At 47.0% G+C, this 62,062-nt stretch overlaps 1 protein-coding gene across 4 annotated transcripts; it reads right to left on the reverse strand.

Annotated features, from left to right (window-relative positions):
• Window positions 1–8,170: 8,170 nt before the first annotated feature.
• Window positions 8,171–55,292, reverse strand: NCMAP (non-compact myelin associated protein). 4 transcript variants are annotated; one of them, XM_081586748.1, is made up of 5 exons: window positions 55,236–55,292; window positions 39,293–39,413; window positions 19,827–19,917; window positions 15,515–15,599; window positions 8,171–11,466 (listed from the first exon to the last, which is right to left on the reverse strand). In XM_081586748.1, exons 3-5 carry the CDS (start codon window positions 19,906–19,908, stop codon window positions 11,325–11,327), a joined length of 309 nt encoding a protein of 102 aa, XP_081442874.1. In that variant the 5' UTR covers window positions 19,909–19,917; window positions 39,293–39,413; window positions 55,236–55,292; the 3' UTR covers window positions 8,171–11,324. The 4 variants fall into 4 exon arrangements, with proteins under 4 accessions (XP_081442874.1, XP_081442873.1, XP_081442876.1 ...); XM_081586747.1 differs by lacking the exon at window positions 39,293–39,413; XM_081586750.1 differs by lacking the exon at window positions 39,293–39,413 and having other exon boundaries at window positions 55,114–55,292.
• Between the last annotated feature and the right edge of the window lie 6,770 nt (window positions 55,293–62,062).

Here is a 62,062-nt window from a genome sequence, read left to right on the forward strand (position 1 = left end):
GGAGCCAGCAAAGGGGCATGGAAAGAAATGGTCGCTGAGGTTGGAAAAGAACCAAGAGAGGGTAAGGTTCTGGAGGGCAAGCGAGAAAGTATTTCCAGAAGGTAGGAGCAATAGGCTGTGCTCAATTCTACTGATAAGTTAATAAAATGAGCCAGCACTAAATAGTTCTGGTAAAGTTAACTTAATGCAATGATGGAATTAAAAGCCTCACTAGAAAGGGCTCTAGAGAGACCAGGATAAGAAGTGGGTAAAGCAAGCAGAGACAGCACTTTGTGTGTGTGTGTGTGTTGCGGGGAGCTTGGAAGACTTGAGAACTCTATTTCCAGTTACCGCCTCTGCTCTCCATTCAAACAGTGATATAAAAAGAATAGAAACACACACTCACTCACACACACACACTCATATACAAATCAGGTCATGAGATTAGCAGCTAATCCCTTATCTCCCCAGTCACTCCCGGATCAGGTCACTTGATCAAAGGTTTTTAAAAAATATTTATTAATTTATCTGCACCCGGTCTTAGTTGCAACACTGCAGGATCTTCAGTCTTTGTTGTAGCATTGGGGTTGTTTAGTTGCAACATGTGAACTCTTAGTTGCGGCAGGTGGGATCTAGTTCCCTGATCAGGGATGGAACCTGAGCCCCTGGCATTGGGAGCGCGAAGTCTTAGCCACTGGACCATCAGGAAAGCCCCAAGTTTAACTGATGTTTATCTTCAGCTTCTTCTGCTTCCCTCTGTCTCCAGAGCTCTGGCCTTCCCTGAATGCTGCACCATCAGGAGGGAAGAGACGCAGACCTTGGAAAAGCCTGTGTGTGGCAGCTTGCTGAGAACAGGTAGAGGGGGCACACAGAGTGGGCTGCCATCCCCTCTCTCTCTTCCAGCCTTCTTTGTCGCCCCAGGTACCCTCCCCCCCCAAATCCAACAATGTGGCCAGCCCATGCCCAAAGGCACCGTCCCTCTGGCCTCTCAATTTCATCTCTACAGGCCCTGTAAGACTGCCAGGCTCTAATGGTCCCTGTACCAAAGCCACCACTTCCCTCAGATATGGCTCCTTTCTTAAGCGGAGGTCCCCAGCCAGGTCCCCCAACCTCCACAGACCCCTGACCTGGAGGAATCAGAGGCTAGAAGTTTGGGGCAGTTTATCCCAACTCTCACCTGAATGGACCGTCAGCACCATCACGACAACCTGCCCTGGCAGATTCCAAAGTGACTGCAACGGCGATGCCTCCTTCAGCAGCTCAGGCCGCCCACACACAGGACAAAGTTGCTCTGTAGATAACACGGTGAGTGGCAGAGGCCAGCTAGAGTCCGAATCACTGGCAGGTTACTGCCCAGGCCCCTCCTTGAATGAGGAGGGCACAGGCTGTACCCACCGGCACCCCTATTTCCAGACTGAACCAACAAGGCAAAGTCCCCAGCTCCATGGGGCAGTTCCTGCAGCGGGACAGTCTGCTGTGGTCAGCTCCGGACTTCCAGACCATCTGCGAAGTTGGTGCCCATCGGCAGCCAGATGCAGCCTAATGCATACAGGTCTGAACCTGATTTGTCCTCTGGGGCTCGGGGGTCTGCGAGCCCATCTTTGAGTCTTGTGCTCCTCCCTCTCCTCATCTGAGACCGCCTCGCTCCCACTTCCTTTTCTTCTTCCTCTGAGCTCTGTTTCTCCTTCAGAGGATTCCCCCTAACCCGCCCCCCGTCTTCCACGTCTGTGAGTTCCATCTGTGAGCCAGAGTGTGTGCCGATCCTTCTAACACGTCTCACAAAGAAGTGACAGTTCCCCTGAGGACCCGTTGTCTCGACACAGAGCGAGGACCTCCCGTGGTGCTCCAGAGGGTGGTGGGGATGAGGTTTCAGGGCAGGGGGAAGAGCAAGGTGTCAGAAGACATCTCCCTGGAGCCCACCTCAAGCAAAACCGAGTAAGATCGGGGGTGCAGAGCAATGTTGGGGGAAACCGGACTCCTCGGGGATAAGGAAGGGGAAGAAAAATGCAGCTGCGGATCAGAGATCAGCACCGTGGCCCCAGCGCATAGGCTGTGCTCATGGCCATGTCCACCTTCTCTGTGGGAGAGGCGGTCACAGGAGTGGCAAATGGGGGCATGGGGCAATCCTCCATGGTTGTGACGTAGGTGTGTCTGTGCCGGATGCTCTTGTGAGTGTCCTGGGTGGAAAGCCACACCTGGGTGTCTAGCTGTGACCGTGGAAGTCCTCACGCAGGCCCTCATGCAGGTCACCCTGACCCTTGTGTCTGGCCAACAGCAGCCCCAAGGCTACCCATTGCAGACCCCCGGGCCTCCAACCACCAAGCTGATCAGAGGGAGAGAGACTGTGACCCCACTTAACCTTCAGCTCTATACCTGAGCGGGGTCGGCTTTATTCCACTCAGGCCCTCTTCTATGGGTCACTCCTCCATTCCTTTCTGTCCTCACCTGCATTGTTCCCAAGACTGTTCCACAGCACTTTGGAAGAGTTTTGCTATCAGGGAAAGCAGAGATGTGGCCCAGTGCCAGGGGGGAATGGAAAGTTTTGTGTGGTCAATGGAAAGTTTTTGCTCATTTGTTTTCAATGAGATAAATCTTAAAAATTAAAGGGAGTGTCTATGGTGGAGAAGAAAAGCAGGAGTGGGGATTCAGGGTGAAGTTGTTACTGTTGTTCAGTTGCTAAGTTGTGTCCCACTCTTTGGACTCCATGGACTGCAGCAGGCCAGAGTGAAGTGGAAAACAGAAAGTCAAGGATGACAGAGCTATAATCTGGAGAAAATGGTGGAGCTGTCTCTGCTGGAGGCCAGGGAGGGTGGAGAAGCAAACACACAGAACAAAACAAGAGAAAACAACACCCTCTTTTCCCCCTCCTGTTCTTTGTTATACACAGCAAACTGCCCAATTCACAGTTCTTCCAGTCAATGCTGTGAATACTCAGACATTAATGTTTTCTATCTCTTTTACTCCATATGCCTCCTAAAGCAAGAACTGAAAAGCTAGAAAGAATGAATGAATTGGTTGCTCTTTTTCTCTGAGGTCAATTAAGGCACTGCAGCATCTTTAAAGAGCATCTGGGGTCCCAGGTAACCGTTCAATTCAAGAGACTGAGTTTGAGCCGGGAAGGGGCCCTCTCTGCTAATACCTGGGCTGTGATCAGACCAAGGATTTTATGTCCCTAGAGATCTGAAGGTCATTTTTGTTTTTACCTGCTCCTCCTGAACGTGGGACCAGAGTCCAGGACAGTAGTATCTGCTGAACCACAGTAATTCGCCTGTTTGCCAGGAAATTTTTTGTGTAGGGAATGGGTGTCTGAGGACAAAGGGCTACAGAGCTGACACAATGCCCCGCTGTGTGCTACCATCCAGTGGGCTCGAGACGATTCCTGGAGACATTTTTGTTGGGTTACTGCACACCCACAAATAGCTACTTAAAAACAAGGAAAAGAACAAAACTTCACAATTCGAGGGTTATTTAGAAAAGGCATTTAAAAGTTAACAGACGCTCCTGTTACTTCTTGCAATAGACTCAAAATTGTCCTCCCAGCCTCTGGTCTCTCCCACACCAATCCATTCTGCACACTGTAGCAGGACCCATCTCCTTAGAGCACTGCTTTGATCTGCTCACTTACATGCCCCAGCACCTTCCATGGCTCCACATTGCCTTTAAAACAGAGAAGCCCCGAAGACCCTTCATCCTGGAACCTCTCATCTCTTTCCCTCACCCATCTCCCACTGCCTCCTTGAACATCTGCTCAGCTGCAGCTTCTCTCTCCTGCAGGGCTCTCCTCTTCGTCTCTTCCTCTCCTCCCACCCTCCCCTGCTCACTCCTACTCAGTCTTTCTCTCTTCTCATAGATGTTGTTTCAACCAAGGAACCTTCTTCCCTATGTGCCAACCTCTGGGCTGAGATAGGTGCCCAACCGAGAGGCTTCCATAACACCCTGAACTTCCTTCTATCACAAGAATAATTGTTCCATATTGCAGGTGTTTGTTTAACTGTCTTTCCTGCTACACGGGAAGTTCGGTGGTGTCGGGGGCCACATCTGTCCCGCACTCTTTGTCCCTCCAGTGCCTATGAATGTGAGCCACAGAGAAGGAATAAGTGAACTCAACCATCTCCTGGGATTTGATAGTAGCGATGGCTGCACAACTCTGAAAATACCAAAAACCACTGAAGTGCATACTTTTAAAGGGTGAACTTGATGGAATGCAACTTATATATCAAAAAAACTGTTAGTTTTTAAAAAGGTGAGCCATAAGATGACAGAGGACTTACAACCAGAATAGATATACAACTCCAGCAAGTCAATGATAAAAAAGGAAACAACCAAATACAAACAATGGATAGACAAATGGAAAGGCAGCTTTGTAAAAGAGGAAATCTAATGAAATTGAAATGTCCAATAAACATGAAAAAGTGATCAGTTCCATTCATCATCAGGGAATGCAAATTAAAACCATAATGACATGTTGATATATGGCAGAAACCAACACAATATTGTAAAACAGTTATCCTCCAGTTAAAACTAAACAAGTTCTAAAAAATCACAATGAGGGACTTCCCTGGTGATCCAGTGATTAAGACTCTGCTCTTCCAATGAGAGGGGTTGGGGGGGTGGGGTTAAGATCCCACATGTTGTGTGGTGAGGCCAAGAAAAAAAGAAAAAAAAATTAAACATACTTTTTGTCACATGGTGAAATACTACCACAATGAGAATTGATGCTCTTCAACTACAGGTGACAATATGAACATGTATTACAAACACCATGCTATGCAACACAATTCAGAAACAAGAGGCTACACTATAATTCTACTTACAGACACAGTTGTTCTATGGTGGTACAGGGTAGGATAATGGGTACTCCTTGTGGGAGGTGAGTAGGGTGGGAGGAAAAGGGAGGTGCTAGGGTGCTGGTAATACTTTTCTTCTTCATTTGCATGCCAGTTACACAAGTGTGCTCAGTTTGTGAATATTTTTTGAGCTGCATACACACGTGTGTATGTGTGTGTGTGTGATATTTCAATTAAAAATTTAAAAAAATCTCACCCAATCTTCCATTTACTTTTAAAATACTCCCTCAATAGCATTCAAAAAGTCACATATCTCTGGGTTAAGAGGAATTGATGGTAACTCTACCTCCTCTATGATCTCATAGCACTTTGGGATCCTTTGATCACACACCTGGAAGCATCTGCATGGAAAGAGCAAGAGCTTTGGGGACCCAGGTTCTAGTGCCAGCCACTTCCCACGTGGGTGGCCACAGACAAGTCCCACACAGCCACGCAGTACTTAGCTACAAGCAGCAGGAAGTGACTCTTGATTTAAGCAGAAAAAGGAATCAGGTAGTTGCTAGAATTCCTAGAAGGCCAGAAGCAGGCTCAGAGGTATGATGCCCGGCATGATGCTTAAAATTACACTATAGAACCAGTTTGGTACAGATCCCATGGCTGTGGTTGTCAGGTAGAGCTCATACAGCCAACTCCAATGGGCACTGGGGCTGGACTCAAGGATGCCCCCTGGGACTTTCCTGGTGGTCCAGTGGTTAAGAATCTGCCTGTTCAGGGGATTCCATGCAGGGACATGGGTTCGATCCCCGTTCCGGGAACTAAGATTCCACATGCCTTGGGCCAGCTAAGCCCATGTACCACAAATACTGAAGCCTGTGCACCTAGAGTCCATGCTCTGCAACAAGAGAAACTACAATGAGAAGCCTATGCACCACAATAAAAAGGAGCTCCCAATTGCTGCAACTAGAGAAAGCTCCCACACAGCAACGAAGATCCAGCACAACCAAAAATAAAATTAATTAATTAATAAAACAAAGAAAAAAAGAAAAATTAAAAAAGACAAGAATGCTCGATGTGGCAGCTCAAATCTCTGACATGGCTGCCTCTTGAAGTGTAGGGTGCCAACACCCACCACCAGAGCAGATTCTGCACAGTTCCTATCTCTTGATGTTGCCAACTCTGGATTCGAAGTCTGTGGCAGGAGTGTCTGATTAGCTGAACCTAGGTCATGTGACTTCCCCCTAGCTGCAAGGGACTCCAAGAAAATGAGCGTCTGGCCTTTCCAACTTTTATAGCAGGAGGTGGTCCTGCCTCTTTTTAAGCAGAAGATTTCCCAAACACAAGAATGGTCACTATTGGTGCTCAGAGTAGCCTGCCCCAAGATACCCCACAATGGCATATTGATTATTTTGAATTAAGGTTGCTTGAGAAACAGCTGGTGGAAAAAAAAATGATATTTATAAAAACCTCTCGAACATCCCTTTCTCTCCTTGATAGTGGGAAATAAGTCTCCCATGTGATAGTATCCTCCCTATACCAGGAGGAGAGAGCATCCTTATCAGCAGAGTTAGGGAATTCAAGACTAATAAAACTGTATAAACAAATATTGTTACTTCTTCACTCATCTGTTACTCCAAGCCCAAGCCTCTTTGTTTCATTGTTGTTACTGTTGTTTAGTTGCTCAGTCATGTCTCATGTCTGACTCTTTTGTGACCCCATGGACAATAGCCCACCATGCTCCTCTGTCCATGGGGTTTTCCAAGGAAGAATACTGGAGAGGGTTGTCATTTTCTCATCCAGGGGATCTTCCTGACCCAGGGTTTGAACCAGTGTATCCCACTTTGCAGATAGATTCTTTACCATCTGAACCAGCAGGGAAGCCCCTTACAATGAACCAAAAATGATATTGCATAAACATCCTGCTTTGTTCACTTCAGAGGTCTCATTTCTGACCTCTGTACATGTGAATTAATCTTTTTCTCCTGTTAATTTGTCTTGTGTCAATTTAATCATTAGACCAGCCAAATGAACTCAGCATCACCAAAAGAAGGACAAATGTCCATGATATTGAGACCGTTCACCTCAGATTAGGACTTGAACTCCTGTGCGGGGGCTCAAATCCAGCCAAAATCCATGATCTTAAACTGAGATCACACACCTGGTTTTAGGATTTAAAGAAGCTCAGGTTCTTGAAGTCTCATGGCAGAAAGAATTCAATGAGAGACAAAGTGATAGGTAAGAAGTGAATTTATTGAGAGAGAAACACATTCTGCAGGGAGAGTGTGAGTCGTCTCAGAAGGCAAGAGCGGCCTCAAAGTATGGTGTGGTTAGCTTTTATGGGCTGGGTAATTTCATAGGCTAATGTGTGGAAGGAGTATTCCAGCTCTTTTGAGGAAGCGGTGGAGATTTCCAGGAATTGGGCCATCATCCACTTTTTGACCTTTAAGGTCTGCCTGGGAACTGTCGTGGCACCTGTGAGTGTGTCATTTAGCTTGCTGATATGTTGCAATGAATGCATACTGAGGCTCCAGGTTTAGTGGAAGTTGACAAATCCACCATCTTGAACCTCTTTAGTTCTAATCAGTTTATGTCGTGTCCTCGGACTATACCATTCTTTTAAAGGTTGTGCCTTGCCCCCTTCCCTCCTGTTTCACTTGCATGTGTTTCTTCATCCAAAAAAGAAATAATGCTCACCCTATGCATAGGAGCTGTAATGGCTAAAGGAGCTGGTGGGTAGAGGGGACTCATCCTATGCCTGGGACACAGAGGAGCTTAATCGTAAACATCATTATTGGTGATTTGAGTTCCATTCTAATGTCGGACACGACTGACGCGACTTAGCAGCAGCAGCAGCTAATGTCTCCTCCACTCCTGCTGCTGCTGCTGCTGCTAAGTCGCTTCAGTCGTGTCCGACTCTGTGCGACCCCATAGACGGCAGCCCACCAGGCTCCCCCATCCCTGGGACTCTCTAGGCAAGAACACTGGAGTGGGTTGCCATTTCCTTCTCCAGTGCATGAAAGTGAAAAGTGAAAATGAAGTCGCTTAGTCGTGTCCAACTCTTCTCAACCCCATGGACTGCAGCCTGCCAGGCTCCTCCATCCGTGGGATTTTCCAGGCAAGAGTACTGGAGTGGGGCGCCATCGCCTTCTCCGCCTCCACTCCTAGGGGTCTCCAAACTTTGGTATCTCAGCCTACTGTGAAATGGAATTCCCTTTGTAATATTTAATCAAGTTAACAAGCTTTCTGGCTCACAGAGCAGTCCACCTTTTTCACTATCCTTTAGAACTGAGAAAGCAATGTTTGAAACAGCTCTGTCCTTCCCTCAGGATCCTGTTTACATTGTCAAGGAAAGGAAGTTTCCAGAGAAGGTATTTGCTAGCTCTGAATTGAAATCAACTCAACAAATATTTGATTTAAACATTTTTTTATTTTTAGACATTTAAGCATTTAATACCGTTCATTGATTCAGTGGCCAAATAAGGCACCATCTGCTCAGTGTGGGAAGGCGCCTGTCAGAAACAAAATACAACTGTGTTGTAGGATGCCTGTCTCAGGAGGCCAGCTGCAGACTCCCTGAGAGCAGGGACCATGCTTAGCGTGTAGTAGCACCTCAACTGGCATACAGGAGCCCTAGGATGCTTACTGAGTTCATCGTCATCAGTGAAAACCAAAACACAACAATCCTTTCTTCTTTGCCCCCCCCTCACCTCTCTACCTTCCTTTTCCATTTCCAAACTTTCATTTATACTAGAGGACTATGCTTTTCTTTCTTGGAAGATTCCACTGTGGGCAGAAGAGTTTGGTTTTCGAGTTGTTTTTGTTGTTCAGCTGCTAAGTTGTGTCTGACCCTTTGCAACTCCATAGACTGCAGCACATAGTCTTTCACTATCTCCCGGAGTTTGCTCAAATTCATGTCCATTGAGTTAGTGATGCCATTCAGCCATCTCATCATCTGAGGTCCCCTTCTCTTCTTGCCTTCACTCTTCCCCAGCGTCAGGGTCTTTTCCAATGAGTCGGCTCTTCGCATCAGGTGGCCAAAGTACTGGGGCTTCAGCTTTAGCATCAGTCTTTCCAATGAATATTAAGGGTTAATTTTGTTTGGATTGACTGGTTTGATTTCCTTGACGTCCAAGGGACTCTCAAGAGTCTTCTCCAACACCACAGTTCTAAAGCATCAGTTCTTTGGCGCTTCGCTTTCTTTATGGTCCAACTTTTTTAAAAATAAAGCAAAATACTTTTGGGAAACATATCTATGTGGGCTTGAGTCCTTAATGGCTTTGCCCTGGTTTGAGGCATCTCATGCCTTGCTCCTTGAGACCAAGTGGTAGGGGGAATGAAGCAGGACTCCTTAGAGCTTAGATGGACTTGGAAAGGACCCCCTTGGCTACAGAAGCCCAAAGAAGCTACCAAAGTGAATTTACCCCACTTTTGTTGTGGAAGCTAGACCCTGGCCTCCACTCAGACACATGAATAAGCCTGTCCTCTTCTTGTTCAACTCACAGAAGAATCCACATTCTTTGAGACAGGATGTTAGGGAAGAGTGTGATACAACACAAAGATGGACCTTGGAGTCAAAGAGACCTGGATCTAAGTCTTGTCTTTGCAACTTACTAGCTGTGAGACTTTTGGCAAGTATTTTTTCTCTTTGAGTTTGAAATTCTCAATGGCAAATGGAAAAAATAGTATCTCCCAGGTTAACTGAGAGAGATAAATCCCAGGAGAAAACTTACATGAAAGCGCCTTGCAAAGTGTCTGGTGGATATTTAAACACAGGATGGAAAAGAGATGTCTGGGAAGAAAGAATTTGCCAGTGTTTTTCCAGACATATTCGTGTGTGTGTGTGTGTGTGTGTGTGTGTGTGGCCACATGGCCTTCAGGATCATAGTTCTCTGACCAGGGATCAAACCTATGCCCCTGGCATTGGGAGTGTGACGTCTTAACCACTGGACTGCCAGGAAAGTCCCTCTCCAGACATACGGAAGTGAGCATTTTTATAGTGGGATGGCTGGAGCCATATAACTCTGGGTCAGTCTTCCTACCTCCAAGATCCTCAGTTTTCACTCAAAAGGGATATCTGACTGCAAGAATATCTGACTCCTAGAATTTAAGATTAAATGTCAGAGTGTGTCACTTTCTATACCGGAATACAGATGTATTACCTTGTTTCCAAAATGTTGTCAATTATAAAATGTACGATTGGTTAAAAAACAGCTTTCTGAGAGGAAAAAAAAATACAACTTCGTTAACGGACCCATCAATGTTAACACATATTCTGACTTCAGAATCATTAAAATGGGAACAAGCGTATGTCTTGCAATGGAAGAAATTCATGCTAATAATGCTGGCTCCCATTTAGTAGGCATCTGTTGGGTGCCAGGCACCACCTGAGCCACTGGGTCCTTGACTTGTTATAGTCACCCAGTGGGGCAGACATTATTCCATTTCATGTTAGGAAGCAGAAGAGGGAGGAGTCAAGTCACTCTCCCGAGATCTCACGACCACGAAGCGGGGTCTGGAAAACAGGTCACTTTAATCCCAAATTCTTTCCTTTTTCAACTGTTCTCCAGGCTAAGGGGTCAAAGAGATGAGTTCTGTCCATAGGAATGGCTTGTGAATATGGCACTCTGAATATATCCAGAATCTTTGTAAAGAGACCAGGAAGGGTAGAGGTAACATAATTAGAGTTGTAATCTAATCAGCCTCCAAATACCTGACCTTGGAGGTAAGGTGGTAACTGGAGAGTGAGGACTGCTCAGAACCCAAATAGAGGGAAGCCAAGAAATGAGCCCGAGTCAAGGTTAACCCAGCCACACCACCCCTTGGGGTGGGAGGGGCCCTGGCCAGTCTCCAGACTCATTCTTGGCCTGTGGACACTGCAATGTGCTTTCATCCTAGAGGCCATTCTTCCAATGTCTTCCTAAGGTCATCCTGTGTCCTTGCTTTGACTCTTTACTAAAGATGTAGACACCTTTGGAGAATTCAGTTTTTTCTATAACCTTTCTTAAAGATGGAGAAACGTGCAGATCAGTTGTCAGAAGCTAGCTAGCATTCATCTAGTTCTAGAACAAGATATACATGAACAAGCTGCGTTTTGGTTAGTTAGTCCCAGCTAGTTGCCCTGTGCCTGATTATGGGATTGAGTATTTTGGGCTGCAAAGCTATGGATAGCGCCCTTCCTCTGATATGATCCAAGGCAGACTCTCTCAGGAGCAGGCCTTGACTCCTGACTCCTAACCAGAAGACGCCTGGGCTATCTGCACGGCTGCCTACCTGTCTGTCTGTCTAGCTGTTGTGTTTAGGGGAGACAGCTAAGCCCACATCAGTGGATTCCCACCGTAGCAGAGCTTTTAGGAAGGGTGGCGGCAGGGATATGGATGAAGCTGGGCTGGGGCCGGGCGGGATGGGGTTGGGGGTCGCCGGAAGCTTAAGGGATTGAGTAAGAGATGCCCGCGTAGACCTGACCGGAAGGGACTCATAGTGAAGCTGCCAGAGGAGAAATGTGCTTCTTAGTCTTGACTGAAGGCTCTTTGGACGGTGGCCGAGACGGCACCGGTGTGGGAGTCACCGAGCCTCCACGTGGACATCAACAGGGCTGAAGGTCACCGTTGCAGGCTGCTGGCTGCTGTTGCTGTTTGTGCCCAGGGCAGTAGGGGAAGCTGGCTTGGGGCCCTTGGGTTCCAGCTCCCGTCTCGTCCTCATTTTCCTGTAATGAGATACCCACAGAGGGCTGAGTCTTCCTTGTTGTGTGCCCTGCGGAACAGGCTCTGTAACCACAGCTCTAGCGAGGAGATTAATGTAGATACTGATACTGCATATAGTTTCCTGGGCGATACAGTAGGACCTTGTTGTTTATCTATTTTATATATAGTATCTGCTAACTCCAAACTCCTAACTTATTCCTCTCCCCTGACCCCCACCTTTTCCCTTTGGTAACCATAGGTTTGTTTTTTATATCTATGAGTCTGGTTCAGTTTTATCTTATTTACTTATTTCGTTTTTGGCCACACTGCCAAAAAGAATCCCTGACCAGGGATCAGATGTGCACACCCTGCATTGGAAGTGTGGCGTCTTAGCCACACTTAGGGAAAGCCCCTGTTTCTGTTTTATAAATAAGGTGATTTGTATCAGATTTTAGGTCCCATATGCAAATGATGTGGGTGTTAGTCCTTCAGTCGTGTCCGACTCTTTGCGACCCCATGGACTGTAGCCTACCAAGCTCCTCTGTCCATGGGATTCTCCAGGCGAGAATACTGGATTGGATTGCCATTTCCTTCTCCAGAGGATCTTCCTGACCCAGGGATTGAACTCTGGTCTCCTGCATTGCAGGCAGATTCTTTACCGTTTGAGCTACAGGGAAGTCCTTATATAAATGATAGCATATGATATTTGTCTTTTTCTGACTTACCTCACCTTAGTATGATAACCTCTGGGTGCATCCATGTTGCTGCAAATGACATTATTTCATCCTTTTTCATGGATGAGTAGTATTCCATTTGTATGCATACCATATCTCCTTTATCCATTCCTCCATTGATGGACACTTAGGTGTTTGCAGGTCTCGCTATTGTTAAGTACTGCTGCTATGAACCCCACTCCAGTATTCTTGCCTGGAGAATCCCAGGGATGGCGGAGCCTGGTGGGCTGCAGTCTATGGGGTTGCACAGAGTCGGACACAACTGAAGCGACTTAGCAGCAGCAGCAGCAGCTGCTATGAACGATAGGTGTATGTATCGTTTTGAAGTATGGTTTTTCTCTGGATATATGCCCAGGAGTGGAACTGCTAGTTCATATGAAAATCAGCCCTGAATACTCATTAGAAGGACTGATGCTGAAGCTGAAACTCCAATAGTTTGGCCACCTGATGTGAAGAACTGACTCATTGGAAAAGACCCTGATCCTGGGAAAGATTGAAGGCAGGAGGAGAAGGGGATGACAGAGGATGAGATGATTGGATGGCATCACTGGCGTGATGGACATAAGTTTGAGTAAATTCTGGGAGTTGGTGATGGACAGGGAGGCCTGCCATGCTGCAGTCCGTGGGGTCGCAAAGAGTTGGACATGACTGAGCGACTGAACTGAACAGATGGAAATGGAAACCCACTCCAGTATTCTTGCCTGGAGCATTCCATGGACAGAGGAGCCGGGTGGGCTATAGTCCTCAGGGTTGCAAAGAGTTGGACACAACTGAAGCAACTCAGCACGCACGCATGGTTACTTTCATTTTAAGATTTTTAAGAAACCTCCACACTGTTCTCCACAGTGGCTGGACCACTTGCATTCCCACCCACAGTGCAGGAGGGCTCCCTTTTCTCCACACCCTCTCCAGCATTTATTATTTGCAGATTTTTAAATGATGGCTATTCTGATCAGTATGAGGTAATACCTCATTATAGGGTTTTTTTTTTCAAATTTTTATTGGAATATAGTTGACTTACAATATTGTGTTAATTTTAGCTGTGCGGCAAAGTGAATCAGCTATACATATCCACATATCCACTCTTTTTTAGATTCTTTTCCCATACAGGGCATTACAGAGTACTGAGCAGAGTTCCCTATGCTATACAGTAGGTTCTTACTAAATTACCTATTTCATATAAAATAGTATCTGTATGTCAATCCCAATCTTCCAATTTATTACTCCCTCTTTACCAACTGGCAACCCTAAGTATATCTGATACATCTGTAACTTGACCTCATTATAGCTTTGATTTGCATTTCTCTAATGTTCAGTCACAGTGAGTGTGGCCATCTGTGTGTTTTCTTTGGAGCAATGTCTATTTAGAGACACTTCTACTCTAAAGATGATAAAATCAAGGTATAGAGAGGTTCAGTAACTTGACTGCTTTTGACAGACTTAAGACCAAATCCAAGTTTCTCAGTTCCCAGCTCTGGCATCATTGTACATAGGACGGGCTGAGCAGAGCCTTCATCTCGATTTCAACCTAGAAAGGGGCTCAGAGTTCCAGCAATGATGGAGAATGATAGGTAGACCTTGGGGTCGGATGCTACTTCCTGGTTTGAAATAGACCCAAATAGTAAATATTTTAAAAAATAACATATGAAATACTATTATTATTAGTAGTAGTATTATATGTGTACTGGTGGGAATATTTTATCTGAAACAAGGTGGATGGGTTTGAATCCCAACTCTACCAATTAGGGCTGAATAAACTCGGACATGTTACTTAATCTTTCCCTGCCTGTTTCACATGTACAAAACTGGGGATATAGAAGTACCTACTTTCTGGTGCTGTTATGAAGACTAAATGAATTAATACATGTAAGGAGCTTAGAATTGTTCCAGCACATAGTAAGCTTTCCTGGTGACTCAGCTGATAAACAATCCACCTGCAATACGGGAGACCTGGGTTTGATCCCTGGGTTGGGAAGATCCCCTGGAGAAGGGAAAGGCTACCCACTCCAGTATTCTGACCTGGATAATTCTATGAACTGTATAGTCCATGGGGTCACAAAGAGTTGGACACGACTGAGCAACTTTCACTTTCACTTATAGTAAGAGATCAATATATGTTAGCTACCTTTACAAATAATATTGTCAGTATAAAAACAATGCAGAAATCAAGAAGCACACCCCCTGACTGTGCAAAAACCAACCTACCAACTAAACTACTACCAATTCCATTATGCAAACATACCGGTTGTTAATACCTTGCTGTGTATTATTTGAACTTTTTCTGGGTGTGTGTGCGCAACCCATGTATATGATCATGATGTACATACTGCCTTGTAAATTTTGACAATATGCTGTAAACAGTTTTTTCTCACAAATAAATACATATCTACAAAATCTTTTTTTTTTTTAATGGCTTCTAGGTCTTCTATGATGTAATTGAATGCAGTCTTTTCATTTTGATTTCTTCCCTGAAAAGAACAACCTTCTAGCAAAGTTGTGACTAGAGGTGATAACACAACATTTATTCTTTTTGCAGTCAATTTATATTATTTTATTTCCTCTTATTTGATCCCAGAAAGTAAAGTCACAGGTATGCACATTTCAGTGTTTGTCACATCAAGTACTTACATGGGCCACTCAGTATAACCTCACAGAGGGCTCTCCAACAGGAGAGGATTGAAACATCACTTTACTATCTGTAAATTACATATGAGTTTATCACAGAGCTCAAGATCATTATCATGGGACTTCCCTGGCAGTCCAGTGGTTAAGACTCTATGCTCCCAATGCAGGAGGCACGGGTTTGATCCCTGGTTGGGGCTAAGATCATGTATGTCATACGTGTATGTCATACAGGGTGGCCAAAAAAAAAAAAAGTCATTGTCATTATCACTATTGTATATCGAAAATACTTCTCCAAATACAAAAATCTATGGTCACTGTGAAGTTCTTCCAGTAGTGAAAGTGAAAGTGAAGTCGTCCAGTTCTGTCTGACTTTGCAACCCCGTGGACTGTAGTCTACCAGGCTCCTTTGTCCATGGGATTCTCCAGGCAAGAGTACTGGAGTGGGTTGCCATTTCCTTCTCTAGGAGATCTTCCCAACCCAGGGATCGAACCTGGGCCTCCCGTATTGCAAGCAGATGCTTTACCGTTCAAGCCACCAGGCAAGTTTATTCTTCCAGTAGAATAAACATCAAAAAAGGACCCACAAAGAGCATTTGGAGATAGACTCAAAGATACTGCTGTGCACATAACGGGCAACTACAAACGTTAGCTTCCATTCATTCTAGCATCACTGAAGGGACCAGATGGTTCTAAAGCCCAGGGCGTCCCATACCTGTTGTACATCTTCAGCAAGATCAGAACCACGGTGAAGATGATGATGACAACCACCACAACAGCAGCAATGATGGCTCCAGAACCTACGAGGAACAGAGGAGCAGAGATGGCCAATGTGCAGTGAAAGTGTTGGTTGCTCGCTCGTGTCCAACTCTTGGCGACCCCATGGACTGGAGCATACCAGGGAATTTCCAGGCAGGATACTGGAGTGGGTAGCCATTCCCTTCTCCAGGGGATCTTCCCAACCCAGCATGGCAGGCAGGTTCTTTACAGTCTGAACCACCGGGGAAGCACAGGCTAGCGTGCCAACTGAGTCCAAAGAAGGATTTGGAAGGTGGGGGCGGGACCCATATGGTGGCGCCCTGCATCCTCACTGGGTTGAGGAGAGGAGAGAATGCCACACTCGCTGCCGACCCCAGGAGAGAATCACTCCAGAGTAGCCGAGCGCCTCTACTTGCTGTGTGTGTGAGGCCCTCAGCACATCACCTGCCAAAATTCTGCTGTAAGTCCAGTCCTGCTTTTATCATCCCCAACATAACTTCAAACTTCTTGCATGAAACAAAACATCCTTGCTTCTTTTTGATAATACAAAAGTAATATGCAATTTTTGTAGATTTATATATATTTTTGGCTGTACCATACAGCATGTAGGATCTTAGTTCCCTGGCCAGGGATTGAACCCATGCTTTCTGCATTCAAAGTGCAAAGTCTTAACCACTGGACTGCCAGAGAAGCCCCTGTAGATAATTTTGGTAATATAAATACAAGCCAAAAAGGAGAGGAGGATAAGACCTCATTGCCCCAAGAGCCACTGAGAGTCTACATATGTATACATTCACCAATGTGATCATATTTTTGCATATATACATATTAAATATCCATAACCTTTTGAATAATTTATTAATCCTATGCCTGAAAATCTATCTTAAGAAAATATTCATAAATATGGAAAAATATACATTTGATAAAATGGAACCATGTTCCATAAACTGTTTTATAACAAAATATCCTGATCATATTGCTATGTAAGTATATACTTTTCTTCATGACTTTTGAAGGTTGTATAGTACTCCACTGTTTGGCTGGCCATAATTTACTTGCCAATTCCTTATTGAGGATATTTATGTTGCATTCAATTTTACACTGTTAAAAACAAGGCTATAACGAATGTCCTTGTAGCTTAATATCTCAGATTCTACTTTCAATATCAGCACCCAGTCTTAATGTCAATTTCTAATTTTAGGTTCAAGATCAATATCTTTGCCAGAATTGATATTGAAAGCATCAAGAATCATAAAAAAGGTTCACACTTTAAACCAATCTTTTTGATTCTGGATAATTGATCATAGGCAGTAATCTTCAATAAAGAAAAAGCTGTATAAATGAAAATGTTTATCACATTATGAATATTCTAAATATGGAAAAGGTTAAAAAGATTTAGTATACTTATCCCTTGAACTATTATACAATAATTAAAATAATGATTATGAAGACTCTGGTACATGGAACACTTATGATGATATAAAAGTGGAAAATATAATATGATACTATACACACACCCATGTATACATATATACACATTATATTGCAACCATTAAAATATGCACATACAAATGTAACATTAAGCAAAAGAAATCAGATACAAAAGATACAGATACATGATTCCATGTATACAAAGTTCAAAACCAGAGCAGAATTAATCTATAGTGGTAGAAATCAGAAGAGTGGGTTCCCTTGAGTGGGCAGGGGCTAATGATTGCAAGGAGCACTGGAACTTCCGGGGCACTGATGGTGGTCTCCTTCACCTGGGTACCGGTTACACAGCTGTGTGCACTCGGTGAAAAGTCATCCAGCTGTGCACTTACCATTTGTGCAATTTTTTGCATGTATGTAATGCTTTTATAAAACTTTTGGACTTTCCTCCTGAAAGTCTAGTGGTTAAGACTCTGCACTTCCACTGCAGGGGGCACAGGTCTGATCCCTGGTCAAGGAATTAGGATCCCGCATGCCTCCCACAGCATGGCCAAAAAAAAGTTTACTTAAAAAAAAAAGACCTGTGCAATTATTCATAGGAAGAAAGACTGGGAAGGACAAAAGGAGGGGGTGGGAAATCCATCATGGAGTAACTTGTTTTCCTTTCCTTCCTGGGGAGTCCAGTGGGTTTTTCAACCAGTGGCCAGATGATTCTTTGTCATGGGGGCTGTCCTCTGTACTGCAGGGTGTTCAGCAGCATCCCTGGCTTATACTCTCCAGATACCGGGTGCACTTCTGCCCACACACCCCCAGCTGGGATAACCAAAAATGTCTTCAGGCATTGCCAAATAGCCCCAGTGATAGGGTTGCCAGATATAATATAGGCTACCCATGTATATTAGAATATCTGATAAATAATGACAAATTTCAAAATACGTCTGAAATATCACGATATATCCTTTTTTTATTCTAAAAATCTATCAGTTGTTTATCTTATATTCAAATTTAATTGGTAACCTGTACTTCTATTTCCTCAATCTGGAAATCCTATTTAGGGGGCAAAATTGCCTGGTTGAGAAACATGAAACAGTATAATTCCCACTTTGCTGACAGTAATTCTATCTGCTTTGCGTTTCCCTTCAGAACTGTTTTGAGACACTCCTCAGCAGGCCTCTGTAGGTCTCTGCACCCAGCAAAGAGCAGGCTAACACGTGAGACCCTGTCCCAGGAGCGACTCTCTCTGGGTCTCCATGTAAGAGACACATCCTGCCACGAATCCAGCTTCCCGTCAGTACCACAGCCTGGAGCCGATTATCACTGCTCATTGCTGCTCCATGTGTATTGGGAGGCCTGTTCCATTCACAGAGGTATGTACCAAATTGGTGGGGGGGCTTCCCAGGTGGTGCTAGTGGTAAAGAACCCACCTGCCAATGGAGGAGGTGAAAGAGATGTGGGTTCAATCCCTGGGCCGGGAAGATCCCCTGGAGTGAGGGCATGGCAACCCACTGCAGCATTCTTGCCTGGAGAATCCCATGGACAGAGGAGCCTGACGGAATACAGTCCACAGGGTGGCAAAGAGTCAGACATGAGTGAAGCGACTTAGCACGCACGCACGTGCAAAATGGACCCAAAGTTCACCTAATACAATCAACTGGTTTTCTGAGGAGTGGTCCTCACTTTTCTACTTCTGGGGGCCTCCTGTTCCTGGCAAAGGTCTCCCCAGGACTAGCTCTTCCCACCTACATTCATTGACTCCTTCGTAAACTGACAGGATATTTTTGCTTTCCAAAAAATATATGAAAGTAGTTGCATTTTAAGGTAACTCGTATAGGGCCATTTTAAAAAATATTTATTTATTTATTTGGCTGCATTACATCTTAGTCGTGGGACGTGAGCTTAGGTTGCCCCACAGCACGTGGAATCTTAGCTCTCTGACCAGGGACTGAACCCCATTACCTTCGTTGGAAGGTGGATTTTTAAGCACTGGACCCACCAGGGAAGTCCCATGCAGGGCTATCTTACAAGAGATTCAAATTTCCATTGCCCTCTAAGCCCCCAAACTCCATAATGAAAATAAAAGTAATAGTAGTAATAATAATAATAATAATACTCATTAAGTACTTAGGCGGGCTTCCCTGGTGGCTCAGTGGTAAAGAATCCACCTGCCAATGCAGGAGACATGGGTTCGATCCCTGAGTCAGGAAGATCCCCTGGAGAAGGAAATGGCAATCCACTTCAGTATTCTTGACTGGGAAATTCCATGGACAGAGGACCCTGGTAAGCTACAGTCCATCAGGCCATGACTTAGTGACTAAACAACATGTTTCATAGGCATGGAGGCTATTCTAAGTTCTTCAAATGGATTATCACTTGTAGCCCTCACACCTGCCTATGTGGCAGATTGTTAATCCTCCCATCGTACAGAGGAGGAAGGGCTTCCCTGGTGGCTTAGTGGTAAAGAATCTGCCTGCCAATGCAGAAGACTCGGGTTTGATCCTTGGGTCAGGAAGATTCCCTGGGGAAGGAAACGGCAACCCACTCTAGTACTCTTCCCTGGGAAATCCCATGGACAGAGGAGCCTGGCAGGCTATGGTCCATGGGGTCGCAAAAGAGTCAGACATGACTCAGCAACTAAACAACAACAACAACAACACAGATGATGAAACAAGCCCAGAGCAGTGAAGTCATGTGCTCAGGTTCATGCAGTTGGCAAATGGCATTATTGAGACCCAAGCACTTTGTCTGCAGAGGCCATGCTCTTGACCTTGACACCAGGAGCTGAAGACAAACCTTGTCCCGCCCTCAATCCCCTGGCCGCCAAGCCAAGTTGACCTTACTCTTGTACAGAAAGTCTTCTCCTCTGGTGGTCATGTTCAATGAGAAGATGGTGTTACCCCCCAAAGGGGTGGCTGTGGTCATCTCGACGTGCTGAGAAGGAAGATGAAATTTTGTTTAAAACCAGTCATTTTATAATCCCTATATGATGCTTCTTTAGGTCTCCATCTGGGTGACTGGAGAAAATATTTAAGCATGTAGTTTCTCTTAGCAGCAAGTAAACATCAGGCATTTTACTATATACTATGGGAGTTCCAACTCATTGGAAAAGACCCTGATGCTGGGGAAGATTGAAGGCAAAAAGAGAAGAAGCCGGCAGAGGATGAGATGGTTGGATAGCAACACCGATTCAATGGATCTGAAAATGAGCAAACTCCGGGAGGAAGTGGATGACAGGGAAGGCTGGTGTTCTGCAGCCCATGGGGTTGCAAAGAGTTGGACATAACTTAGCAACTGAACAACCAACAATGGGGAGTTAAAAATAAGGTTTGATATTTTTAAAGATGTCCATTTTTCAAAGCAGTTTCAATTCATTCAACAATATTTATTCAACTCCTCCTAACTATGTTTCACACCGAGTATCTAAACTGATCTTCTGGAGAATGTGTGAGGAAGGTTATTATTGCCATTTTACTGATGAAACCGAAGCCCCCAATACCATGTGGAGCCCCAAGTTTACGCAGGAGAACTGAACCCAGAGCATCTATTTCCCATGCTAGTGAGACTCTGGCCACCCTACAACAATGCCTGAAATGCTGTTCCTGGTTTCAAAATCTTCACAATTTAAGATGGGGGTGGGGGGAAAGCAGCTAAAAACACTAACTATGATATATGATTATTAAGCAGTCAGTGAGATGAGCTATTGGGTTGTGAAGAGTGACTTCAAGAAGATTAATTTGAATGGGTCTTGAAGGATGGGCGTGGTTTGGGCTGGGGGTGGGGTGAGAGGTGAGAGAACTCAGCTGAAGTTGTGCAAAACCTTTCAAGCAAAGAGAGCATCTTCTTTGCACAAGGCTGATGTTAGGTGCCCTCATACGTGACATCTGCCAGCTCATTTAATGCTCCCAATCATTGCATTTTGTTGCTGGGAAACTAACTGAGGCTTGGTGTGGCTGAGTGACTCGACCACAGTTCCCCAACTAGGGAGATGCGGAACTCGGCCCAAAGGCCAACATGTCCTTGCCTCCAGAAGCTCGCATTCTGGTGAGAGTGAGAGACACTAGGTTTCATCATGGCATTCCCGGGCTCAAAAACACAGTCATCTCCCCAGTACCCACACCTGAATGTCTGGCAGCGAAAGCCCTTCACTGGCTGCTTCCAACCTCCTTTTCAGTCTCTTGGCTCCCCACACCAACCTGTCAAATCGTTAGGACAATGGGCCACTCCACCCTCCCGTGTCACTCCCGCTCTTTGCTGTCTCTGAGCTACCGCCCCAGGCTTTGGCCCCCCAGGTCCCCTACCTCTGCCAGCTGGTGATGGAAACAGGGGTCAGCACCCCTCCATCGGGGTCACCTGCAGCCAGGCTGGTGGCTCTGGCGGCTACAACCTGTTCCCCGCCAGCCCTCCCATTCTCAACCTCAGAATGACGCCGTGTGGCGGGGCCTGCTGATCCACAGGATGGGCTCTGCCTTCACCATCTCTGCCCTCCTTTAAGCCTTCAAGTCCGGCCTAAGTCACAGACCCAAGCTCTGCTTTGTCTGTCCCTTCCTCCCCCAAACCAGATCCTCAGGTCTTGATGACTCAGGCTCCCTGAAGGACCCCTCTGACGTCCCCACAGTGGCCAACCTTCCGGCCTGGCTGAGCTTCCTGTATCCCGACCACCCTAAACAGGCCTGGGTTGCCAGCCATGCTCCGCTGCCCACTCCACCTCCAAAAGGAACCTTCCAGACTCAGCCAAGTCACCTCCGGGAAGACTTCCCGCCAGACGAAATTAACCCTCCTGCTCTCCACTCTCCCACAGCAGCGCTCGGCAAAGACGCACCGCCAGGGCCTGTGTCTCCGTTCTGGGTCTGGCAGCCAACTTTCCGCGTTCATTGTCAAGCCCTTGAGTTAGAGACTGCTTTTGGCTTTTTTCCCACATCTTTCTGCCTCCTTCAGATAAAAGAGACTGGCTCTCCTCACCTTTGTGGGTGGAAGGATCTGGGTGAGTGGTTGAACTTCTCCCAGCTGGGTTTGTTGTTTGAAAAAGGAGATAGCTTTTCCTAAGGGAACTGAGGGTTCAAGGTTAAGTATGGAAAGAGCTTTTAAGTGCTCAATAAAGGGTATCCCTCAGGATTTTAGAGGGTATTAGTGAATATTTGCTGAACTAATTAGAGATAGGAGCTCAAAACAGGAAAAAAAAAAATTATTTCTATAAAAAGAAATATGGACCAATAAGAGAACATGGCATAAAAGTCTTCCCCAACCTTCCACCCCCAACTCCTACTCCCAGGGAGTGGTACCTGAACTGCTCCCTCCCGCAACACACACTTCCTGTCTTGGCACATAAAGACTTTTAATATGCATTTGCCTAAACTCTCTGCTTCTGGCTCCACCAACATCAAGCTGAGAACACTCACCAGTGATGCTTTCTCACAATTCCTTTTTTTTTTTTGGCTGCACCCTGTGGCTTGCGGGATCTAAGTTCCCCAATCAGGGATTGAACCCAGGCCTGTGGCCATGAAAGCACCGAGTCCTAACCACTAGGCCGCTAGGGAATTACCCACAATTCCTTTTAAAAATAGAAAAAAGAGGCAAATAGGTGGCCGTTGACCAAAGGTCACCTAAGGAGAGAGACATGGCATAATCCCTAGATAAACTAAACCCTATCATGGACTCATTCCCCGTTAAACCAACAAGCACAAAATTGACCGAAGCCACCATCAAAGTGTTTCCGCCACGTGCGAAGACCAAGTGCCAGATATTTTTTATCCATCCTCTGATTTAATTGGCAAATGCCATGTAAAATAGGTCTTCCCTTCCCCTTGTTTCAAATGAGGACCCTGAGACTTTTCATACAGCCTGAATGCCGCAGGCTTGGCAAATGAGCCCAGCACTGCAAACTTCAAAGCCTGTATCCTTCCCTCCGCACCACCTGCCCCCGGTACACCCGGGGTGGAGGTGGGGGCTCAAGACCAGTCACTACTGTAACCCGCACACATGCACACAGACACATACTGACCAGTAACGGGGCTGTCTAGGGCCACCAGGGCACAGGCTCCTCCGCAGGTCCTTCAGGGTGACCTCCTGGGTGCCGGGTTCCAGGAGGGCCTCCCTTTCAGATGGGCCTGGCTGCTCCTCTTTCTGAGGGAAGAGTGAGTAATCCCAGAGCATATCTTGCCTCATCTAAGGGCCAAGGGCTCTCAATTACATCTCTGTTCCTACCACATCAGAGAAGGTGGGAGGGAGGGTGGTGGAGCGCTGATAGCCAAGGGTGTGGGTGTTTTCATGTGTGGGGCCCCTGTGATTCTTGTTAACCAAGTGAGGTCCAGCAGGGAGATTTCAGTCAAATATGTCCATGACCAGGGCCCATGGCCCAGAAAATGGGGGAGTGTACAGGGAGGTGAGGCTGATTTTCATGGACAGAGGTTAATTTAATAATAATAATAATATACCATGTGCCCCAGGCACTGTACTTAGTGATTTATGTGAGAGGTCTCATTTAATCCTCATTTCTGTCTGATTAGGAGAATATAGTCACTGTGCCCATTCTACAGATGGGGAAACTGAGGCCCAGATCAGAGATGATATCAATCTAACTTCACAAGGCTAATATGTAGCTAATATGTAGACCATTTACTCACTGAACCATCCTTCTCTGTTTCTTGGTCAAGTATAAGGTCATAGTGAGTGAAGTAGCTCAGTCATGTCCGACTCTTTGCGACCCCATGGACTGTAGCCCACCAGGCTCCTCTGTCCATGGGATTTTCCAGGCAAGAATACTGGAGTGGGTTGCCATTTCCTTCTCCGGGAGATCTTCCTGACCCGGGGATTGAACCCGGGTCTCCCGCATTATAGGCAGATGCTTTACCGTCTGAGGCACCAGGGAAGCCCATAAGGTCATAACTTGAGGATCAATGTTGCCAGACCCCACCTGTCCAGAATATCCCCCTCCCTTCTGCTCTGTTCCCACAGTATCCTTCTCCTGTCTGGCCTAGCCTAGATGGTCCTCCCTGGACAAGAAAACCCAGATGCTATCAAGCCTGGCAGACCCCTACCCAAATGGTCAACTATAACTCAGAATAGGGAAGCCATGAATGCCTGAGACCCGCCAAGACACTGGGATTGATTTCTCTCATTCATCTGAGAGATGGGAGATTCAGCATGACTTGGTTTCTTTCATAGACAAAAACCTAACTACTCCCAAACTCTCCCTAAGGTTAGTGGGATGGTTTAATTGTCAGAAAAGTAACTTTCATTTTGGAACCAAAATCTCTTCCCTTGTGATTTTAACCCATTGGTCCTAATTCTCTTCCCACAGAGGTAACCTATTACCTCTTACACACAACAATGGTCATGTTTAAAAGCCCTTCCAGTACAAAAAGTTAAGGTTCTATGAATGGAACAGTGATGGTAGCTGAAATCAGCATGTCATTTTTATCTCTTACCAGTAGGTGGCAATAGCAGTTGGCTATAGTACGTCCCTTTGAACTTAACCAACAAATGATTGGTAAATGTCCAATCGGGCTTCCCAGGTGGCTCAGTGGTAAAGACTGGCCTGCCAATACAGGTGGCGGGGGTTCAATCCCTGGGTTGATAGATCCCCTGGAGTAGGAAATGGCTACCTGCTGCAGTATTGTTGCCTGGAAAATTTCATGGACAGAGGAGCCTGGTGGCTTACAGTCCATGGGGTTGCGAAGTGTTGAACATGACTGAGCACATACAAATGTCCTGGGACTTCAACCTGTTTCTAAGTAAAGATGCTTTCTGCCCTTGAAAACAGCAACTATATGTTCTCTGATGATTTTCTTCTCCGGGATAAACATTCTCAGCTTCTTCAGACAATCGTTAGTATCCCTCATGAATGGCTTCCTCGTTTCTCTGTGTCAGTATCTTCCTTAAATAAAATACCCCAAACCAGATGCTTGACTCCAAAGGGGACCTGAACTGTCCAGGATGACATTTTTCATGACAATGATCAGAACCTGAGCTTGAATTCAGTTATTTACTAGCTGCGTGACCTTGGTCAACTTCCTTCACTTCTTAGTTTTCTGATCTGTAAAACAAGAATTATAGACTCCACAGGGTCATGTGAGAATTAAATGAGATAAAACATGTGATACATTTAGCGCAGGGACTGGGCACAAAACTGATTACACTGGATTAACGCAAACAAATAGCTTACTAGCTTTTCCGGCAGCCACAGCCCACTGCTCCACACACCCTGTTGAAACACCTTTTCCTGACTTATCTTGTGCTTGTTTATGGTCACTCAAAGCCCTACGATCAGTACGTGAAAGGACTTTCTACACTCAGAGTCCTTTGGAACTAGAAGGCAATGACAGCTGTATTATGCATGGTGACGATATTATGATGAGCTGTGGTCTAGTAACCAGACCCCTAGGACACCCCTGTGCAGTTGTCCTTTTGAACTTACGTGCAGGACTTTGCACTGATTCCTGTTAGCCTTGACCTTGTTGACTGGGCCATTAGGAGAGAAACTCCAGCTCCTGCTGGTGGCTTGAGAACTCTTGATGTTACTGGGACAAAGCACATGGTCTGGGAGCTCAGGACCTGGCAGGGGCTTTGGGGTCAGGGAGTCCTGGGTTTTAATCTTGGGATCCCTGCTGACCAGCTCTACAAGCCAAGCCACTTCTCTAGGCCTCAGTGTTCTCATTTATAAAACAGGAAAAACAGTCTCATTTATAAAACATTCCCTTATCTTGTGGGGTTCTGAGAATAAATGAGATGTTATAAGTGCCCAGCACACTGCCTGCAGGAGGAGAAGGGGGCGACAGAGGATGAGTTGGTTGGATGGCATTGCTGACTCTATGGACATGAGTTTGAGCAAACTCCAGGAGATAGTGAAGGACAGGGAAACCTGGTATGCTGCAGTCCATGGGGTTGCAAAGAGTCAGACACGACTGAGCAACTGAACAATGAACAACAGTGCCTGCTGGATGGTGGGTGATTGGTGAATGCTCATCCTAGCTCCTCTTCTCTTTTCCCTCCTGTCCCCCAGTCTGTGTTCCCCCTGCTCTTCTTGGAGCCCCCAGTTCTCCACCTGATCAAGTGTTTGCTGAGCTTGGTTGAGCTCAAGTATGAACAAAGAAGTCAGGGAGCCAGACTGTGAAACCTGATATCCCAAGGAGGGGATCTGAGGAGAGACTCGTCAGAACATCCAGAACATTGACCTTCCCCCTCATCTCCACTGAGGGCAGAGACAGAGGAAAGAGTGAAACCAACCCCAAGCAGGCAAAAGTCCTAATGGGACTGGTAGGACCTGGGAGCTGCTGGCTGTGTAGGGAAAAAGCATTAAAGAATTCTTAACCTGGGGTGAGAATCAGGAGACGGGTTTCCTTTTGTTACTCACTGGCCATAAGAGTTTGGAAAGTCATCTCCTTTCCTAGACCTTGATTGTCCCACCTGTAAAATGGCCTAGTTTGGACATGATCTCTAAGGGCCTTTCCAACTTGTGGTTCTAGTGTATGGACCAGCCATTCATAGCTGATCTCAAGAACCTATGTCTTCCGAAAGCTCATCTTTCTTTGTAGCTACCAACTCAGGGGATGTTGGATGAGGGAAGACGGTGTGTACAATTCAGGATGGAAGGCAGGAATCCTTCCTGGAAGGTAGCTGATACTGGAATAAAATGAGGAGAACTCTACAGAGGGGTTTGACATGGCAGCAGATTGCATATGGGACCCTTAGGAACCTCCAAATGCTCTGTTGAGTCCATGGTGATCCCAGTCTGCCTGAATCCAGACTGGCTCCCTCCTACTCCCTCCATCCCTGTTGGGCTCCATATCGTCTCCCCCCACTCCAATTGCTCTGCCTGTACTTGGCTCTGTCCCCTTGTGTGTCAGAGCTCCCAAAGGTGGGGTCTGAGTTGGCATAATGCTACCTTGGACTTAGTCCCCCCCCCTCAAATTACATACTGAATATGTTCCTTGTGGTTGGTTCTCAGAAATTAGAAAGCCCACTTCTTGTTCCATTTATCCATCTACTCTTCCATCCTCCCATCCACTCATCCACCCACCCACCCATCCACTGTGCACACATTCATTCTCCCACTTGTTCTGTCCACTTTCCGTCATTCATTCAACCAGCACCCACCATGTACACAGCTCTGAGATGATTCAAAGAGGGGCCATGGGGATCATGTCTCTACAGCTCAAAGAAGATGAGACTATTTCTTTGAAGAAAATTTCCTTCTATCAGCAGTTAGTGGGGCTCATCCCCCTCATGCCTGGTCCAGCCTTGATCACAGAGAGGTGGCTGATTAACATCATATTGAAGTCCTTTGGAAAAGGCAGTGGGCTGTGGATCTGGAAGTCTGGGTTCCAGGTCCACCACATCTATTAAGTTTTATTTACCCACCTGTCAATTTCAGGCTTGAATATCCCGTGTTTCTAATTTTTGTGGCCCGCATTGTATAGAAAGATGCTTCAAGGAGCTTCGCATCCAAGACCTGCAAGTCTAAGTTTCATGTACAAAGTTACAGATAGAAATCCCAGACGAAAGTGGTCACAAGGCAGACTTATGCCTGGTGCCAAATGGGAGGCATAGGCTATGCCAGGAGTCAGTGGGAGGAGGAGACCAGTGGGCGTCCTAGTTGAGACTGACTGAGAGCCGGAATGCGACCTGTGCCTTCCATTTACCCCTCAGTCTTTGGGCTCAAGCCAAGGGCCCAGCTCGTAAGGGTCCTCAAATATACCTGAGCTCCTATATAAATCTCCAGGTGTCCCACTGTCCCCAAGGGAAAAAAGGCACAAGGGTGAAGAGTTGATGGCTCTATGCAACTATGTCAGAGGAAAATAATTTGACCCCAACATTCTGATCAGGAAGGAAAGGAAACTAACATTTAAGGGGACGCTAATGAAGTGTCAGGCGCTATGCGTTCACATGTTTTTTCACTTAATCAACATGACAAGGTGGGTCTTTTATCTCCACTCTCCCAAAAAGAAATGGAGGCTCAGAGAGGACAAGTGACTTGTCTAAAGTCTTAGAGCAACTGAGTGGAGATGCTCAAAATCTCAAATTCAGATCTACTTCCAAACTGGGGTGGCTGCCAAGTCTTCCAGGAGGTAAGCGATTTTCCTGGGGCTACTCAGAGGGTCAGTGGCCCTGCTGGGGCAGGACTCTGCTCAGTATTTTTACTACGTGTGGGGAGAGAGCACATTAGCCAGGATGGCGTGTTCAGGCTCTCTCCCCCGACGTTTTGTAAATAATGACTGTGTTAACAGCCGAGCTCGTGTATAGCACTGCGCATGCGCATCACGAGGTACTTGCTTGGTCAGGGGCTACTTTGTGCAGTAGGCCTGCCTGTGTGAGCTCCGCCTAGAAAGTGGCTGCGTCTTGGCTGTGCCCGTAAGACAGCCAGGAGAGGAAAGAATATAGCGTGTCTGTTGCTACGGCCACTGTGCCAGCCAGGAGAGAATAAACCCATCAGCAATTCCTACAGCTCCTTGAGTTTGCTTCCAGCTTCCCCATTTGCACCTTGTCTACCAAGGGTTCAACGAACAGTGCACACAGTGAGATACAGAGAGACAATTGGCATCGCGAACAGTACAAACAGCGATATACTACCTGTTGATATTTTGAGCCCAGGAGGTACCACAGAACCTCAGAGAATGGCAAGGTTTCTCAACCTTGGCACTGTATAAACTTGGGCCATAACATTCTTTGTTGTGGAGGCATCTTGTGCATTGTAGGACTGGCCTTTACAACCAGATGCCAAGAGCAACCTCCTCTTACAACAACAAAAAATGTCTCCGGACATTTCCCTGTATCTTCTGAGAGGCAAAATCACCCTGGTTGAGAACTCCTGAAGGAGAGCTATAGGCCTGTCTCATAACAGCTTCCTATCCTTTCTATTCAAAAAGGTCTAGACAAACAGGAAAATGTCCAATCTGTCCTGACATCTGTGGGTAGACAACCAATAACATCAAGGATGATAGTGACGATGATGGTGGCCACAAACATAGCAGCTATCATTTAGCAAGTGGCTACCATGTGTTAGTTACCAAGCTGAATACTTGTATGTATCTTCTCACCTACATTATCACTATTTTCCAGATAAGATCCATCAGGCAGCTCAATGCAGACAAAAAAAAAAAAAAAAAATGCAAGAGGGAATTCTGGTTAACCAGAGCAGATGGAATATAATTATCTCTGCTTCCTCTTGAAACTCACCCCACCCCCCACACATGGCAGTAAAGGAATTCAGACATATGACTCACGAGGTCAGAAGGGAAAGGAGAGATGACAGCCACGCTGAAGAGAGTCCAGTCCAGGTTTGAAAGTTGGAAAAGCTGAAGGCTGAGTGTGACTTAGCAGCCTGGCCAAGACTGAGGCTCAAACCTGCAGACCGGGGAAACCAACCAACGCTGAAGGCACAGAAGAAACCCCAGAAAGATTCTGCGGGTACTACCAAAGCCAGGGTATGAAATGGGGCTGGAAAGAGGAATTTGCAGCTCAAATCCATCCCTTCCCTCGGTCTCCCCTGCCGATAAAATAATATAAAAAGTATAGCAAACAGAGACAATGCAAAGGGCAGAAGAAAACTCAACATTCTCGGAAAGATGAGATACTACATCTATAAAATAAGAACAGAATGCTATAAGAAAAGAATATTCTAAGAACAAGAAAGAGTGCTAGGAATTTAAAGTATGACAAAAGAAATGTAAAAGTTCAACAGAAGCATTTGAAGACAGTTGAGGAAATGTCTCATAAAGTGGAACCAAAAAAGACTGAGAGAGAAAAGAGGCAAAAACAAATTATTCTAGGAGGTCCAACATTCTAATGATAAGAATTCCAGAAGTGATTAACTGGGAAAAAACTCAAGGGGAAGCAATTATCAAAGAATACCTGGAAATTTCCCAGAAATGAATGACATGAATTTTCAGAATGAGAAGACTGTGGACTCACCAGAAAAGTGAATAAAAAAGATGCACAAAGGGGCTCATCATCATTACCTCCCAGAACACGGGGCATAAAGAGAATGTCCCACACATCTATCAATTATAAAAAATAACAAGGTCAAATATCCAGAAAAGGATCAACACTCAGATGAAACCAGAACGTCTGTGGATTTGACAGCAGCAGTCCTGAGGCTCTGAGCTAACTCTCCAAAATTCTAAGCGAAAATTATCTCCAGCCTAGAAGTGGACAGAAGCCAAACTAAATACTGAGTGGAAGGGTAGAAGAACAACATTTAGGGGCACAAGAAGCTTCACAAAAAAATCCACCCCGCCCCATGCACCTTTCCTGGAGGATTTGCCCCGTGAAAGCAGAGGAGTGAGCTGCAGGAGACGCTCAAAGGACCCAGGGACCAGGGGGTGCCTGGGTGATGCTGTGGGTAGCCAGTCCAACTAGGGGCCAGAGGGAGGTGCAGGAGAATTCTGCCAAAGAAAAAAGTGAAACTGGTCGATTTTCTATGTGTTTGTCCAGAGTGAAAGGAGATCCAATCTTTTGCTGGAGAGTTTGGGGGGATGAACTTATGATGGAAAATTCAGCTCCTCCAAAAGGCTCCTCCCTTCCGCTCCCCTCCCGACAAGGCTTCTTTCCCTGGTTCCCCACGCCTTCTGCGGTGATCCTAAGAGGCAGCGCCTGTGATCAGTGGATTTGGTGCAAGCCACTCTGAAAACTCTCCTTACAAATGGGAAAGCTGGGGGCCAGCGAGGTGACCGGGGCACACAGACAGGAAGGTGCATTGGTTGTTCACTGGGCACCCTTTCCAGAACTCCTTTCTGGTTCATTCAAGACAAGATCAGTAACAACAACAGCAAGAACCAAAGACAACCCGAAGGAACCCCGGCTGGTAAGCACGATGAGGTCCCACTTGGCCTAGTGTTCCCTCCTCAGCTTTGCCCTCAGCCTGGCAACTGTGCTGCGTTTCTAAAACACACCCACTGAGGTTTCTGAGTTACTTCTCATTGCCGCCTACTGAAGCAAGAACACAGAGATGTAACTGGGTGGTGTACACCGTGGGCAGGCCCCTGTGAACCTCCAAAGGAAAACAAAATTGGGCTTGGGAGTGCGGAGAAGAAACTAAACCTAAGTCTCTTCAGAACCAGGTGCCCTGACCCCCAGTCCCCCTAGCTAGATTCTTCTTATTTAAGAACCCAGGCCAGTGCTGTCCTACAAGATCCAATAATCTGAGATTACCCCAATGTTGCCTTTGCAGTGGTCTCCCTTTGATTCTCGGTCTCTCCTCCACCTTTTGCAAGGGCTTGGCTAACCTTCAGGTCTTTGTCATGAAGGAGTTAAGGGTGAGCTCTGTCTGCAGCATCTGCACTTGACTACAGAACCAGAGGAAACCTAGTGCTGTGGAGCCCTGTTATCTCCCTTTGCGTCTCAAAGTCCCAGGCTATGGCGCTCACGGCCTCACCGGTTCAGCAGGCTCCCCACCCAAACCCCACCCGTGAGGCCTGACGTGGGAGGGCAGCGTCCCTGGGCTGGAAGTTAGGAGTCCCGGGTTCGAGTCTTCCCTCTGTTACTGCTGTGCTGTGTCACCTTGGGCAAGTCACCTGTCCTGTCTGCACCTCGGTTTGCTCTCTTGCAAAGGGCGCGGGCTGGGACGGTGACCTCCCTCTCACGCTCGCTCCATCCTGTGGCTCTCCCGCCTCCCCAGTTTGGTTCAGGACACAGCCCCCCTCCACCCTCCCCAAGGCTCGCCTGCCTCCCACACCTTCCATTCCAGAAGGAACAGCCCTCCCCTTTCCTGTCTGTGCAGGGGGGCCTGGCAGACGCTGGGCAGCAGACAGGGACGGGAGGTGCGGGAACAATCCCGGCCATTCAAGCCGCCCGCGCCTGCAGGGAGCGCTGGCCCGCAGCCAGTCACCACGGCCCCGAGATACAGAGGGGCGTTTGTCCGGGGGACCCAGGTTTGCATCTGAACCTTTGCACTCTCTTCTCCCTCCCTCTCAGGTGGCAGCTTTGCTAGGAGGTGGGATGTGGGCAGCTCCTCTATGGGCTGGGAAACCAGACAGGAGGAGGGAGGTGGCAAGAAGGGCAGGGTGCCCACAGTGAGGGCAGAGGGTGGGCACAGTGCGGGGTACAGGGGCTGTAGGGAGGGGCACAGGAGGAGGGTTCCCCACCCTCACTGACTACGAGGAAAGGACCCGGTGAGCAAGGGGTTCCCTTCTCCTCAGGCCTCAGTTTCCTCCGCTTTCATATGGGGCCGGATGACCTCCCTGGTGGTTCAGTGGTTCAGACCACCTTCCAATGCAGGGGGATGTGGGTTGGATCCCGGCGAGAGAAGCTAAGATCCCTCATGCTTTGTGGCCAAAAAAACAGAACATAAAACAGAAGCAATATTGTAACATATTCAATAAAGGCTTTAAAAAAATGGCCCACATGGGGAAAAAAAACACCTTAAAAAATAAAACGGGGTTGAAAATTCCCTGGCAGTCCAGTGGTGAGGACTCCACATTTTCACTGCTGAGGGTGTGGGTTTGACCCCTGATCAGGGAACTAAGATCCCATAAGCTGAATGGTGCAGCTAAAAAAAAAAAACCTTGGGACTAATTATCCCACCGTTATGCTATAAATCAAATAAGATGATGAACTTGCAAAGCGCGTGGTCTAGGGAAGAAAAGCATTTGGACTCAGGTGGACCTGTGTTCAAATCCCACCTCTGTCACATCTAAGTTGTGGGCAACTTATTTACCCTCCAGGAGTCTCATCTTCCTCATCTCAGGGAGAAAAAAAGATGTGTGTGCCGCCAGACCAGATCATAAGGATCAAATAAGAACCAACAGGAAGTACCCTGCCCAGGATATGCGGTTGAATAAATGAAGACTTGGTGAGGGCTGCGGTGTGGCTTTTGCAGGCTGTTTCCACCATAATAAAGTTTCATGGGCTTTAAACATTTTATTTTTTCTGAAGTGAGATTTGCTTCTGCCCTAAAATGGATTCCCACCCCCCTCCCAATTTTAAAAGAAATTAAAACATTTAGATGACCTTGTGTCTGTTATGCCCAGTGGGTAAGTCGGCCTGGTATTGGGTCAGGGTCCTGGCAGGGCTGCCCTGTCCCGGGAAGGGCCTCCAGTGCCATCTCTGAAGCAGCTCTAGTGGGTCACTCATGCCTACCCCCCGCCCCCCAGAGCTGAGCCCACGGGCCTTCGTTTTTGCCATTATCTTTGTTTCAATGCGATATGAGCCCTTTTGCCCGTGGCTGACGGGCCCCAGGAGCTCAGCAGGTGTGGCAGCAGGGAGAGTCCAGAGGCCCTGGATGTGTAAGTCAGCCTGGCTTTCAAGGAGCTGGGCTTGGGGGTGATGGGCACTTACCACTCATGGTCACCACTGCTTCCTTTCGGGACCACCTCTGTGTCTAGCACTGTACTTGGGGCTTCACATTCATAAATCTCCTTTACCCCTCATCACACCCATTCTGCTTGATACCCAAGGAAACTGAGGCTCAGAGAGGTCAAGCAATTCACCCAAAGTTACAGAGCAGAGTAAGGATCCAGTCTTCAACTTCCCAATCCAGGAGGCCTCCTGGTACCTACCCCGCCATCTTTGAAGAGTCAGCGGGAACATGGAAGAGGCTTGGAGGGTGTGCAGAACATGGCAAGGCAGTGTGAGTCTGGGGTCCAAGAAAATACAAAAATGAGCAGGAGAGCGGTGCTGGGAAGGGTGTGAGAGGTGTGTCAGGGGCTGAGTGCGCCAGGGACACCTGGGTCCTCCCAGGGGTGGTGGGCAGAGCAGGGGAAGGGGGCAGGACCAGTGTGCCAGCTTTTGCCTCTGTGTTGATTTCTTGAGCTGGCAAGAAACTCCGCCAGGCAGGGCTACTGCAAGACATGCCTTTATTTTCTCACTGAACTGTGGAGGACTGCACCTGTGTACCCACAAAGCATGGCAGATCCTGTGCTGTGCAGGGAGCACCACCCCTGAAAAAGGAGCTCAGAGTCACCGAGCAGGCTTTTGGGCTGGGGGCTCTGGCCCTGACGTTCGCCAGAGGAGGGAGATTTCTGTTGGGGGCAGGGCGCCTGTCTCCACCCAGTCACACCACAGCCAGGGGAATGGGGTATGCCCTGAGTGTGACCTTTCTACCCAGAGCCGACAGGTTAGAGAGGGCCCACTCCACTCAAAAACCATCAGCTAGGGACTTCCCTGGCGGTCCAGTGGTTAAGACTCTTTGCTCTCGATGCAGGGGGCGCGAGTTTGATCCCTGGTCAAGGAACTAAGATCCTGCATGCCACACAGTACAATCAGGAAAAAAAAAAAAAAACATCAGCTGTACGGCCACCCCAGAGAGCAAGCTTTCTAGAAACAAATCTGACCCTGGTCACCTCTGCCTAGACCTTCAGTGACACCTCACCAGCTAAGATGAATGAGGCCCGAACCCCTCAGCATGTAGACCCACGCTCAAAAATGTGGCTACAGGTGGCTACGGAGTCCTTGAAATGTGGCTGGTCTAAATTGAGATGTGTTGTATGTGTAACATATCTGTGGGACCTCAAAGACTTAGCATATAATAAAAGAGCTAAGTAATTTATATCTTGTTTATCTTAGTAAGTTAAAAAAATTTGATTAGATGTTTGATAATATTGGGATTGTTATTGCTGTTCAGTCGCTAAGTCGTGTCCCACACTTTGGATCCCGTGGACTGCACCACGCCAGGCTCCTGCGTCCTCCACTATCTCCCGGGGTTTGCTCAAATTCATGTCCATTGAGTCGGTGATGCTATCTAACCATCTCATCCTCTGTCACCCCTTTCTCCTTTTGCCTTCAGTCTTTCCCAATGAGTCATAGACCCTTCGCATATATTGGGTCAAAGAAAATATATTATCAAAATTTAATCTGTTTCTTTTTACTTTTTTAATGTGGCTACATTTAAAATTACGTATGTGGCTCATAATGTACTGAACAACACTTATTTATACTCTGTCCTCTCTTTGCTGCCTCTCCTACCCACGTTAGCTTATTCATTTGTTCTTTTTTTTCCCTTCTTTTTTGGCTATACCACATTGGTTGTTAGTTCCCCAACCAGGGATTGAACATGGGACCTTGACCGTGAATGCATGGAGTCCTAACCAGTGGACCACCTGGGGAGTCCCCATTTGTTCATTTCTTCATGCATGTATTCATTCAGTAAATATTCACTAATCGTCTGCTATATGCTAAACACCAGAGGCAACGAGGAACAATATAGGCCTGGCATTTGTGCTCACATAGAGCTTATGAACTATACTTGTGTCCTACACACTCTTGAGAGTCCCTTGGACTGCAAGAAGCTCAAACAAGTCAATCCTAAAGGAAATCAACCCTGAATATTCATTGGAAGGACTGATGCTGAAGCTGAAGCTCCAATACTTGGGGCACCTGTTGTGAAGGACTAACTCATTGGAAAAGACCTTGATGCTGGGGAAGATTGAAGGCAGGAAGAGAAGGGGACCACAGAGGATGAGATGATTGGATGGCATCACTGACTCAAGGGACATGAGTTTGAGCAAGCTCCAGGAGATGGTGAAGGACAGGGAAGCCTGGCGTGTTGCAGTCCATGGGGTTGCAAAGACTCGGACACGACTGAGCGACTGAACAATAACACACATATATCCCATAGCATTACTTGCTGCTGCTCATATTCATGCTTCTCTGTAAAATGACTTCTTAATCCTGTCTGCCTGGTGAACTCCTATTTATACTTCAAAGCCCAAACCTTCCAACACTTCAAGCATTTATGTCAAATATTTCAGTTAAAAAAAAAATTACCTCATACAGTTTGTTCACTCTCATCCCCAATCCCTGCTGGGGTTCTGAACTATGATTATGCAATTTTACCTTTGTGTCAGTTTAAATGTCATCACTCTAAGATGCTTACTTTCTCCCAACCCCAGGAATTATCTCACTTACCCTTTTTAACCTTCTTAGATCAACCACCAGCAGAAACTATCTTGTTTGTGACCTATCCAACCCTCCAGACCCTAAGATCTGTGAGAGCAGGCACTTGTCTTTGTTGTTCAGAGATGACATCCCAGTGCCTAACACAGTCTTCGGCACCTAGTAGGCACTTAGATATTGAAGATGGGACTTTCCTGGTAGTCCAATGGTCAGGAATCCACTTGCCAATGCAGGGGACTCGGGTTCCATCCCTGATCTGGGAATTAAGATCCCGCATGCTGGAATGCAAACTGGTACAGCCACTATGGAAAACAGTGTGGAGATTCCTTAAAAAACTGGGAATAGAACTGCCATATGACCCAGCAATCCCACTTCTGGGCATACACACAGAGGAAACCAGAATTGAAAGAGACACATGTACCCCAATGTTCATTGCAACACTGTTTACAATAGCTAGGACATGGAAGCAACCCAGATGTCCATTGACAGATGAATGGATAAGGAAGTTGTGGTACATATACACAATGAAATATTACTCAGCTATAAAAGAACACATTTGAGTCAGTTCTAATGAGGTGGATGAAACTGGAGTCTATTATACAGAGTGAAGTAAGTCAGAAAGAGAAAGACAAATACTGTATATTAATGCATATATATGGAATTTAGAAAGATGGTAATGAAGATCCTATATGCAAGGCAGCAAAAGAAACACAGATGTAAGGAACAGACTTTTGGACTCCGTAGGAGAAGGCAAGGGTGGGATGATTTGAGAGAATAGCATTGAAACATGCATATCACCATATGTAAAACAGATGACCAGTGCAAATTCGATGCATGAAGCAGGGCGCTCAAAGCCGGTGCTCTGGGACGGGATGGGGGATGGGGTGGGGAGGGAGGTGGGAGGGAGGTTCAGGATGGGGGGACACATGTGCATCCGTGGCTGATTCATGTTGCTGTATGGCAAAACCCATCATAGTATTGTAAAGTAATTATCCTCCAATTAAAATAAATAAATAAATAGATAGATAAAAAGAGATCCCAGATGCTTCAGAGCAACTAAGCCCATGAGCCACAACAAAGACCCAGTGCATCCAAAAGGAAAACAAACAAACAAAAGGAAAAAGGAAGATGATGGCCTGCTGGCTATATCGTGCAGGGTGTTACAACAGAGGTTCTGGAGTTGGACCACTGGGTTTAAATCCTGCACTCAATTAGCCACTGTAGTCACCACCATCATCATCATCATTATATGTCTGCTTTCCCCCTCTTGAGGGCCTAGGCAGTGTCTTGGGCTTTGTCATGCCCCAGCACTTCACAGAATCTGGTCTCTTCCAGAGTTCCCCATGGCAGGAAGTGTCACTGCCACCCATGTAGCCTCTGAGGCCAGAAATCCACTAAAGTCATCGCCTGTCACCAGTCTGCCACCCCCATCACCAAGCCCTTTCAGATTTACCTTCATTTCCTACACATCTCCTTACTAATCTCCTCCAGCATCCCTATCCCTGCTGGGGTCCAGGCTTCTGTCTTCTCTCACCAGGATGCTGCCATCACTGCCCAACACACCAGGACTGCCTCTGCTCTGGGTCCCTGCAGTCCTCCACAGCAGCTGCAGTGATCTTTAAAAACCCCAAGTCTGCTTCACACTAGAATTTTACAATGGTCAGCAAGTCCTCTGTACAGGATCTGGATTCTGCAGAGCCCTCCAGTCTCCTCCCTGTCTGAGTTCTGCTCTGTCATTCTGTCCCCTTGTGGCCACAGGACCTTTGCATATGCCAGAGCACTCTTTCCTCACCTCCTGGCACTTCTGATACTTTAACCCAAACATCACTTCAAATTCCCATACTGTGCACCTTCACAGCACTTGGTGTTTAATAACTGCTGGCTGAACCAAAGCATCGAGCAAGGACCAAGCACAAGTCATAGGGTTTGAGCCTTCCCACCACAAGCGGCCACAAGTAACACAGATGTGACTCTAAGACACAGGCGGGTCGTGAATGCTAAGGAGCTCAGTGTGGCAGAGGGTGCTGAGCAGGGGACGAGAGAAAAGGGCAAGCTGCACAGAGGGGGAAAATTTGAGTGGCACCATGTGGTCATTAAACAAGTGTTAGTCACTCAGTCGTGTCCGACTCTGTGACCCCATGGACTGCTTTGTTCATGGAATTCTCCAGGCAAGAATACTGGAGTGGGTTGTCATTCCATTCTCCAGGGGATCTTCCCAACCTAGGGATCAAACCCAGGTCTCCTGCTTGGCAGACAGATTCTTTACCATCTGAGCCACCAGGGAAGCTAAACAAGGGTTTAATTAACATTAAACAAGGGTTTAATTAAATAAGGGCTTTGAGATCTGTATCTGAACCCCCGTATTTACTTGCCACCAAGTGCCAAATCCTCTGGGTACTTTTAGTCTATTTGACTGTCTCATCCACTCTAAGTGGAAACCACATTGCTGTTGAAAGTTTTTTACAGAGGAAACCACGGCCCAGAGAGATTAACTAACTGGTCTAAGGTCACCAACCAAGGTGGGATGTGAACTCAAGCAACGTGACTTCGGAGTCTGCTCCACGTTTCAAAGGCTTGACCGTTAGCATGAACAGTTGATCATTTACTCTGTGCCAAGAACTTTTCTAAGAAATTTACAAAGAAGCTTTCACTTGTATCATTTTTATTTACTTTTACTTCATTTCATCCCACTTTTTCTCCTTCTTCCAGGTCAGCTGGGTATCACTATCTCCATCTTACAAGTGAAGAAACTGTAGCCCAGAAAATTTAACTAAATTACCTGAGATCACACAGCCAGCAAAAGTGATGAAACTAGCTGGAGTTTCACTCTTTTAACTCTTTTCACAGTTCATTCTTTTAACTACTCCACTCCACACCTTCTGCTCTATGAAGGTGCATTATTATTATTTTGCTAGGATTTTGTCAGGTGGAGAAAGGAGGAGGGACATTGTAGCTGGGAAGAACAGTGGGCATGAAGACTGGGAGATGGGGGTGAGGATGAACACTTTAGAAAGGGAAGTGTGATACTGGGCAGGGGGTTGGGGCAGCGAGCAGGGTGGGGCTGGGAGGGTCCCAGCAAAGCGGAGCTGAGTGTCCAGGCAAGGTCAGAGTGGAGACTGAATGTGAGGCATATTTGGGGATTAAGCTATGGAAGAATCCCCTGCACAGGCAGAGCTAGCACACTTTGCTCTCTCCAGAATCCCCACGTCACAGATTCCACATGAGCTGTTTGAAAACGAGGAGCCTCAGAGCTCCTGACGTGGCTCTGCCAAGTGCCCTTTGGGAAGTTACTTAACCTCTCTGTGCCTCCATCCCTTTCCCGCAAAATGGAGGTAATAAACAGGACCTTCTTCATGAGGCAAAAATGAGGTTATGAATATAAAGCACCTGGCAGAGTGCTTGGAATAAAGCAGCCCTTTGAGATCTCATTTCTCTCCCTTCCCCAGCCTCTAGGAAGGTCTCCTCAAAGCCCCAGGCTCACCTGAATTGAGGCTAAAATCGGCTGGCTGAGAACCACCAAGGTCCCCTGGAGGCCCCAGGTCAGTATGATGAGGAAGAAGAGAGGTATCCAAAGTGTCAAGCTATCCAAAGCGCGTCCGAGACTGTGGAAAAATGAGTAATTATAATTTATGTCCTTCTCCTTCCTGCTGTGTCAACTCGGGGTTATATAACTGAACTTCTCTGTGAGGGAGCCCTTGGGGGCCTCCAGGAGGCAGGGTTGGAGGTGACATAAATAAATATTTCTCTGCTCTCTGCCCCAGGGCTTGGGCTCTGAGCAAACACCACAGCCTGAAAGGGAGGCCATGACAAGGAGGAAGCTGGGGGAGGTGAGTTCAGGGCTGCGAGTCAGGAGACCTGTGTTCCAGGCCCAGTCCTGACTGGAAGGACGTGGACATCAGGCGACCAGTGAGCTGGGAGGAGAGATTACTGTGTGATCTGGGGAATGCTGGGACCCTCGGGCAGGTCTTTCCAGCCTGCTCCCTGCATCCAGGCCTGGCATTCGAAGCCCTTCCCATCTCTCTCCTGTCTCCTCCCCCATTCCATCTTGGCACCCACACACCCCTAACCTTGGTTCTCTGGGACTACTGAGTCCCCCACAACCCCACAGGATTTGTCCCTCTCCTGGAAAGTCCTCCCCTTCCTGTGACATGGTGGTGTGGTGAAGGCGACAGAGGTGCGGGTTTAGAGTTAGACGTGGGCTTGAAGGAGAAGAGGAGGACAGAGGATGAGATGGTTGGATGGAGTCCCTGATGCAATGGACATGACTGACCTTGGGCAAACTCCGGAAGAGGGCGAGGGACAGGGGAGCTTGGCACGCTGCAGTCCATGGGGTTGCGAAGAGTCAGACACGACTTGATAACTGAACAACAATGGACTTGAAAATCTGACCTGAGTGTCTTTAGGCTTGTGACTTAACCTCTCTGAGCCTGTTTCCTCATCTGTAAACTAGACTTGGTGATTCCTGTCTTTTCCCTGGTTGCAATAATCAAATAAGATAATCATTGCTAATAATAAGTGGACTCATCTCTTTCATGCAGCCTCTATGTGTGCATGAATTCACTTCCCAAGGAGCTCATAAAATAGAAGGGAAGACAGACCTGTTTGCTAATTATAACACTTTCATGTGATAAGTGCTATAAGCAAAGTACCTATCAGGTGCTGGGAATTCTCAGAAAAGATCGACCTACTTGAGATCTGTGGGAAGGCTTTGGACAGAACCTGGAGGAGGAAACTAGTATTTATTAATGCCCACTATGCCTCAGGCTGAAGCTCCAATTGGCCACCTAATGTGAAGGCCAATGCGTTGGAAAAGACCCTGACGCTGGGAAAAACTGAAGGCAAAAGGAGAATGGGGCGGCAGAGGATGAGATGGTTAGATAACATCACCAAGTCAATGGACATGAATTTGAGCAAACTCCAGGAGACAGTGAAGGACAGAGGAGACTGGCATGCTGCAGTCCATGGGGTCACAAAGAGTCAGACATGACTTAGCGACTGAACAGCAGCAAGCATCAGTCACTCTCCTAGAGGCTTGAAAAGCATTGCTAAATGCCTTATGCATGCAAAAGCCGCACCAATGCCTGATTTATTTATACAATAAGGCTAAATACTTAGACTTGCACTTGTACCACAATTTTTTAGTCAAAACTCAGGACACTTGTCCTCAGTTTAGTTCAGTCGCTCAGTCGTGTCCAACTCTTTGCAACCCCATGGACTGCGGCATGCCAGGCAGGCTTCACTGTCCATCACCAACTCCCAGAGTTTACTCAAACTCATTTCTGTCGAGTCGGTGATGCCATCCAACCATCTCATCCTCTGTTGTCCCCTTCTCCTCCTGCTTTCAATCTTTCCCAGCATCAGGGTCTTTTCCAATGAGTCATTTACATCTTCACACCAGCTGGCCAAAGTTTTGGAGTTTCAGCTTCAACATCAGTCCTTCCAATGAGCATCCAGGACTGATCTCCTTTAGGATGGACTGGTTGGATCTCCCTGCAGTCCAAAGGACTCTCAAGAGTCTTCTCCAACACCACAGTTCAAACGCATCAATTCTTCGATGCTCAGTTTTCTTTATAGTCCAACTCTCACATCCATACATGACTACTGGAAAAACCATAGCCTTGACTAGACGGACCTTTGTTGGCAAAGTAATGTCTTTGCTTTTTAATATGCTGTCTAGGTTGGTCTCAGCTTTTCTTCCAAGGAAAGCGTCTTTTCATTTCATGGCTGCAGTCACCATCTGCAGTGATTTTGGAGTCCCCCAAAATAAAGTTTCTCACTGTTTCCCCGTCTATTTGCCATGATCTTAGTTTTCTGAATGTTGAGGTTTAGGCCAACATTTTCACTCTCCTCTTTCACATTCATCAAGAGGCTCTTTAGTTCTTCTTTGCTTTTTACCATAAGGGTGGTGTCATCTGCATATCTGAGGTTACTGATATTTCTCCTGGCAATCTTGATTCCAGCTTGTGCTTCATCCAGCCCGGCATTTCGCATGATGTACTCTGCATGTAAGTTAAATAAGCAGGGTGATGATATACAGCCTTGACATACTCCTTTCCCAATTTGGAACCAGTCTGTTGTTCCATGTCCAGTTCTAACTATTGCTTCTTGACCTGCATACAGATTTCTCAGGAGGCAGGTCAGGTGGTCTGGTATTCCCATCTCTTTCATAATTTTGCACAGTTTATTGTGATCCACACAGTCAAGTCAAAGGCTTTGGCATAGTCAATAAAGCAGAAGTAGATGTTTTTCTGGAATTCTCTTGCTTTTTTGGTCATCCAACAGATGTTGGCAATTTGATCTCTGGTTCCTCTGCCTTTTCTAAAGCCAGCTTCAACATCTGGAAGTTCACAGTTCACATACTGTTGAAGCCTGGCTTGGAGAATTTTGAGCATTACTTTGCTAGCTTGTAAGATGAGTGCAATTGTGTGGTGGTTTAAGCATTCTTTGGCATTGCCTTTCTTTGGGATTGGAATGAAAACTGACCTTTTTCCAGCCCTGTGACCACTGCTGAGTTTTCCAAATTTTCTGGCATATTGAGTGCAGCACTTTCACAGCATCATTTTTTAGGATTTGAAGTAGCTCAACTGGAATTCCATCACTTCCAACAGCTTTGTTTGTAGAGATGCTTCCTAAGGCCCACTTGACTTTGCATTCCAGGATGTCTGGCTCTAGGTGAGTGATCACACCATCGTGATTATCTGGATTGTGAAGATCTTTTTTGTACAGTTCTTCTGTGTATTCTTGTCACCTCTTCTTAATATCTTCTGCTTCTGTTAGGGCCATACCATTTTTGTCTTTTATTGTGCTCATCTTTGCATGAAATGTTCCCTTGGTATCTCTAATTTTCTTGAAGAGATCTCTAGTCTTTCCCATTCTAATGTTTTCCTCTATTTCCTTGCATTGATCATTGAGGAAGGCTTTCTTATCTCTCCTTGCTATTCTCTGGAACTCTGCGTTTAGATGGGTACATCTTTCCTTTTCTCCTTTGCCTTTCACTTCTTTTCCTTTTCTCAGCTATCTGTAAGGCCTCCTCAGACAGCCATTTTGCCTTTTCACATTTCTTTTTCTTGAGGATGGTCTTGATCCCTCCCTCCTGTGCAATATCACGAACCTCTGCCCATAGTTCTTCAGGCACTCTGTCTATCAGATCTAATCCCTTGAATCTATTTCTCATTTCCACTGTATAATCGTAAGGGATTTGATTTAGGTCATACCTGAATGGTCTAGTGGTTTTCCCTGCTTTCTTCAATTTAAGTCTGAGTTTGGCAATAAGGAGCTCATGATCTGAGCCACAGTCAGATCTTGTTTTTGCTGACTGTATAGAGCTTCTTCATCTTTGACTGCAAAGAATATAATCAGTCCAAAATCAGTATTGACCATCTGGTGATGTCCATGTGTAGAGTCTTCTCTTGTGTTGTTGGACGAGGGTGTTTGCTATGACCATTGTGTTCTCTTGGCAAAACTCTGTTAGCCTTTGACCCGCTTCATTTTGTACTCCAAAGCCAAGTTTGCCTGTTACTCCAGGTATCTCTTGACTTCCTACTTTTGCATTCCAGTCCCCTATAATGAAAAGGACATCTTTTTTGGGTGCTAGTTCTAGAAGGTCTTGTAGGCCTTCATAGAACTGTTCAACTTCAGCTTCTTCAGCATTACTGGTTGGGGCATAGACTTGGATTACTGTGATATTGAATGGTTTGCCTTGGAAATGAACAGAGATCATTCTGTCATTTTTGAGATTGCATCCAAGTACTGCATTTTGGATTCTTTTGTTGACTATGAGGGCTACTCCATTTCTTCTAAGGGATTCTTGCTCACAGTAGTAGATATAATGGTCATCTGAGTTAAATTCACCCATTCCAGTCCATTTTAGTTCACTGATTCCTAAAATGTCGATGTTCACTCTTGCCATCTCCTGTTTGACCACTTCCAATTTGCCTTGATTCATGGACCTAACATTCCAGGTTCCTATGCAATATCGTTCTTTACAGCATCGGACTTTACTTGCATCACCAGTCACATCCACAGCTGGGTATTGTTTTTGCTTTGGCTCCATCCCATCATTCTTCCTGGGGTTATTTCTCCACTGATCTCCATTAGCATACTGGGCACCTACCGACCTGGAGAGTTCATCTTTCAGTGTCCTATCTTTTTGCCTTTTCATTGTCCTGGCAAAGGATTTTGGGTCCACGAGGAGTCCAAGAGGAGAACTAGAAGCTATAGAATGAATGTAGAAATACCAGAATTCGCAGGATAGCCCAGTGGTTTATGAATCGTAGACTTATTTCCACAGTGCCTGGTCTGGTCATGCACTTGCCATACAATAATCGTCTAACAAGTGCTTAGTGGATTGAGGGCAGTGTGTACGTGTGTGTGTGTGTGTGTGTGTGTGTGTGTGTGTGTGTATTTTCCACTCCTTCATGCTGCTGGGATATTCTACTATAAAGGAACAGAAGCTACCAGCTGTCTTTCCCTAGGGATCCCTTGTTGGAGAAAAAATTGCTGAGACCTTGGCCTTCTGCATGGTTTCTCTCTTTTATTCCAATACCATCCATCTACTTGTGGCTGGTCACAGAATAAAGCCATCATTCTTTGCCTTATCACCCAAAGTCTTCCATGAACCTTTTCCAGTTTTATCCACCAGCATGTGTCTCCTCCCTTTCTTCCCAACCCTAGGCAGGGAATGCGTGACTTCCTGTCTCCTTAAACTCGCCCATGCCCCCTCTGTGCCTCCCACACTGGGAAGCTATTAGTAGCTGCACGGTATAACCCCACTGAAGAAGCGGAGTCTGTTTCTCCATCTGTTTCTCCACTCCCTTGAATCTAGGTGGGCCCCATGACTGCTGGGACCATCAGGATATGGCAGAAGCGACACTGGCTGTTGGGGTAAAGCCCTTCAGGGAGGCTTCTGCTTCCTGCCTCTCAGAATGCTTGCTCCTTCTTGGAACCCAGCTGACATGCTCTGAGAAGCTCCAGGTATGTGTAGAGGCCATGGGTAGATGTGCTAGTTGACAGCCCCAGCTGTACTCCCAACTGACAGCCACGTGTCACTAAGCTGCCACGTGAGTTAGCCACCATAGACACCCAGACCAGCTGAGCCCTGAGATGTGAATGTCAGGTGGAAACCACGTGTCAGACCCCAAGTGAGGACCTCTCCACTGAGTCCGCACAACCTATAGAGCCATCACGCCCCTGAGTCTTGGAGCAGTTGGTTACACAGGGCCAGATAATCAGCAGACTGGCCTTTTCTCCAGTGCCCTCTTCCCAATGCCACCCCAATCCAAACCTTCCTCTGTCATGACACCCGACTGTCTCCTCCCCAGAACACCTCTTCCACCTCTGACTACTTATAATAACTGTTTACACCAATCGTGATGGCTTGATATCCCTGGACTGACTTTCCTTTTAAAACATTAAAAAATAACCTGTAAACAGAAATGTTCTATTGTTTCTGAAAATGGAAAACTTGCCATCAATAGAAAGCAATGAAATAAATTAGATGAAACAGATCAATGTCATTCTAGCTGGACAGTGCTACCTCCCAAAGGGTCTGGGCCCAAGGCAGGTCCTCTTTTAAAAAAAGGAGTGAGTGTTGTAGCCAGACACTGAGATTCAGAATCCAGGTAGTTACAGCAGCCCAGCGTCTGGATCCCTGGATCACGTGACCGTGGTCGTGTGTCCTTAAATGCAGTAGTTCCACGAGCTTCCTGATTCCTTCACCTTCCTGACTGTGGCAGGTGCCAGAGCTCTCCAGTCTGCAGTGTTTTGGAAGCCTCCAGCCTTTCCAATAGTTTAAAGGAATACGGTGCATGAAATCCCTTCCTCCCCAAAATGCTGAGTTCCGTTTCTGTTTCTTGGGTTGACCCCAGACTTAAATACCCTGACCTCCGACAGCTCCTGCAGCAGCTCCTGGATTTGTTTCTTTTATTATTTAAGTAGTTCCTTCAGAGTACTTTCAATGTGGGTCTTTGTGTATTCCACCTTCTAAGGCTTTATTTGTCTAAGAATATTTTTAGTATGACCTCATGTTTGAATGATGATTTGGCTGCCTTTAAAATTCTGGATTGAAAGGGATCTCTTCTTTCAATTCTTAAAATAACATTATTCTTTGACTTCCTTGATCAAGTGTTGCTATTGAGATGTATAACATCAGTCTAAATCTTGGGCTTTGTAAGGGAGGATATTTCTCTCTGCCCTTCCTCTTTGTCTTTCAGATTTTCAGTTTTATCACGATATTTTGTGTGGATTTTCCTGCTGTTGTGACTCCATGAGTCCTTTCAGTCTGATTTCATTCATTTTCCTTTAATCCTGGAACACTTAATCTCTATTATTTCTTCGATTCTTCCTTATTCTCTATTTTTCATCTTCTGTCCTTTCAGGACACCTACTTCTACTCTCCGTCTCTCTTAGATTTTCTTTTTCATTTGTTATCTCTTTATTTTTTTCCTGCTTCCTTCTGGGACAGTTCTCAATCTGATTCTTCCTCTTTACTGCATGAACGCGTGCTAAGTTGCTTCAGTTGTGTCCGACTCTTTCTGGCCCTATGGACCATAGCCTGGAAAGGATTCTCTCTCCATGGGATTCTCTAGGGGAATACTGGCATGGGTTGCCATGCCCTCCTCCAGGGGATCTTCCTGACCCAGGGATCTGACCCACGTACGTCTCTTATGTCTCCTGCATTGGCAGGCAGGTTCTTTACCACTAGCACCACCTGGGAAATGTTAATTTAGTTGTATCCAACCGGATATTTATACCATCTATTGTGTCCTTTATTTTATTTTTTTTTCACTAAAAATTTGTTTTATTTTTTTTTTCACTAAAAATTTGTTTTATTTTCTTTTGCACAAGAGCTTGATTCAGAGTTGATTTGACAGCCATATTGGCCCAAGACGTATAATGAGGCGATGTGAAGCATTTCTGAATAAGGAAGTGGAGAAAGGAACAGGCTGAGAGATGGCAATGCCTCTTTTGTCGCTGGGGCACAGGGTCCAGCTGGATTGCAGAGCTGTGTTCTGTTTACGGAACGTGAGAACACAGCGCCTTCCTCTGTGGCGCTTCTGACCTGAGGCTAAGCAGAGGGGGGGCAAGGACTTCTGCCAGGTTGTGTCCTTTATTTTAAATAGTATATCTTTCACGGGCTTCCCTGGTGGCTCAGGGGTAAAGAATCCGCCTGAGAAGCGGGCATCACAGTTTGATCCCTGGGTCAGGAAGATCCCCTGGAGGAGGAAAGGGCAATCCAGTCCAGTCTTCTTGCCGAGAAAATCCCATGGACAGAGGACCCTGGTGGGCTTGCAGTCCACGGGGTAGCGAAAGAGTGGGACATGACGTAGCAGCTAACCAACAACAACGATAAGTTTCATAGCTAATCTTTTGCTTTGGTTCTCTCCTGTGACTTCTTGTTCTTGTATTAGTCTACAAAGGTCTTCCCTTATCTTTTTAAGTATTAATAAAATTATCATGCTTTACTTCAAAATCTTGGTCCATCTACTTCAATCATTCTGCTTCAGATGACATCCGCTGCTTGATTTACTGTCTTTTATAACAGTTGTACTTCTTAGGCATCTAATTATTTTGGTGAGTGAATTCAAGTTCCCCTGGGGGTACTTGCTCTCAGCCTGGTAATATGCCTTGCGGAAGAGCCAGAGGCACTAGGAAAAGAAAAAATGAGCCGGGGGCAGAGAGACACAGACTCCCTCAGCCACTCTCTTCTGGTTGGCACTTTGCCTGTGTGTCTGCCAGGCTTCATCTCTGAGTTCCAGGGAGCAGCAGCCTTGGCAGGAGGTCGACTCCTTCGGTGGGATTCTACAGACTGGGGTGGGGGGCGGGGTTGGAAGGGCATCGATGGGCAAGTGAATACCCAAGCCTTGGTCTGTTTTGATTGATTCCTCATCTTAGCAGGGCTTTGAGCTGCTCCAAGGACTTCCATGGTGACTTAGTGGTAAAGAACTTGCCTGCCAATGCAGGAGACTCAGATTCGATGCCTGGGTCAGGAAGATCCCCTGGAGAAGGAAATAGCAATCCACTCCAGCATTCTTGCCTGGGAAAACCCATGGACAGAGGAGCCTTGTGGGTTGCAGTCCATGGGGGTCACAAAATAGTCGGACATGTCTTAGCGACTAAAACAACAATAGAATCCCCCAGGGCTGTAGCTGCCGACTTCTGCACTACAGAGACAGGAGGCAGTGATTGTCCCAAGACAAGGAGCAGGGACCCAAAGCAGGTAAGTGTCCTTAGAGAACAGTGCAGAGGTCAGTCACTCATTCCACACTGAAAGTGTGTGTACCAAGGCACTGTGCTAGATGATGGGGGAGACCGTGGGATACGGTTCCTGCCGTCATGGCGTTCATGCTCTGACAACAGACTAACAGACTCAGCCTTGCTCCCTACTAAGGTCCCCATCCCGGCCCTGCCTTTCGAGCATCTCACTTAGTCTTTCTAAGCCTCGGTTTATTCATCTGCAAAATGGAGATGATAAAAAAATCTTCTTGCTTTTCTTTAATCAACATACCTCATGCTTAAAGATAACTAAATTTGTCAACCTTGATTCTAGATTCACCTTCTGCTACCTTTTCTCCTGGAGAACTGACAAGATATCTCATTTTCCCCCCACTCTCCCATAGGGTTAGGTTTTCAGGAGACAGTTCATGCCAAGTGATTACAAATGAAATCAAATGCCCAGCACACCAAGAGCTCTCAAAAATATGAATTGCTATTGTTATTATTACTATGACCAGTGACATTGTTTCTGGGGATTAGGTAGGAACATGCAGCTGCTTCTGTACAATAAATAAATCCTCTTTTGTCCTCTGGGCAAACCGGTTACCGTTAAGGTCTGAGACTGGAGAGAAGACCAACGTAGGGCATCTACAGTTTCCACAAAAGAGGACAGAGTGGACTTGGCTCTTGGAAAAGTTTGGTCAAGAAATAGTGAGGAAGGAGATAGGAGTTGGTGGGGAGGTGAGGAAATAAACCAAGTGACATTTTCCAGAAAGAACTACTAACACCACCACAGGCATTAGGAGTTTGGATAACTAGTCCCTTTTCTGCAGTTTCTTGCCTGATCTTTTTTTTTTTTTTCTTAATTGCTGAAGAGCAGTACAGGGAGGAGGTTAGGATTTCTTGGACTCTCAGCCTCGCTTCTGCCTAGCCTCAGGGCCTGCATCTCTCCAGGACCCAGGAGACCAAGTGCCCAGGGCTCACAAGACTTTTGCGAGCTCACAAAAAATGTTTCTCATTTCTTTCAAAATCAGAAGAAAATAGGAACTTTTAGGATGAAGAAAACGTTTTAATGTACCAATACAGTTATTAATATAACTTAATATTTTTTATGGAGGAAGGGGCCCACGAAGGCAAAATGGCATCCCCGGTTAGTTCTGTGACCACCAGCCCTCTGTGAACCTCAGCAGGGAGCAAGGGAAAACCACTCACTTCCTGGGCTGCCGTGGGTGGGAAAGGGACTGAGGCACGTGGAGCATTTAGTGCCATGTGGGCTCCAGCAAACCCTCAGCAAACAGGCATTAACTGTTAACCATTTATTTCCCTCTGAGACCTGAAGGCTAAAACCTTAGGAATATCTGAAGGAGAGTTAGGGGGTCAGGGATGGCAGCTGGGGGAACAAGTTACACAATTGCATTTTTAATTTTTTATTCATTTATTTTTATTTATTTTTTGGCCATGAGGTGCAGCATGTGGGATCTTAGTTCCCCAACCAAGGATCAAACCCATGCCCCCTGCATGGGGAGAGTGGAGTTTTAACTACTTGTGAACCACCAGGGAAGTCCTCATAGGATTAATTTTTTTTCTGTGCCATGGGACATGTGGGATCTTAGTTCCTCAACCAGGGGTCAAACCCATGCCCCCTGCATTGGAAGCACAGTGACTTAACCACCAGACCACCAGGAAAGTCCCACACTATTGCTTTTTATTGCACAGCAGACTGAAAGAGATGATCCCCGGTGGAGGAACAGATGGAAGTTGCAGAAGGTCAGGCGCCATGTGCTGGGGGCTCTGCAAGAAACCAGACACACTGCAGGAAAAAGAAGTCTCTCTGAACTTCCAGCACAGGCTAGAGGCAGGTGTTAGTCTTGGAGAATGAGTGAGTGACTGAGTGAATGAATGAATGCTGAGCGAACTGTGGAAGAATTGAAACACCCTGATGCTCGTTGGCCCAAACAGCTGACTCAGTAGGTCCCAAGACACAAGCTTCTCTGAAGGGGAAGGGAAACTCATCTTTATAAGTGAGGGCCTTGGATAGCATCCCCTTTAATAAATTGGGAAACCGAGGCTCAGGGAGGTGATGTGGCTTGAACAAAATCCCACAGCTCTAAAACTGAGGCCTCCCTCTCCGCTCTGCGCCCCATCCTCCCTGCTGGCTGAGGCTTCCCTGGCCATCCAGGGTCTGCACGGACCCCTGACATGCCAGGAGCTTCCAACACCGCCCCCTCCACCTCCTCGAGCCACCCACTGGGTATCATAGGACCTGGCAGCCCTGCTGAGGGCCCCAGCTGCTCAGGAGTGTCCGGCCCAGGCAGGAGGCCCCTCACTACAGGCCTGGAAGCTGGCTGAAGAACAGGCCTCTCCTGTCTTTAGAGATCGGCACACCCCCTTTTCCTTCCTTAGGCCAAACTTCAGCCACCACCCCCAGGAGCTTCAGACCACAGGAGAGGTTCCAGCCCAGCTGCCACGCTCTGGCCCTACCTCTCAACCGTACTGACACCCAGCCCTGCTGAGGAATCCATGGAGGCTTGCTGACTGGCAGGTTCTGGCCTTGGCTCGGTTCCCTTTCTCCCTTCCTGCCTCCTCCTGTCCACAGAGGACCTATCGTCCTGATGAGGAACTCCTTTGAAAGAAGACAAAGCGGGATCCACCCTGCCAGATCCCGAAGCAAAGAGTGGGATGTCAGAAACCCAGATGCCAATGACTGCATCAGGAGGCCGGATGGATGGAGATGCAGAAACCGATAGGGCAGTGCGCTCGGTGCTTGGAGGTGGTCCAGGAGAAACAAACCCACCGCTGATTCTGGGCTGCCTGCAGAGGCCTGGCGTGGCAGCCCGCAGGGTACACCCCAGCACAGCCACTGCTTGGCCAGCAATACCTAGCCCAGGTTAGAGAGGTTCTTGCTTTGGATTATTTTTCTCCAATATCAAACATACCTCTTTTACAAACTAAATTGAACATGTATATTTTGGGGTCTTTATTTTCAACATATATGAGGTTTTTTTTTCTTCTTCTTAATTAAAAGGGTTTACTGAGCAACTAAAATCCACTTTACCTTTCCTTTTTTAACCTTCCATTCTATTTTATTGGAAGACTGGAAAGTAAAGGGAAGTGTTGTAGTATTCAGATTCCCAGAGAATCTCCCAGCCCACTATAGTGACAAAGCGCTTGGATAAGGAGACTTGAAGTCCCCCTAACAGTTCTTCACTGGGTGTATCTCATCCTTTCTGGACTCCAGTTTCCTCACCTGAAGGAGCCCTCTCTTACCTTTGAGGGTTCCTGTAGCATCTACTTCTGCTCTATTGACTATGCCAAAGCCTTTGACTGTGTGGATCACAACAAACTGTGGAAAATTCTTCAAGAGATAGGAATACCAGATCACCCGACCTGCCTCCTGAGAAATCTGTATGCAGGTCAAGAAGCAACAGTTAGAACTGGACATGGAACAACAGGCTGGTTCCAAATAGGGAAAGGAGTACGTCAAGGCTGTATTTTGTCACCCTGCTTATTTAACTTATATGCAGAGTACATCATGAGAAACGCTGGGCTGGAGGAAGCACAGGCTGGAATCAAGATTGCTGGAAGAAATATCAATAACCTCAGATATGCAGATGATACCACCCTTATGGCAGAAAGTGAAGAAGAACTAAAGAGCCTCTTGATGAAAGTGAAAGAGGAGAGTGAAAAAGTTGGCTTAAAGCTCAGTATTCAGAAAACTAAGATTTGGCATCTGGTCCCATCACTTCATGGCAAATAGATGGGGAAACAGTGACAGATTTTATCTTTTTGGGCTCCAAAATCACTGCAGATGGTGACAGCAGCCATGAAATTAAAAGATGCTTACTTCTTGGAAGAAAAGTTATGGCCAACCTAGACAGCATATTAAAAAGCAGAGACGTTACTTTGCCAACAAAGGTCCATCTAGTCAAAGCTATGGTTTTTCCAGTAGTCATGGACGGATGTGAGAGCTGGACTATAAAGAAAGCTGGCCGCTGAAGAACTGATGCTTTTGAACTGTGGTGTTGGAGAAGACTCTTGAGATTCCCTTGGATTCCAAGGAGATCCAACCAGTCCATCCTAAAAGAAATCAGTCCTGAATATTCATCAGAAGGACTGATGCTGAAGCTGAAACTCCAATACTTTGGCCACCTGATGCGAAGAACTGACTCATTGGAAAAGACCCCGATGCTGGGAAAGATTGAAGGTGGGAGGAGAAGGGGACGACAGAGGATGAGACGGTTGGATGGCATCACTGACTCCATGGACGTGAGTTTGAGTAAACTCCGGGAGTTGGTGATGGACAGGGAGGCCTGGCGTGCTACAGTCCATGGGGTTGCAAAGAGTCAGACACGGCTGAGTGACTGAACTGAACTGTAGCTCCTATACCCTGTGATCCTGCAGGATGGGAATCAGACTGGATGTTGCTTTCCTTCTCTCGGAGTCTAGGGGGTCTTTAGGGCGCTGACTATCAGGCTGGGAGAAGCAGCACCGTGCCCAGGCCTGTCCCTGAGGTGTAAATTCTACCAGCAGGGGTTTCTTCCCTTAGAAAATATCCTGGTGGTGGCAGGCGAGAAGGCAGAGGCTCAGAACATGTGATGGGGGACATGCCCTTCAAGCTAGGGGGTGGGGATTGGATGGGAGTGAGGGCGGCAGTGGGGGGGTGGGTAGGAGGGGAGAACTTGGGGTGTCTGCATCACTTCTGTAAAGAGATGCTCTCCTTGGAGAATCAAAGCTCTCCTCTCAAAGCCAAGAGCCCCAGTCCTCAGCCTGGGTTCATGTATTCCACAGACATCCACTGAATGCCTGCTATGTGCGGGGCACTGTTGTAGGTGGGGATATGGTGAGAAAGGAGGCAGGCTTACTCCCTGAGTTTACAAGTCAGTGGGAAACACAGATATCAAATGATCATGAGCAACTATGGAAAGCACTAAGAGGAAATGCTTTGAACTTGGCTCTTTAGAAAGATACAGTGCTTCCCGTGTCCTCTTGAGGTGTTGGTCCGAATCTCTCACCTCCACTTCAGATCTCTGCTTTTCACGGACTCCTGGTCACCGCAGGGAGATGGAACCCTCAACAGGCTGCCTGCCAGGAGGTCAGACAGGCTGTAGGCTCCTCACTTGGCTAAGAGTGGTTCCACCTCGAGGACACAGCTCCCTCCCGGCCTGAGGCAGCAGTGGCCATGGTCCACAGGGGGTGATGAAGGACACGGGAACCAGCTGCAGGGATGAGCTTTGATTCCACTAGAGCAGATTTCCCCAGACACCCAGCACGTTCCCCTAGCCCAGCTCCCCATGAGCCTGGCTCAGCACACACACCCAGGAGTTGGCCCACCTGGCCCCACCCTGCCCTCTTCAGCTACCTCACCACCAGCCAGGAGACAGCAGGACCAGGTAAGGAAGGTCCCACTCCCATGAAGGGCTCACGGGAGCCCCTTTCCCGTCTCATCTTCCGTTCTCATCAAGCACCCGCAGTCCTTTGCTCTCTCTTGGCACCCCTGACCCCTGCAACTTGGGGATGGACACTTAGAGGATGTGAGAAAGGCATCTGACCTACCAAGAGTTCCAGCTGCTCCATCTGCTTCCATGTGGCCGCTAGGTCAGGATTCCAGGATTCTGTGTACCTTCCCCTACTCTGCACTCTGGCTGAGCTTATCACGTTACTCCCTCGCCCCCCTCAAGAAGGGGTGCCGTAAATCTGTTGCTTTGGGGTTACCTTAATCTGTTACACTGCTGCATCCACCAAGACCACCGTCTCCTACATCATACTCATCTGTTAGGGTCTGGCCATCTCTAAATTCACTATTTATGACTACTTGCCACATGCCAACTGTTGTACTACATACTCACTCATCGTTCATTCATTCAACAAATATGCAGTGAGACCTACTGTTCTTGGTGTTGTTTAGTCTCTAAGTCGTGTCTGGCTCTTTTGTGACCCCAGGGACTGGACCCCGCCAGGCTCCTCTGTCCGTGGGGCACCATATAATGGTGAACCAAAGAGCCATGGCCCCTGTCCCCAAGAAGCTACAGTGTGGTGGAAATTAATAGCTCATTTTTACTGAGTGCCTATAATATACAGACCTTGTCCCAAGCACTTTATAATGGACTATCTGACAATCTGTCAAAGAAATTGCTTTGTTTACGGAGTAAAGCAATCCACAGAGAAATGCAAAGTCCTGCCCAAGACTAAGTTATCCGCCGCCTAAGGGGCAAAGCAGGGATTCCAACGCCCAGGCTGACTGATTCCAAAGCAGCAGCTCTTTAGCACTATGCTTTCTTTCTTCATGGTTGTTGTTTCGTCCCTCAGTCGTGTCTGACTCTTTGTGACCCCATAGACTGTAGCCTGCCAGGCTCCTCCGTCCATGGGATTTCCCAGGCAGTCTTCTCCAGGGGATCTTCCCCCGCCCGGGGACTGAACCTATGTCTCCAGCCGCTCCTGCACTGGCAGACGCATACTTCACCACTAGCGCCACTCAATCCCACATCCTCCAAGGGACCCTCCCGACCCTCCTCCCAGACTAGAGGGATTCCTAGATCCTTCGAAGCCCACCTAGTAGATGACACACCCATGTCCTCCTCCTGACAGGTACCCAGACCACGGAACGTGTCCCCGCCTCCTTTCCCCGGAGCTGCTGAGTTGGCTGATCTGAACTAGAACCCTGGGTTCTTCCTCCTAGCTGTGGGTTTTCACTGCAGATCCTCCAAGAGGGGCCTCCGCACAGGGCCGACCCTTCCAGAAGCCAATGTCACAGATGAAGCCAACAGAGGTCCTGAGTGGTTTAAAATCTCTTCTACCTCCTGCCTGTCCGAGTCTCTTTTCTTCCGGGGAGTCTTGGTCCCTCCGCCGGAGGCTTAGTGAGGGAGGTGGGACAAGGAAACGATCGCCTGGCGGATGCTCGGAATAACACCCCCCAAATGCAGACTTCTCCGCGAGGGTCGAGCTTGCGACGCGTGCCCTATCCCCGTTTCCAAATCCCGAAAAAGAACCGACCTCCCTCTCCAATCGGACCACAGCCCACCGCCCTCGGGACGCAGACCCCAGGCACTCCCTCCAACGAATGGGGGCGGGTGGGACTTGGGGACCCCTCACCTTCCCTCTCCCGGCTCCCCTCGGAGGATCGCGGCCGGCAGGTGGACCGTGACCCGCTGCGCCCGAGCCGGACCGCCCGTGCCCCCGGAGACTCGGGGTCCCCCGCTTCCCTCGCCTCCTACCTGTTCGCGGGAGCCCCGCGCACCGGCCGCCGCCCCGCTCCGCCTCCCGCCAGCGCCGCAGAAGCCGCCCCGGCTCCGGCCGCCCCTGGATCCCGCCCCCGGCCCCGCCCCGTCGCGCGCAGGTGATCCCGGGAGGGGCCCCGTTGCCCCCTCGGTCCCTGCCTTGGGGGTGGCCCCACGGGCGCCAGACTGGGGGCACTGGCTGGGCGGCGCTTCCCCGCGTGTCCTCGCGCTTCTCCCGGCCCAGGTCCTTTTTGGGCTTCCATTTCGCCCACCCCCAGAACCTCGGTCCACCAAGGCCACTTCAGCCAGGGCCGAAAGGGAGAAGGAGCCTTACAAATATGCCAGGCTGGCTAGATGTGAACTGCAGGGAGTTTGTTAGGTATCTTTTTTCTTTTTTTTAAATAATATTTGTAGCCTTTAAAATATTTTTTATTGGAGTATAGTTGATTTATAGTTGATAAGCGACTTAGCAGTAGCATAGTTGATTTACAAAGTTGTGTTAGTTTTATTTATATAGCCAAGTGAATCAATTACACAAATAGACATGCTGTTGCTGCTAAGTCGCGTCAGTCGTGTCCGACTCTGTGCGACCCCATAGACGGCAGCCCACCAGGCTCCCCCGTCCCTGGGATTCTCCAGGCAAGAATACTGGAGTGGGTTGCCATTTCCTCCTCCAGTGCATGCAAGTGAAAAGTGAAAGTGAAATCGCTCAGTCGTGTCCGACTCTTCGCGACCCCATGGGCTGCAGCCTACCAGGCTCCTCTGTCCATGGGGTTTCCCAGGCAAGAGTACTGGAGTGGGGTGCCATTGCCTTCTCCCAAATAGACATATCCGCCCTTTATTTAGATTCTTTTGGAATATAGGCCATTACAGAGTACTGAGTGGAGTTCCCTATTCTATACAATAGATTCTCATTCAGTTCAGTTCAGTTGCTCAGTCGTGTCCTACTCTTTGCGACCCCATGAATCGCAGCACGCCAGGCCTTCCTGTCCATCACTAACTCCCTAAGTCCACCCAAACCCATGTCCATCGAGTCAGTGATGCCATCCAGCCATCTCATCCTCTGTCGTCCCCTTCTCCTCCTGCCCTCAATCCTTCCCAGCATCAGGGTCTTTTCCAGTGAGTCAGCTCTTCGCATCAGGTGGCCAAAGTATTGGAGTTTCAGCTTCAACATCAGTCCTACCAATGAACACCTAGGACTGATCTCCTTTAGGATGGACTGGTTGGATCTCCTTGCAGTCCAAGGGACTCTCAAGAGTCTTCTCCAACACCACAGTTCAAAAGCATCAATTCTTCGGTGCTCAGCTTTCTTTATGGTCCAACTGTCACATCCATACATGATCTACTTTATCTATACCAGTGTCATCTATTCTATATATAGTAGTGTGTATATGTCAATTCCAATCTCCCAATTTATCCCTCCCCACCCCCCCCATCCCCTGGTTTGTTCTCTACATCTGTGACTCTACTTGTGGTTTGTAACTAAGTTCATTTGTATCCTTTTTTTTTAGATTACACATTAAGCTGAATCATATGATATTTGTCTTTCTGAGTCTGACTTCATTCAGTATGACAATCTCTAGGTCCATCCATGTTGCTGTAAATGGCATTAATTTTGTTCTTTTCTTTTTTAATGGCTGAGCAATATATGAACCATGTTTTTATCCATTCCTCTGTTATGGACATTTAGGTTGCTTCCATGTCCTGGCTATTGTAAACGGTGCTACAATGAACACTAGGCTGCAGGTACCTTTTCGAAGTATGATTTTCTCTGAGTTTATGCCTACAAGTGCGATTGCTAGATCATATGGTAGTTCCGTTTTTAGGTTTTTAAGGAACCTCCATACTATTCTCTGTAGTGGCTGTACCTGTATAGCTGTCTTTAAAGTTGGATTGTGTGAGGAACTCCCTGGCAGTCCAGTGGTTAGGACTCCACGCTTCCATAGCAAGGAGCATGTGTTCCATTCCTGGTCTGGGAACTAAGACCTCCAAGCTGCATGGTGAGGCCAAATAAATAAATAAATTGGGATTATGCTAATCTGACTGAAGGGTTTGGGGGAGGTTGGGGTCTAGCCCATCACAGAATGTTACATGGGAGGTTTGCCAGCTGGCGAGTGTCAAAAGCTCTGCCCTGTAGAATCTAGCAGTCTCCTACATCAGGCTGGTTTGTGGCTGGATCCATGAAGACTAGCACTCTATTATGGACACACAGTGGGCCCTCAATCAATATTTATAGAAAACGAGAAGAGACCTTAGGGGATTTCCCGTTTACAAATGGGAAACTGAGGCCCAGGAAGCAGAGGTGAGCTGTCCACAGCCATACAGCAGGGGAATGACAGAAGCAGGAGTACAGTCAGGTTTCCCTATTGTGTTCTCAAATTATTTCTGGAAAGTGCTTGGTGTGGGGCCTATTGCTTTGCCACTGGTGCCCATGAGATGCTGTCAAAGCCTTGATAACTTCCTCCCAAGTTGACTGAGAACTAAGAGAGAACCACTGTGTTTTCATAGGAAACTCTGGTGATGTTTATTAACAAGGATTGATTAAGAAGTGAAATTCTGTGAATCACTATATTGTACACCTGTAACTTATATTGATATATCAACGATACTTCAATTAAAAAAGAAGTGTAATTCGATCATTCTACTTTTTTTTTTTTAAGTGAAAGCAGGTTTATTGAGAAAGAGACACTTTCCATAGGCAGGATGCTGTCCATCTCAGAAGGTAAGAGTAGCCCCAGGACATGGGAAGTCAGAGCAGCCTGTGATTCTACTTCTTCACCAAATACTTGAAACATGGTCTTTGGCTTCAGAGAGCTCCTCTGTGATGGGAGAGGCAGACTGTCTTCACAGCAGGGACTGTGAAGGAAGGCAGAAGGCAGCGAGAGTCCACTGAGAGATCACTCTGGCCTTGAGAACTGAGATCTATGAGGCCACCTCAAGATGCTTCCAGAAGCTCTTGCTAGGTTGTGCAGGGGGTCAAGAGCTCTAAAGTTAGATGGTCTCAAGTTCCAATCCTGACTCCATTGCTTGCTAATTGCAAAGCAGGAGCAGTTTTTTTTTTTTGAATAAAACCTGAGACTCAGTTTCTTTTAGTTATGGTAATGTACTTACCCCAGTATAATTGTGGTGAGAATTAAAAATGAGATAATGCTTATAAAATGCTAGATAAATGGAAGAATTTTTATGCTAAGTGGTAGGGGCTGGGGAGGTGGACGTCCTGACTCAAGGGGACCTTAGCCTCTCTGATACGGTCCCCTCTGAGGGACTCAGTGATCTTCAGCCTTCTGTCATCCATGGCTCTACCCCACCTTCTGCTTCTCCCTTAACCCGGGCCTACCAAGTCATAGGACACCTGCCATGTCAGAATGGCTTTGCACACACCTGCCATGAGGGATCTGGGGATGAAACTCTGAAACCCAGGAGGACTCTGCAAAAGCCTTGCCTGGTACAGGACCCTCTGTGTCCTCCGCTTCTTTTTTGGCCTTCTCCAGTTCCAAAGAGCAGACTCAAGCAGTCAGTGATTAGAAAATAGAGTCAAAGAACTCCTAGTTCCTCCTGAAGGCATGTAGGTAATAATCTGACACATATCCTTGCACTGTCCTGTGGAAACTAAGCCACCCCCACTCACTGGAGAATGGTGACTACATGTTGAGCATAAGGACACAGACTCCAGACTAGTTGGAACCAGAAGGTGGATGACTGAGACTCAAAAACCATCTCCCTGTTACCACACCACCAGCCAATCAGAATAATGTCCATAAGCTGATCACGTACCCTGCGACCCTATTCCTAATGCTATGCTACTTTTAAAACTCTGCCTAAAGGCCAGGGGAGTTCAGGTCTTCTGAATACTAGCTGCCCATTCTCCTTGCTTGATGTCCTGGAATAAATGCTGTACTATCCCTCAGCACAACCCAGTGTCCAGAGCTGGTGTCATGTGAGTAGACTCAAGTTCAGTCTGGCAACAACTCTTCCTCTCACCAGCCTTCCTCAAAAGGAGTTGACCAGGGTCAGACACATAAGCCAAGCTCAGCGAGGCAGAGGCACAAAAAGGCTCTAGTTAAACTTCTCTCAGTTTGTTTATTTATGAAGTCCTCCTGTTCACTACAGGCAAAGTACTCAAGGAAGTGAGGCAGAATCAGTGGGGGCCCTGCCTGTTCTGCAGACTTCACCTTCCCAGGGGGCTGTGGGGACAGCTGACGGGCAAGCAGAAAAGTTGGTAACACAAGAGAAGGACAGTCTGTGAAGTTCCCTGAAGGACATAATATGCTGTTTTTGATTATTATTGGTGGGAGAGCAGGAACTCCTTCAGAAACGGAGGGAAGGGTGAGTACCATCTGCTGGGAGAAGACAGCTGAGCTGAGATAGAAAGGACAAGTAGGTAGGTGTAGGAGGAGCTGCGGCTGGGGAGTGGAGGCAGGGAAAGCCTACAAGGTCAGTGTGGTTGACTGGAGTGGGGGCTGAGGGCAGAGTGGACAGGAAGAGATCAGAGGCAGACAGAGGTCAGATCTTCTAAGGTCTTGAAAGTGAAAGTCGCTTAGTCGTGTCTGACTCTTTGTGACCCCATGGACTACACAATCCATGGAATTCACCAGGCCAGAATACTGGAGTGGGTAGCCTTTCCCTTCTCCAGGGGATCTTCCCAACTCAGAGATCGAACCCAGGTCTCCCACATTGCAGATTTCATTCCACGAACCATGAAACCCATGGATGGGGAGTTAAGAAAGGCAGTAACCTGATCTAACCTGTTTGTTTGTTTTTTTTTTATTTTTTGCCTGTGCTGGGTCTTCAATGCAGTGCACAGGCTTCTCTAGTTGTGGTGTGTGGGCTTAATTGCCCCATGGGATCTAAGTTCCCCGGCCAGGGATCAAACCCATGTCCCCTGAATTGGAAGGCAGATTCTTAACCCCTAGACCACCAGGGAAGTCCCTAACCTAAGTTTTTAATGGGTCACCCTGGCTGGCTTTCCTGGTGGCTCAGATGGTAAAGCATCTGCCTACAATGCGGGAGACCTGGGTTCGATCCCTGGGTCGGGAAGATCCCATGGAGAAGGAAATGGCAACCCACTCCAGTATTCTTGCCTGGAAAATCCCATGGACAGAGGAGCCTGGTAGGTTATAGTCCATGGGTCGCAAAGAGTCAGACACGACTGAGCGACTTCACTTTTCCACTGGCTGGTTGAGAAGAATGGATCAAGGGAGCACAGATAGGAGGGTGGTGTGGAACAGGGGGTGTCAGTGGAAGAGGAAAGAAGTGGTCAGATTTGAGGTATAGTTTGGAGGACAGGCAGACAGGAATTGCTGACAGAGAGGAAGGTTCAAAGAAGGCCACGTAGTGGTCTGTCTGCTGCCAAGTCAATTCATGCCCTGAACAGTGGAAGCTTCTATGACCAGAATCACTGCCCCTCCTTCTGCTGAGCTGGATGCAACTTCAGGTTGTCCCTGGATCTTACGCCACAGAGCCTGGAGAGGTGGGGATACGTGCCCAGGTAAAGGCAGTAAAGGCATAGCTCCCAGTCCAGAACCTGCCTGACCCACTGGCCTGGATTTATTCCTTGGGCAAACCACAAACAAGTCATCCAAGGTGCCACACCAGGCAAAGGGGTTATCAAGTGATACTCTGCATGTAAAACTAGAATGATCACAATCCCAAATGGTAAGAGAATGTAAAGCCAATTGTACTTCATAATAGATGCACCAGATGTATGAAAGACTCAGGTGTTTCCAGCTGTGGAGACATGCATATGTGAAATTGTGATTTAGAATAAGAAATATATATTTTAGTATTTGTCCATGGATTTTGGCTCACAGCTCCCCAAACCTTGTGATTCTTGAGTGATTAGAGTAATAGTGGCATCTTTCATTGTAATAACTGGTTTTTATCTTCAATTCCTAAAATAGCTTCAGAGTGAAATGAGTGTCTTCTGTGATTCACGACAAACCCCTTTCAACCACATGTGAGTTTACGTTGATCAGGTGGTTTTAGGAAGGCCTCCAAGTAGCCTAAGGATGAGAGCTAGTTGCTGGACCAGCTGAGTGATTAGAGGGTTAGAATTTTTAAAAACATATTTATCTTATGGATGTATTTATTTGGCTGCACTGAGTCTTTGTTGTGGCATTCAGGATCTTTGATCTTCGTTGCACCATGCTAGATCTTTAGTTACAGCATGCAAAACTCGTAGTTGCAACATGTGGGATCTAGTTCCCTGAGCAGGGATCAAACCCAGGGACCCTGCATGGGGACCATGGAATTTTAGCCACTGGACCACCAGGGAAGTCCCCAAGTGTTGAAAATTTTAATGTCACTCTCCGCACACACACATCCAGGGAGGGGAGAGGGGCTGGAGATTGAATCAGTCATCAGTGGCCAAGATTTAATCAATTGTGTTTAGATAATGAAGCCTCCATAAAAAACCCAAAAGGAAGCTCAGAGAGCAAAGCTCAATGGGCAAAGAAGACTACGTTCACGTGCTGGGAGGGTGGCGCACCCCAACCTCCATGGAGACAGAAGCTTCTGTGGTCAGGACCCTTCTGGACCTCGGCCCTGTGCATCTGTACATATGGCTATTCATTCGTGCCCTTTCTAATAATCTGGTAACCTAGTAAGTAAACAGTTTGCCTGAGTTCTGTGAGCCACTGTACCAGATCAATCAAGCCCATGGAAAGGGTCCTGGCAACCTCTGATTTACACCAGGTCATCAGAAGCACAGGTAATAACCTGAACCATTAATTAGCATCTGCAGTGAGAGTCAGTCTTGTAGGACTGAGCCCTTAACCTGCAGGATCAGATGCTCTCTCCAGGGAGACAGCGTCAGAACTGAGTTA

This window comes from Giraffa tippelskirchi, chromosome 3, assembly GCF_054371585.1.
Source record: "Giraffa tippelskirchi isolate mGirTip1 chromosome 3, T2T-mGirTip1v1.2.pri, whole genome shotgun sequence".
NCBI lineage: Eukaryota > Metazoa > Chordata > Mammalia > Artiodactyla > Giraffidae > Giraffa > Giraffa tippelskirchi.

What these genes read in the sequence shown, in the direction of transcription:
- NCMAP (XM_081586747.1), bottom strand. Translation starts at nt 19,908, where the DNA reads ATGACCACAGCCACCCCTTTGGGGGGTAACACCATCTTCTCATTGAAC. An exon ending in AGAAGACTTTCTGTACAAGA is followed by an intron (nt 15,600 to 19,826) that starts GTAAGGTCAACT and finishes TGTTCCTCGTAG; the next exon opens with GTTCTGGAGCCATCATTGCT. An exon ending in TTGCTGAAGATGTACAACAG is followed by an intron (nt 11,467 to 15,514) that starts GTATGGGACGCC and finishes ATCTCATTACAG; the next exon opens with GAAAATGAGGACGAGACGGG.